The sequence below is a fragment of the Pangasianodon hypophthalmus genome, chromosome 4 (assembly GCF_027358585.1).
Source record: "Pangasianodon hypophthalmus isolate fPanHyp1 chromosome 4, fPanHyp1.pri, whole genome shotgun sequence".
Lineage (NCBI taxonomy): Eukaryota > Metazoa > Chordata > Actinopteri > Siluriformes > Pangasiidae > Pangasianodon > Pangasianodon hypophthalmus.
In genome coordinates, this window is record NC_069713.1 from 9,432,967 (window position 1) to 9,505,055 (window position 72,089).

At 37.1% G+C, this 72,089-nt stretch overlaps 1 protein-coding gene across 1 annotated transcript; it reads right to left on the bottom strand.

The window, feature by feature from the left end:
• Positions 1 to 4,098: 4,098 nt before the first annotated feature.
• Positions 4,099 to 42,782, bottom strand: LOC117597155 (Fc receptor-like protein 5). Its single transcript, XM_053233528.1, has 22 exons — positions 42,666 to 42,782; positions 41,935 to 42,351; positions 40,314 to 40,422; positions 38,787 to 39,043; positions 37,856 to 38,168; positions 37,422 to 37,691; positions 33,601 to 33,873; positions 32,345 to 32,617; positions 25,803 to 26,075; positions 22,821 to 23,090; positions 20,095 to 20,367; positions 17,695 to 17,964; positions 15,430 to 15,696; positions 13,328 to 13,573; positions 13,125 to 13,232; positions 12,854 to 12,907; positions 12,720 to 12,761; positions 12,557 to 12,625; positions 9,494 to 9,562; positions 6,281 to 6,358; positions 5,981 to 6,040; positions 4,099 to 5,175 (listed from the first exon to the last, which is right to left on the bottom strand). The coding sequence occupies exons 1-22, from the start codon at positions 42,780 to 42,782 to the stop codon at positions 5,168 to 5,170; spliced, it is 4,116 nt and encodes a 1,371-aa protein (XP_053089503.1). The 3' UTR covers positions 4,099 to 5,167.
• Between the last annotated feature and the right edge of the window lie 29,307 nt (positions 42,783 to 72,089).

Below are 72,089 nucleotides of genomic sequence, written 5' to 3' on the forward strand. Positions count from 1 at the left end.
GTGATGAACAGAGTTGGAAATGTTCACTCAGTCTGTATCATAAACAATAACATAATTAGGTTTTAGCAAATCCCTGGTACTTTTGTTGGGAAAAAAATGTTCAATTCAATTTCAAGTGTTCAATTTAAATGTTCAAATTATGACAAAGTCTGTTTACTGTAGGCTTTCACATATATGTCATTACCTCATTGTTTCATGCTCTTATGTTTCAGATTAATATGCTGTTCTATATAAACGGAATAAATCCACAATGCTGGGTTTTCAGATGGATATATACACGACTTTACACAGAACATTTAACCTACAACCTCATAAAAGCCCATTTACAGTTTTTATGTTAAATGATTAAAATGTATTTTTAAATATAAAATTGCCGTAATACTCCACATTAATGGTTTATCATCTTAAATATGTGACTGTGATTTTACCGGCATGGTAATGTCATAAGTCTTCACATTGAGGGACGTCTGAATCAGTTTGTTTAGCATATATCAGTAAAGATCTGCATTCCACAGCTTGTTGTTTTAGACCAGTGGTTCTCAACCTTTTTTTTCAGTGGGCCGCACTATGTCCAAGTTCAAGTCTCACAGGCCGCATATCATTTACATATGACGTCACCAATGCAAACTAACCAGATATTAAGGTATCTAAATGCTTACAATTAGATATATTATTATTATTATTAGAGAGTATAATTCTACTTACCATTAATGGGACACCTGATGTTGTTGGGAGCAGACCAATTTGGTGAAATTCGGCTCAAAAGGAGTAACAGCACAATGAGGTTGCGACTGTAAGTTGCAGTCTGTAAGACGCGCACGGAAACGTGACTTGATGCGCATCATTGCAGAAAATGTGTGTTCGCAAATGTATGTTGATCCAAATATGGAAAGCACTTTTGAACTTAATAATCTGAGGTTTTGTCTACAGATGTTTCGCCACATTTCTGCAACTGAGGATGACTGCTGCGCGGTATGGCTGTGTCCTCTTGCCTGAACATCCATCAGTTCATCTTCGAGTGTGCGGCGGCGGGGCAAACCGAAAGTTGAAGTGAAGTGTAGCCAAGTATGGTGACCCATACTCGGAATTTGTGCTATGCATTTAACCCATCCAAGTGCACACACAGTAGTGAACACACACACACTGTGAACACACACCCGGAGCAGTGAGCAGCCTTTTTTGCTGCAGTGCCCGGGGAGCAGTTGGGGGTTCGGTGCCTTGCTCACTCGAACTCACGACCTTCAGGTTCACCTTCGGGTTACAAGTCCGAGACGCAAACCATTAGGCCACGACTGCCCCCAAAGTCCAAGTCCAAGTCCAAGTCCAAGTCCAAGTCCAAGTCGCAGCCAAGTCCAGGTTGCAGCCAAGTCCTTGATTTTTTCCGCAGGGAAAGTGAATGGCTCTCTGATGAAATGTCCTGCAGATTTTATTTGCTCAAAATCAGAAAAACGAGAGATGAATTTTTCCTGCATTTGACTGACAGTTGTAACGAATCGTTCTCTCTGTTGTATGTCCAGTACACCCTCACACGCATCATTCAGAAGTGGAAAGTGAGTTAAATCACCATCTTTCAGTTGTGCATTGTACAGTCCTAGCTTCATTTTAAAACTCTCAACACAGCCCAACAGGTGATCAACATGTTTTCCGTCACCTTGAAGTTGCAGGTTCAGCTTGTTTAGGTGAGCTGTGACGTCTGCAAGAAAAGCAACGTTTGTTTTCCACTCATTGTCTCTCAAGACTGAAAATCTTTCTCCCTCGCCGATGTCATTAAGAAAGTGAACTTTCTTGGGGAGTACAGCCAGAAAGCGATGCAAGACTTTTCCATGACTTAGCCATCTCACTTCACTGTGCAGAATGAAGTCTCTGTAGGCACTGTACAGTTCGTCCAACAACGCAATAAAATGGCGGTGCATTAGAGGTATGTTCATGTCTTTGCATGTTTCACTAAGTGCTCTATGAATGTCCTCGCCATTAAATCTTCTGTAACCTCAAAAGTCTCTAAATTCACACATCTCACCCAAATGCAAAGCTGAGCAACGTCTCCGATGTCTGTCGATTCATCCGCTGCCAAACTGAGTGCTGAAGCAGTGGCTAGCTTAGTTTTTAGTTGTTCTGTCAAATTCTCAGACATTTCAGAAATTCGACGAGTAACTGTGTCATTGCTGAGCTGTAAACTTTTTATCCTGCGAATTGTCTCGCTCTTGTTGCTCAGATCATCAAACAGACATTGTGATTCCAAAAAACAGTTCTTAACTAGCTCCCCATCACTGAATGGTTTGCCGTGTTTGGCAAGGAGCCAGGAAATTTAGAACGTTGCTAATGTTGCGGCCTGAGACACTTTTAAGCTTTCATTGTATTCTGTTCAGCAATGGCATTTTTTTTCAAGACTAGTTGTCTTGAGAGCTCTTTCCTGAGATCCAGGTGGATATTTCTTGTCAAAAGTTGCATAGGTGGTTTCGAAATGTCTTTGACATTGTAAGTTTTGCATATACCCAGTATTTTACTACAGAGCGAGCAGAAAGGCTGTCCATCTCGCTCATGGACAGCAAACTGATTCTTCCATTCTTCAAGCACTCTCCTATACCTTCACTGCTGATGCTGCGACTCTTCTTGTTTGCATGTGTTCCTTCATTAGGATTTTCCTCACATCTTTTTTCTCCTCTAATAACAAATTTGCCCATTTTGATCCTTAATTGATGACTGTTTTAAATCTGCCAGAGCGCGTGCTTGTAATTGCGTCAGTTCATAGCATGTCTGAAAACAATACATGATCACCAAAATTATTTTATATGGCATAAAAATTATTGTTCAAACTTTTATTTGTTTAATACATTTTTTAAAATATATGAATTGTAAAACTATAAGTTATTAATTAATTAATTATTTTTTAAAAACATTTTTACGTGGTCTGCATCGCAGGCTGCATTTGCATTTGTGATGGGCCGCATGCGGGCCGCGGGTTGAGAACCACTGTGTTACGAGGATGGCTTACTGTGTGGCTTGCAGTGAGTTCACTAAATTTGCCATCAAGCTTTTCATGGAATTCAGGTCAGGGCTTTGTGATGGCTACTCCAATACTTTCACTTTGTTGGCTTTAAGCCATTTTGTTACAATTTTGGAGGTATGCTTATTATCATTGTCCTGCTGGGAGACTCATTTGCAGCCATGTTTTAACTTTCTGGATGATGTCTTGGAGTGTTGCTTCAGTATTTCTAGATAATCCTCCTTCTTCATGATACCATTTATTTTCTTAAGTGCACCAGTACCTTTTCCAGCAAAATACTCCCACAACATGATGCTGCCACCCCCATGCTTTACAATTGGGATGATGTGCTTTGAATTAAAAGCCTTACAGTACATACATAGCGCTGATCATTATGGTCAAACAGTTCAATTTTTGTTTAATCAGAGAACACTTCTCCAAAAGCTACAAAATACAGTCTGGCTTTTTCTGCTGGTCTTAGAGTATGGGCTTCTCCCTTGGGCGACGGCCTTTCAGACCATGATCATGTAGGACTCTTAATGATGGCTGTAGTTTACAAAATTTGATACCTAATGTATGGAACTCTTATCAGTTCCTTTGTTGTCATGGGGTTCAGTTGAACCTTTTGGATCAAAGGTTGTTCATCCCTGGGAGTTAATTTGTGCCTCTTTCCTGAACAAAGCAGGGTCTGTTTGGCTCCAAGACTTTTACTGTATTGTACTGTTGTTTTGAAATTAATCTTAAGGAGGAACCAGACTTGTCCACATTTTTTTTTCTTAGGTTTTGGCTGAGTTGCATTTTTCCATGGTTTGTGTAAAAAGTGTAAAAAGTGTAAAAAAAGGCATTGCCTAAGAGAAGACAGGGATTCTGCGTATTGTAATATTTGTAATGGCAACGTTAGAAGCTGAAGGTTAAAATAAAACATTGAAACTTTGAAAATATTCAATTCATATTGTGTAAAATGTCCACAAAACAAAGAATAATTGACTTCCAGATCTTCATTTAAAGTGAGCATACATTTTACATTTAACCTCAATCATGTCTGATAATGAAGAGAAGAACAGAACATAAGAGCTGCTGTTGTTTTTAAAATTGTTTATTCATGCTAATTTCAGGCATCATGCTTAAAAAAATACAAACTTTAAATTCATTTTTATGTACTGCTTAAATTAATTATATAATTTGGAATATAATACTTATAAAAATACATGAGAATATAATGAAAGGAACAATACAATGAAAGGTACAAAATTCAAGCATAGATATACCATAATAAGATATTGCTGAGGATAATTATTATTCAAAGCTCTTCACACAGCATGTACACAGCCTTATATTTCTTTTGCTCCTGTAACATCCTGGTGGATATGGAAGGCAATAAACCAGAGGAAAACCAAAGAAAGTACATTATCTAACTCAAAATGATGAAATTTATTACTTTATTGATACTTGTATTTGTATACTGAAAAAATATATAATTATAAAAAATAGAAATGTACATATTATATAGGCACTAAACTCGAAAAAGATTTTAAAAGATTAAAAAAAAAAAAGGCACAATATCAGTCTATGTGCGAAAAGTCCATGAGCTGCTCCCTCAAGAACAATACAGCATTACTGACTGTTTAAAGCAGTGAAGACAAAATATCTGATTATTCCTAAACTCTAAAATCCAATGCTGGATTTTTTTTTCCCTTTTACAATCCATTAATAGGTAAATAGCATAAATGAGTAAATAAACACAAAATACATGAATAAAATAATGTACAACACAAAATACTTGAATAAAATAATGTACAACAAATTAAATGCGGAATGTTAAATGTGAAACAATAATATACTTGTTTTTTTTTTTGTAATTGAGATCAGTATTAAAATATACCAGTGAACACTTAGTAATCAACACTGCCAGCTTAGTTATACTGATGCAGTGAATGAAAACTGGCAACTAAATTTAACCTGGATAAAGCCAATTCCAGCCCATTGTGAAAGATAGAAGGTATAATTTTAAATACATTCAGCTTCCTGTTCCTTTAACATCCCTATCAGGAGTTTGTACAATGCTTAGATTTGAATTAAGCAAAAAACAAGCTTTCCAGAAACTACAGTGTCCTCCATAAAATGTATATTTACAATGTTCTTTGGCCGTTTCAACAATTCTTGATTGGAGACTTTAGACTTTCTTCATGGACCTATGCAAAAAGGACAGTTTATATCATTTAGTTATTAATGATCTAACTATTGTTGGGTGCCATTTATCAAACATTTAGTAAAGTTGTGTGTAAATATTTCTACAGGCCAAACTGAACTAAAAATTCCTGCCAATTTTAAAATGTTTCATTAACACTGTTTTTCTTTGTACTCATGTGCAGGTGTTGATACTTGACCCATTAATTACCAAGCACATTCAAGTGCAACGTTATAATCCAGCCCACCAAATACATTTTGAATCTGTGTTTAAAATTGAAATAGTCTTTTGGACTATAATTAAATTGAAAGATTTAATAATAATAATAATAATAATAATAATAATAATAATAATGGAACTAGGCTAAAAAAAAATTTAACTGTAAGTTTAGCATATTTTCCCTTCTCGTACATGGGAAAGGGGCGGAGTTAAAATTGTACTGCAACCAGCCACTAGAGGGCTTCAGAGACATTGTGGCTTCACTGTGAAACTCCTGTTATGATGTCCAGCCGTATACACAGTCGATTTGATCAATTCAACAATGGTGAATAATATCTTATATCCACTGGATTTATGGTACTTATGTCCCAGGTCTGACCTCCAGGCTATTAATCGTTGCCTATTCTCTGGGTGATTTGTATTGCTGTGCCTTCACCAGTTTGCACATTTCTAAGTCTATATAAGAGTCTTTTCCATGTTACTGTACATGTTACATGTAGTGTAAATGCAGTAAACGTATAAATATCTCTGTTTGTCTAAGTAATACTGTTGTCTGGAGAGATTGTGTAAACTCTTTGAGCTCATCTTACCTTTATCTGTGTTCTGCTTCAGTTCTGAGTAAACAGTGTCAGCTGCCTCACTGCTCTTTCCTAGTGGGCAACAGTCACTTATTTAGCATTCGCTTAAATCAAATACACCATTCTATTAACCCCTTAAACTTCATTTACTACATTTACCTCTTTTGTTATTTTATTGAATGATTCATAGCAGTTACTGAATACTATGCGTTAAGATGAATAACTGGCAAATAATCAAAGGTTTTAAGAGGTTAAATGAAATCTAAAATGGTGGTCATTTGCACTGCATAAATTGAACGAATTTAGTCCCACCTTGTTTTCTCTTTGGTTTCTTTTGGTTTTTCAGTTCAATGTCAGCATAAGTCACATCACTCGGTCCAGCGGCAGCATCTATAAAAGATTACACAGCTTTGTTATCCCATTGTTTCCCATTCTAAAAATATATTATGTTGTATAACATGATGCTGTTGTCCACAGCCAATCTTTCAAATAAAAGAAAATAAAAATCCAACTCCATCCAAGGCCAGCACTCTGTATTAGTCTTTAAGCTATCTCTCTATAAGATTTTTCCCAGAACTTTTCAGACTTGTTAATAAACTTCTGAGCAAAGCATAACCTCTGGTTTCTACTGCAGTGGATTGTATCTTTGTAATAATCTCAGTGAGGTTATGCTGGTGGTACTGGATTATTTAATAATGCTAAACTGGTTACTGTATTTTCCTTTCAAAATTATGAACTAAATGGATGATTTCAAAAAAATCTGTTTTCAGTTGATTTAGTGTGATTGTGAAACAACACACAAATTGTTTATTTTACTTTTCATTTTCAAATGTATGGAAGTATTTTCTGGACAAATTTCAAAAGTAAATTACATTTGCAATTGCATTTCCTATTTGTGGACGCATAAATTGTGACAATTCAAATGATTCCAAATTCCAAATACAAACACACCCCGTAGTATACTCCCACTCCCAACCCTGATTGACAGGTTTCTGTGCAAGGCATCGGAAATTCAAATGCAAAGGGAATTGTGATTCCATTTGAATTTTGGCAGGCTCCATGCGGGACACCGAGAAAGTGAAATAGCGGTAACGCGGTAATATGCAATTTGCATTTTCATTTGAATTGTCAAAATTTATGCATCCACAAATAGGAAATGCAATTGCAAATGTAATTTGTAATTACTTTTGAAATTTGTCCAGAAAATACTTCCATACCTGCTACTAACGCTTTGAAAACACTTTAATTTAAGGTTCATTAATAAACAATTTATTCTCAAGTAATATGTAGTTTACTGATTAGAAATGCAACATCTTAAGATCTAGTGTTAGCTCCCTTCTAGATTTTGCTGGAGAGTCTATTTTTTTCATTAACTGTTGCCAAGAACTATCTACCTTTAGTGAAGACCATTTAACCAACAGATTAACCAGCGGATGTTTTCACGGACATCTTCAACACCTCCCTGAGCAACGCCGACGTGCTTCAAGGCCACCACCATCGTCCCCGTGCCTAAGAAGTAGCCAGTGTCCTGCTTCAACGACTACCGTCCCATTGCACTTACACCCATCATCATGAACTGCTTCGAGAGGCTCGTCATGAGACACATCAAGACCCTGCTGCCCCCCTCACTGGACCCACTGCAATTCGCTTACCGTCTCAACCGTTCAACAGATGACACCATCACCACCACCCTCCATCTGGCCCTCACACACCTGGACAATAAAGACACATATGTTCGAATGCCATTCATAGACTTCAGTTCAGCATTCAACACAATCATTCCTCAGCACCTGATTGGTAAGCTGAACCTGCTGGACCTGAAGACCTCCCTCTGCAACTGGATCCTGGACTTCCTGACTGGGAGACGTCAGTCAGTCCGGATCAGGAACAGCATCTCCAACACTACCACACTGAGCACTGGTGCCCCCCAGGGCTGTGTGTTCAGTCCACTGCTGTTCACTCTGCTGACTCACGACTGTGTAGCAATGCACAGCTCGAATCACATCATCATGTTCGCCGATGACACGACCGTAGTGGGTCTCGTCAGCAAGAACGACGAGTCAGCGTACAGAGACGGAGGTGCAGCGGCTAACGGACTGGTGCAGAGCCAACAACCTGTCTCTAAACGTGGACAAAACTAAAGAGATAGTTGTTGACTTCAGAAGAGCTCAGGATGACCACTTTCTGCTGAACATCGGTGGCTCCTCCGTGGAGATCGTCAACAGCACCAAACTTCTTGGTGTTCACCTGGTGGAGAACCTCACCTGGTCCCTCAACACCAGCTCCATAACAAAGAAAGCCCAGCAGGGGCTGTACTTTCTGCAAAGGCTGAGGAAAGCACATCTCCCACCCCCCATCCTCACCATGTTCTACAGAGGGACTATTGAGAGCTTCCTGTGCAGCTGCATCACTGCCTGGTTTGGGAATTGCACTGTCTTGGATCGCAAGACCCTCCAGCGGATAGTGAGGACAGCTGAGAAGATCATCGGTCTCTCTTCCTTCTATCGCAGACATTTACACCTCACGCTGCATCCGCAAAGCCACCAGCATTGTGGATGACCCCACACACCCCTCTCACACACTCTTCACCCTCCTGCTGTCTCGCAAATGGTACCGAAGCATTCGGGCCCTCACGACCAGACTGTGCAACAGTTTCTTCCCACAAGCCATCAGACTCCTCAATACTCAGAAACTGGACTGAAAGAACACACACATACACATACACACACACAACTGTACATCCTCCATCTTCTTTGCAATTTTTTGCACATCCCCACATTACATACAAATATTTATTATACTGTACACATCTTATACTCTCTACTAGGCTGCTACTTCTTATGTTTACACCTATTTCAGCAACTTCTACTTTTTTTGCACTATTGTCACTGAATTGACTTTGTAATAGAACTGTGTACTGGTCGGCGCTGCACTGGGACTTACTGTGCCCACTGTCTATCTCAGTAGTCATTGTACTGTCTGCACATGTTTGCGCTTGTGCACTTTATGTATAAATGTATGTAGTCCCTTGTAGTTCTGTGTTGTTCTGTGTTTGTCCTATGTAGCACCTTGGTCCTGGAGGAACGTTGTTTCGTTTCACTATGTACTTACTGGCTGTATATGGTTGAAATGACAATTAACTCCACTTGACTTGGTGTAATAAACATTTAAAGCTCACAGTCCCTGCGCCGAAAAATTAGCTTCGCCATTATCTTGGCTCAGGAGAGGCTATGGGACAGTTTGCTAACACACTAGCATAGTAGATTCTACATTCAGCAGCAAGCAGGAGCTGAAAGATTCCCTTAAAACATTAAGGGCTGGTGTAATGCAACAAGTATTTATATACATGCAGAGTCATATGATAAAAAACAATTATCATCTTAAAAAAGGTTTTATTTCAATTTGGGAATAGATCACATCACCTGGCTTTATGGCGGCATCATTTAATACAGAAATTATTTTAGATGAACAACAAAGGCAATTAAAAACAAAAGATTTGACGTTAGTTTCTTGCAGTATTCTTACCCTTTTGTTTCTTCTTCCTAGTGACAACCTCTGAGTAGAGCATATTGCTGGCTTCAGCTGCAGAATCATCTAGAAGAGAATAAAATAGAGTCAATACAGAAGCTCTTGAAACGTTATGATACTAAATCTATCTCACATTTAGCTGCAAAAATTTAGACTATACCTATGGTTCTCATATTAGTATTTTCGTAGATGTTATCACCACCTTTTAAAATAGAAAAAAAATAATAAAGACTTTAGGGGAGAAGGTTAACTAATGTCAAAAACAAATGCTGATGTGATTAATGTTATTGCAGACTGACCTGCAGGCTGAAACTTCTGAGACAGAGAAAAGTAATCTCTTACTTAACAAATTATAATGTAGAAGTAGCTTTGTGTAATTTTACCCCTTTTTTATATTTTTTAAGAAAATCTGGGTATCTGAACATTTCACAGGATGCAACAAAAAAAAAGTGAGAGTGGGATATTTTTACTTTCATATTTTCATACTTCATAATTGAAAAGGGTGAGAGAGTGTGTGTGACAAAGACAACATTCATTTACGAATACGAATCCTTTTTTATGGTTTGTTCAGTAGCCTTAAATACTGGCTTACTCCCAAATAAAACCATATTACTACCATATTTATCTATAAAATGGACCACATTTCACAAAAGAAATATGCTTTTATTTTCTAAAGAGCCATTGATCCAAATCTCCATTTAATACATTTTTTCAGTGCTGATAAAAGAATGAACGCCAAAGTTCCAAAATCTCTAAATCTCCAAATCTAATAAAATGTTATTATGTGGCTTTTGTTGTCAGCTATGAACAACATTTCCCTGATTTAGGTTTTTAAAGATAGTTAGCCTTACTGGTTCACATTAATTAGAAAGATTTTTTTCTATGTTTGCATGTTTTTCTGTTTCTTATGTTCTGTAAAGCTGCTTTGAGACAATGTTCATTGTTAAAAGCGCTATACAAATAAAATTGAATTGAATTGAATTTCCAGAAAGTTTTCAGTGTTTCTCGGGGCAGAGTGATAGAGTTTATATACTGTATATAAAACAGTAGGCTATACATCATAAAATACCGCTTATATTATGTGTGGTGTAATAAACATTTAAAGCTCACAGTCCCTCCTACAAAAAATTAGCTTCACCATTATCTTGGCTCAGGAGAGGCTATGGGGCTTTAAGAAAAAACACACTTCTCCTAAGCACACTGTTTTCAAGAGACAATATGCTAACATACTAGCATAGTAGATTCTACGTTCAGCAGCAAGCAGGAGCTGAAAGATTCCCCTAAAACATTAAGGTCTGGTGTAATGCAGCACTTCGGCTCCATTACACTCTCTGCAGCAAACTCTCTGCTGTATTCAGGCTGCTTTTATTTGCTGAAGAAATTACTGTGGCAGTTGAGAAGTTCATATTGGGTAGTGGAGAATGTGGAGTTCAAAAACACACCTATAGGGTTACGTGACACTGCTAGCACAACGACCTTACAGCAGAATATGAAAATCTCCAGGCATCTGACATGCCCTCTTGTGAGTCACACCAGTAACAGCTCAGCCAATTACATGCACAAGTTTTTTTTTTTTTCATTACAAGCTGCTAAGAGTCTGAACACTGCGTCATTATTAAGTTTCAATTATTGTACGTTTATAATATTGAATGTTTTAATCAGTTGAAATGTAATCTTAAGACATATATTCAGGCAGTGTTTATTTTTGTTCTACAGAAAATGTATCGTATCGAGGCACCGCCTTTTCTAAATCGTATTGAATTTGAATTTTGTGTATCATTACACCTTTTATATACATGCAGAGTCATATGATGAAAAACAATTATCATCTTAAAAAAGTTTTTATTTCAATTTGGGAATAGATCACATCACCTGGCTTTCTGGCAGCATCATTTAATACAGAAATTATTTTAGATCAACAACAAAGGCAATTAAAAACAAAAGATTTGACATTAGTTGCATGCAGTATTCTTACCCTTTTGTTTCTTCTTCCTAGTGACAACCTCTGAGTAGAGCATATTGCTGGCTTCAGCTGCAGAATCATCTAGAAGAGATTAAAATAGAGTCAATACAGAAGCTCTTGCAATGTTATGTTACTAAATCTATCTCACATTTAGCTTCAAAAATTTAGACTATAAATTTTGTCGACAGCATCATTTAATACAGAAATTATTTTAGATCAACAACAAAGGCAATTAAAAACAAAAGATTTGACATTAGTTGCATGCAGTATTCTTACCCTTTTGTTTCTTCTTCCTAGTGACAACCTCTGAGTAGAGCATATTGCTGGCTTCAGCTGCAGAATCATCTAGAAGAGATTAAAATAGAGTCAATATAGAAGCTCTTGAAATGTTATGTTACTAAATCTATCTCTAAATCTAAAGTTAGATCTAAAGTTAGAAATCTAAAGTTCCAAAATCTCCAAATCTGATAAAATGTTATGTGGCTTTTGTTGTCAACTATGAACAACATTTCCCTGATTTAGGTTTTTAAAGAGAGTTAGACTTACTGGTTCACGTTAAATAGAAAGATTTCCAGAAAGTTTTCAGTGTTTCTCGGGGCAGAGTGATAGAGTTTATATACTGTATATAAAACAGTTGTCTTTATGTCATAAAATACCGCTTATATTATGTGTGGTGTAATAAACATTTAAAGCTTACAGTCCCTCCTACAAAAAATTAGCTTCGCCATTATCTTGGCTCAGGAGAGGCTATGGGGCTTTAAGAAAAAACACACTTCTCCTAAGCATGCTGTTTTCAAGAGACAATGTGCTAACATACTAGCATAGTAGATTCTACGTTCAGCAGCAAGCAGGAGCTGAAAAAGTCCCCTAAAACATTAAAGTCTGGTGTAATGGAGCACTTCACCTTCCTGGTAAGTTATAATCCTGAAGAGTCATATGACGAAAACAATTATCATCTAAAAAAAGTTTTTATTTCAATTTGGGAATAGATCACCTGGCTTTCTGGCAGCATCATTTAATACAGAAATTATTTTAGATGAACAACAAAGGCAATTAAAAACAAAAGATTTGACATTAGTTGCATGCAGTATTCTTACCCTTTTGTTTCTTCTTCCTAGTGACAACCTCTGAGTAGAGCATATTGCTGGCTTCAGCTGCAGAATCATCTAGAAGAGAATAAAATAGAGTCAATACAGAAGCTCTTGCAATGTTATGTTACTAAATCTATCTCACATTTAGCTGCAAAAATTTAGACTATACCTGTGGTTCTCATATTAGTATTTTCGTAGATGTTATCACCATCTTTTAAAGTAGAAAAAATAAAGACTTTAGGGGAAAAGGTTAACTAATGTCAAAAACAAATGCTGATGTGATTAATGTTATTGCAGACTGACCTGCAGGCTGATTGGTGTCCTGATTTACAGCAGAAGGAGTCTGATGTTCTACACCTTCTCAAGAGAGTAATTAAAACATTAAAACATTGACTTTACGCATGTATAAGAATTTCTGTTGAAACACGAACGTGTAAAAAAAACTTTTTTTTCACTATTTTTCCACAAAAATTACAAATATTATCTAAAATAGCAAATACACCATAGCATCTGTCTTTTAGTGGCCTGTAGACAGGCTTTTTGTGCTATGGACATGAAGAGCTTATCATCAAACCTCTTTTCTTCTTGTAGTGCAACAGAGGAATCAGTAAGATCATTAAGATGACAAACACGAAGGCCGAACTCAGTCCTATAATTACACCAGTGGATCCAGAAGCTGAAACTAGGGAAAGAAGGGAACACAAATATCCATTTAAACACTACATATTGAAATTGTATTGTTACAAATCTAATTCATGCAAGACACGGTTTCCTCACCTCTGACTGAAACCCAGCTTTTCGGTGACTCTCCTCTTTCTGGGTGTTTACAGTGGTAGAAACCTTCATCTGACTCTGATACACTACTGATGGTCATCTCTCCTGTAGTCTGGGACTGGAGGATGGAATCATTTTTATAGAAATCAGCACCAGAATCTGAGATCTTTGAGCGATTTAAACAGCGTAAAGTCAGAGGATTTCCCTCAGTTACAGGATGGACAGGACTCTCCAGGATCAAATCACCATCTGTAGGAAAGAGAAAGACGACACTGAAAACACAAAGTGTGTAAAATACAAGTATACAGTCAGGTCCATAAGTATTTATGGACAGTGACACAGTTTTTGAAATTTCAAACAATGAAACAATCTCAGCCAAAAATAATGATTTTTGATTTGATTTGAATGATTCACTTTCACTCCATTCCAAAACACTCCATTCTCTGTAATGAGCACTTTACATCAGTAAGTTGGTGGCTATAGCTATATGTGCTAAGCTAAATAAATTATCTGAACATTTGTCTGAGACAGATGTGCAGAGGGTTTATGATTAATGTTGCTGTCTGTAGCTTTACCAGTGGGTTTTCAAAATAATAAATATCTTCTTGTACATATCTGCTGGCCATATCTACAGTCAGGTCCATAAGTATTTAGACAGTGACAAAATTTTCATCATTTTGCCTCTGTACACCTCCACAATGGATTTGAAATGACGCAATCATGATGGGATTGAAGTGTAGACCTTCAGCTTTAATTCAAGGAGTTTAACAAAAATAGTGCATTAACCGTTTAGGAATTGAATTGCAAGTGTTGAACCTGCATTTGGTAGCTGTACATATCTACCTAGGCTACACAGTTCACTAGCTAGTTTTAGCTCACAAATAATGTGATCACAAACTTTTGTTTCTATTTATGAAGCTAGAGACTGCTGTGATACTGCTGTTTATTTATCTATAGCCACATCTTCCACAATCTTTTGATCATAAATATGGCAGTGTGGTCATACAGTAACCTCACATGGAACAGATCAATAGAGGTCTGTCCACAAGTTTACATAAGTTTACATAGGGATTACATAAAGTTTATCTTTGTGCCTTCGTTTTGTATTTCGTACTGCTAAGTATCTGTACACTAAAGCCCTCAGACTCTTGCCCATGTACAGAGATGGACTGTAGATTAAATATATATGTAAATGTCTGTGAATAGTAGATTTGGCAATGTCTTTTCTGACTCCAGATCTGTATATATTTTCCTCTGGGACTTGGTATGGATCATAAATTATGGTCATAATTATGACAGCTATAAGAAAGAGGTAACGTGACTGAAATAGATGAATAGGAATCACCAGTTATATGGATGGCGACTCCATATAACTTTTTGTTTAATATGCAGCATGTAGCATTTATATGACCCACAGGCTCTAACTTCCCTACATTTTTCTAGTATTCTATTTTGCTTGTGGTGGCAGTGCTTATTTTTTACATCTGACTTTTTTTTACATCTACAAGTCACTCAAAGCTCGTGGAATTTACAAATAAATGGGAGTTAAGTTATAGCCTGAATATTATGAATATTATAATTTAATCCAGTTATGGAAGATATCAAAACTTTGGAGCTAATATTGCAGTCATTCAGACCTACATGCTGTCCTGCCTACAACACAATTAACATCATAAATCTTAAAGAACACAGCAGTAGCTTAATAACTATCTATGAATGTAGTTTAATGTTAAAGCTTTCATCATTTTCTCAGGTTATGGAAATACATAGCTATGCAGTTATGTTAACCATGACAGAGTGACTCAGAGAGAAGGAAACAGAGAGCTACATGAGCTGAAGAGTCTAATGTAATTGTTCATTTAAAAGGAACTAAGACACTGTGTTAAGTGAAATTTCCAGAAGTTTTTCAGTAGCTTTCAGACATTAAAATAGGTTTTACTGCAATTCTGTTAATCACAAGATACTAAATTAATTTTTATGTGTTATTATTAAAGGTAATGTATCATTTAACTTCATTTTCAATTCCTAACATTAGATTTTTTTAAATGTTAGATATGGTTTTGTATATTAAAATACTACTGATGAGAATTGATAAAATGACTCACTGTGCACTGTGATGATAACAGAATTACTGCGTCCTCCAGATTCAGACTGACACCAGTAAACTCCAGTGTGTGATGTAGAGAGGGAGCTGATGTTACATGTAGATCCTGAAACTGATGAACAATCGAACAGTGTCTCATTGTGTGTGTATCCTCTCACTGTCCATCCAGTAGAGTCACTCTGGTCCTCACAGCTCAGTGAGAGAGAGTCAGCAGTAAAGTGTTGAGTTCTGCTGGGACTGATGATCAGAGACACTGGAGGAGATCCACCTGTTAATAATTATATTCATATTATTCTATTTCAATTTATGACAATATTATATTAACATTTATTTTTGCTTAAAAAGGTAAGAAAATTAAAGGACATAAAAAAAGATTTTGGTGTGAAGTAAGGAAGATTATAGATTAAACTATACACAGAGCATAACAGATGCTAGTGACAATAATTTACTGAGTAAAAAGGAGCTTTCTGTTTGAAGTGCTACATTGCACCAGAGCTAAGTCACAAAATTTCACATTTTTTACTCATTATTACATGCTGCACACACACACAATCCATTTTCTGTACCACTTATTCTACACAGGGTCACAGGGAGCCTGGAGCCTATCCCAGTGGACTCAGGCACAAGGCAGGGGACACGTGGCATGGCAACACATCGCAGGGCACAATCACACACCCACACACCCATTCACACACTACAGACAATTTAGAGATGCCAATCAGCCTACAGCGCATGTCTCTGGACTGGCGGAGGAAACTGGAGAACCGGAGGAAACCCCCAAAGCACAAGGAGAACAGGCAAACTCCACCCACTCGGGGCAGGGCCAGGAATCAAACCCCCAATCCCAGAGGTGTGAGCATGCTAACCACTAAGACAGTAAGCCACCATGCCCTGTATACGTACACACACACACACACACACACACACACACACACACACACACACACACACACACACACACACACACACACACACACACACACACACACACACACGCACACATGTACACACACACGTACACACACACACACTCCTGTCAGTGCAGCTCCTTTAAGGTCTGATGTGAGTTTAGGTTTTTCTGTTAGAGAAGAAACACACAGTTCAGGAGTAATGGAATCTTTACTGTACTAATCACCTCTATAGAGTGAAAACAATTTTTGCTGTCTCTGTGATCATACTGGTCTCAGCTAAACTATAATTAAGCCTACATATTTTTCTATTATTGTATTACTCTATTAGTGTAGCACAGTAAGTTAAAATAATCATGTTCACATTTATTTACTGAACAAAGATTATTTTGCAGGTATTTTGCAATAGCAGGTCCCCACATGATGTGATTCTTCTATTCATCAGTGTTGTGTAATTTATTAAATTATATAATTAAATTATATAATAACTAAATAGTGAATGTCTTTCTTCTTGATGAACTCATACTCAGATCCCTTCGGTCTTGCCGTACAAAGGTGATGCATTCTTTTGATACACATTACGCATTTAGTGGATATTATTCAAATTAACAAATAGAAGTAGAATAATTAAATATTTTTTAATCCATAAAACTGAATATAGCAAAAGTAGCTGTTCAATTCTTTTATTATTTCAGGTCATAAGTGTCTCACTTAAATCTCTCACTGTTATATCACATGTTTTATATTTGCAGAACTCTGTTCTACAATCTTAGAAGATATTTGTAAAGATTACAGTCATATCAATGTATTTTTTACATAGTTTATATACAATTCATTGTCTACAAAAAGAAATTAATGATTGAACTGAAGTGTAAAGGTCACTGTATTGCTCCTGTGAATTTGCTTTTACACATGATGATTTTTAAATCGTGTCTCAAATTCTGAACCACACTGCACACATTAGTGTCTTTCTAAAAAGCTTATTCAATCATTTAACTCTTTATTGTAAAAGCACAACGGTGAAACTTTGAAATCTTTTTCAAACACGCAAAATCATGAAAGTAGAATCAGCTTGAATATTAGGTGAAGAAGACTGTGTTTCTCATAAATGTCAACTGTTTTCTAACAATTTAAATAATAGCTGAGGAAAAATGTGTCATATTGATCAAAATAGATAATAAGTTGTAGTGACTCTTTACAAATCAAATGAACCGATTACTTCGGAAAGTGAAAATCTTAAGTAAACAGAGAAAAAGAAGCTGTAATGTGTCTCATATGATAAAATCTGGAACAAAATCTGAAACGAATCATAACTTTTACATACATATGTAAGTAATAACATACATTCACACACTCACCTGATACAGAGAGTGTAACAGGATCACTCATCTCTGAGATCTGAGAGTCACTTCTCCTCCCTCTGCAGGTGTATTTACCACCGTGATAATTTCTAACAGAGATGATGAACTCCTGTGTTGTGTGGGATGGGTAGAATGTGGAATTGTCCCTATACCAGTCGTATGTCCACTCAGTGCCTCTTCCTTCCTGTATGTCACACCTGAAAGTCACTCTCTCTCCTCTGAACACCTGTGTATCAGGCTTTATAGACACCACAGGTTTAGGACTCTCTGTAAGAAAAAAAAATCACTACCGTTTCTATAAATGAATTGATTTCCAACACTATCATTTAAAGAAGTAGTAACATTTTAAAATTGAATACAGAATTTGGGTAAACATTCAGAGTAAAGATACAGTAAGCAGTGACTGACTGAGTACTAATTGATTTTTTTTTTACAAGTGTACTTAATCAAAAATTAATACTAAGTAATAGACTGATCAGTCATAACCACCTACCTATATACATATATACACACACATATACATATATATATATATATATATATATATATATATATATATATATATATATATATATATATATATATATATATATATATATATATATACACACATATTATATATAAATATGAAGAGTTGGTTCCAAAACGTGATAAACGCCATTTTAAAAAAAAAATTGAGTTCCCGCCAAAAACAGTATTGTATCTGGTCGGTATTGAAAAGTCAATTTTTAATTTTATGCAAAATGCGATATCCTCCGTGTTATTTTGTCATGTTTTTTCCCTTTCTTTCCAAACCGCGACAAACGCCAGTCTCTCTTCTCTGCAGAATGCGATACATCCACTCAACCAATCACAGCGCACCATTCCACGCATTGTAAACAGTAATGGCGGCGCTTTGAATACACCCGGCATCCTAGTTTTCCTCATTTACTTTGTACTTTGTGATCAACAAACAAACAAAAAAATGAATAATTTTGACGGCATTGATGAACCTGTGGTGGTTTCTGTGGTGGGGAAGAAATGTAAGCCATTGAAATCTAACCATTTACGTGAGGAGATTAAGAAGATGAGGCACTCGGGAGGAGCAAAAATGCCGGCTGTTGCTTGAGCAAGCTATTCCTTTACCTATCAATAGCTCATGGTGATCTTGCTCAACAGGGCTATGGGTTGAATGAAATCTTTAAAAAAATCTTTTAGGCCTACAAGTGATATAAAATTGATACTATAATATGTGAATCTTTCTTCTTTACAGTGTTCTTAATATGACAAAGTAAGTGTTTTTATTAATGCCATTAATGTTTTATTAATGATTAATGTACTTTTGGAAGTTGAATGTAAGGGAAATGTCATTTTGGAATTTCTGGGGTCTAATGTGATATTGTTGTTCATGTTCTTGTTCATGATGAAATTTTCTTTTATTGTTGTAATTAATTTATAGCATTAACAAGATGACCCATTGAATTCATTTTGGGAGCGATGACTGATTGAACGTATTTTCAGTCCAGTGCCTGTATATAAGTTTAGTATTGACCAAGTTCAGAGGCTGTCATATGTGGATCAACTTACTTTGTTGTGTATTTTCAACAGTTTCAATGTGAAAAATAACTTTTATATTGATTCAATGGATTTATTGCATTTTGTAAAAAAAAAAAAAAAAAAAAAACGTGTCATGGATTTATTGCATTTTGGGAAAAAAATAATCAGTTTTTATAATAAATCTTTGAAAATCAAAATCTGGATTTGAATTTTTAATGTTATTATAACCTAAAGATGTGAAAGTTTGAAACAGAAAATAGTGGTTTTCATCTTGCCATTTTCTTGGTAAAGAAAACACATTTTTACTCAAATTAATCAAAATGGATTTATAGCATTTTGGAACCAAACTCTTCATATATATATATATATAAATATAAAATATATATTCATATATATATATATATATATATATATATATATATATATATATTCATATATATATATATATATATATATATACAATAATTCTGCCATACACATCCTTACTCATCACCACACATCTGTCATCAGTTCATAACTCTTCATACACACTCATTCTCTAATTTCGCTCATTCTTTCAGAGTCTAAAGCCTCCTTCAGTCACTGCTTAAGTATAAAAGTGTTGATGTTTCTGAAACAGTAACTTTATGAAGCCCCTTTTACAGCGTCTGAGCAGCTTGTTAAAAGAGTTTTACAGGTTTTGGTGATATTTTCTTCCAAAGCTAAACTAGTGTTGTGCCACTTGCTTTCCAGCTCACCTCACACCAGCCCTGCTCAGCCGTGCTCACACTGTCTCTCTCTAACTTTAATAAATGATTTAGCTGAAAGAGTTCTTTGTATGTAGCTGTGTAAATGTTGCTATATTGAAAGTCTATTACTCACCAATAACATTTACCCAGAGTGCATCACTGTAGTGTGTGTAGTAGACTGGGTTTCCTCTTCCAGCTCTGCACTTGTACTGACCTCCATCAGAGACTCTAACTGAGCTGATGGTGTAGGAGTGTGTTTCAGTCTCAGTCTGACGGCGCTGTGTGTCTTTGTTCCAGTAAAACTTCCATCCAGCAGACTGCAGCTTCAGTGTACAGTTCAGAGTCACTGAGTTTCCTGTCAGTGCAGCTCCTTTAAGGTCTGATGTGAGTTCAGGTTTAGGTTTTTCTGTTAGAAATTAAATACACTTTCAGAAAGTGAAGTAATCTTTACTACACTAATCACATCTACAGTAAAACAGTAATACTCTCTCTGTGATGATGCTAAACATATTATGACTACTTTTAAATTGTTTTAGAATTTTTAGTTAAACACATGATGAGAATGAAAATAGGGATATTAAATGTAAAGCTTCACTGTGATTGAAGTGAGGGTCAGAAAATAAGTGCTGTGTGATGATGCAGGTCTCTAATCTCTCTCTACTCCACATCAATTTATTTTTATGGGTGTATAGAGTAAAGATTATTTTGGAAAAGTGGAACACAAAATGCAAAACTACATATATAATATTTATTGGAAGACATATTGGAAATGTTTAGAAATGGTCTTGTTTTTTAACACTTTTTTTGTCTAAACATCAATAAAAGTGGGTCATGTTGCCACCTCACAGCAAACAAACAAACAAACATATAAATAACTGTACATCATTAAAATGATATGAAGACAGTACACTAAGTAGAAATCTCTGCATACTCAGTAGGAGGTCTAAGTAACATTCTGTATTTCCCAGTCTACCTTAATCACCTGCTTATTTACACATTTCATAAAAACATCATTTAATGCACATATAATCCATCAATGCCTCATTTAACCATAGTTGTGGGGTGTTTCATTCATCCATTCATCCATCCATCACATCCCTTCACTTTTCCTCTCTCTACTTATTGTATTTAAGACTGTCCCAATTAAACTGAACACTGTGCTGTTCCTAATGACCTCCCCATGTCTGACAATCTTCCCAATGATTAAATTACAAACATTTGAAATAACTTTATGTTTATTTTGTTACAGTTTATCATGTGTTTGTATGCATCTTAAATAACAATTTTAGAATCTTATTTAAAACAAAACAAAAACAACTACAATATGTGTGTAATTTTTCTACCTCAAGAAATTTTTAGGTCAACTTTTTGGGACGCTATGATGCTATGCTAACTGTATTGTCTAATTACTTGTCTGTTTTGCTTGTTGAAACTTTGCATGCTGCCTTCTTTTTCAAGAGATTTTTAATCTCAATGAGACTTTACCTGGTTAAATAAAGTTTAAATGAGAAATAAATAAAACTTCCTGTTGGATTCTGGCCACGCCCCCTTATATGACGCCGTGAATGATGAATGAAGTCATGCAATTTCTCTGAAACACTTCCACTGCAAGGCCTCAGTAACATACGTTTTTACGTTTACCCATCAAGCCAGAAAATAAATAATGCTAGGTTTAACTGTCCCAATATACCTGAATTAATCATATTATATTTACACGTCTTATAATGTTGTCAATATTGAAATTATTGTTTCAGGCAGCAGAGATGGTGACAATTACAGAGGATAATTTTATTAAAATGGCCGGTAATGATAAACAAATCCAAATCATGAGGCGAATCTCAAAAAAGTTAAACAGGCTGAAGGTCAGGCGAGGTACAAACTGGAGATCACAGAACAAGACAAAGATCAAGAGTCGACAGCAAACACGAGGGTCAAAACCAGAATTAGGAAGCAACAACAAAGGCTTAGTGCATCAGGTGAGAACACAAACTGAACAAATACTTTGCCAGTGTGCTGGTGCAGTGAGTGTGCTTATACAGTGTGTGTGCTAATAGAGTCCAGGGTGTGTGTGATCAGGAATTGGGGTGACTGTGAGGTGTGACACTGAACATGGTGCATGGGTGTTGTAGTCCCTAGTGTCCATGTTTGTAGGTGATGGTGCATTGTGGGAAATAGAGTCCGGTGCAGATTCCGGCACTGACATGACACATTGTTTGGCTTTGTGATTTTCTTATAGAGTGTACATTTTTAGTTATTTTTAACAAGCAGATCTTATTGCTGAATTCCTCCAGTCAGTGAACGTAGGGCTCTTTGGTGCAGCTGATGTGTTACAGAGACTCTGTGTTGGACTGAATTGTGTTCGAGTTCTTGTGTGTGCATGTTAAAGAAAAATGGGGGGTAAAGTGTGCTTTGCAGTTGTAAGCTTGGGTTGACACAACCTGCACCACCAACTGCACACATCAGTATCTGTTTAAAAATCTTCTTCACTCAACTAAACTTACAGATCTTTACTGTGAAGCCACAACAGTGAAACCTTGAACTCAGTTTTCAAACATGCAGAATCATGACAGTAGCATCAGCTTGACTGTTAGGTGAAGAACATGTTTCTTATACATATCAATGATTTTCTAACAATTTAAAATAAAATTAAAGGCAAAATGACGTTCCAGCAGTCAGACTGACTAATAAGTTGTAGTGATTCTTTACAAATCAATTGAATCCGTAACTTTAAACTAGGAAGTTGTAAAATCATTATAACGAGACTTTGTGTCTCATCTAATAAAATCTGGAACAAAATCTGAAACGAATCATAACTTTTACATACAGTATATAAGTAATAACATACATTCACACACTCACCTGATACAGAGAGTGTAACAGGATCACTCGTCTTTGAAATCTGAGAGTCACTTCTCCTCCCTCTGCAGGTGTATTTACCACCGTGATAATTTTCAACAGAGATGCTGAACTCCTGTGTTGTGTGGGATGGGTAGAATGTGGAATCGTCCCTATACCAGTCGTATGTCCACTCAGTGCCTCTTCCTTCCTGTATGTCACACCTGAAAGTCACAGTCTCTCCTCTGAACACCTGTGTATCAGGCTTTATAGACACCACAGGTTTAGGACTCTCTGTAAGAAAAAAAAAATCACTACTGTTTCTATATATGAATTCATTTCCAACACTATCATTTAAAGAAGTAGTAACATTTTAAAATTAAATACAGAATTTGGGTAAACATTCAGAGTGTAGATACAGTATATCTGCTCACATGTAAATGATTAAGCTCTGTCAGACAACAGTCACTACTGATGAAGTAAATGTAGATCACAATCTTAAATACAGACTCAGCCCTAAAAATAACACTAGTTCTACACACACACACACATATATTATATATATATATATATATATATATATATATATATATATATATAGTATATATATATATGGTACTGTTGAAAGTGAATATGGCAAGTTTGTTATTTTCAGTGTTTTTTCCTAATAAATATGTTTTTGTAGTTTTATATAAATGAGAATGAATATTATTGTATTCTTTTTGTAAAATGGTTATTGTATATTGTAATCAGTAATTAATGGGTTTATTTTGTTTTGTTACGCTATTGGACATGCACGGAAAAGAAAAGGAGAGATTATGGAACTGATTGGGTTTTCCCATGGCGGAGTATTCAATAAGGAACTGATTGTGTTTTCCCATGGCGGAGTATTCAATAAGGAACTGATTGTGTTTTCCCATGGCGGAGTATTCAATAAGGAACTGATTGTGTTTTCCCATGGGCGAGTATTCAATAAGGAACTGATTGGGTTTTCCCATGGCGGAGTATTCAATAAGGAACTGATTGGGTTTTCCCATGGGCGAGTATTCAGTAAGGAACTGATTGTGTTTTCCCATGGCGGAGTATTCAATAAGGAACGGATTGGGTATTCCCATGGGCGAGTATTCAATAAGGAACTGATTGGGTATTCCCATGGGGGAGTGATTCAATAAGGAACTGATTGTGTTTTCCCATGGGCGAGTATTCAATAAGGAACTGATTGGGTTTTCCCATGGGCGAGTATTCAGTAAGGAACTGATTGACAGGTCTTATGACAAATCGAAGTTTTGGATGGAAGAGAAAGGAGAGCGCTTGAAGACAGGAAAAAGAAAAAAAGAGAGAGAGAGAGGACGGTGAGCGAACGCCATGTTGGACACAGTTTAGCGTGCTTTGATAAACTTTGGTGGAGATTAACTGCGTAAGTACTGGCCCACAGAGTTTAGAGCCGTTAACCCGGCTACAGAGTGTACCGTATTCTAAACACAGCAAAATGACGTGAAGGGAAAAAAGGCAAACACTGAGTAAAGAGCAGAGCCGTGGACAATTGCCGCTCCAGACGCCATTTTCACGCTCGTTGGCTGTTAGGTCTATGGACACCTGTTGATTCACCACCGGTTGGATGCTGAGTGGACAACTGAACGGCGCGGGGGGAAGGTTCACATCGTGTCCTCGAGAGAGAAGAGCCAAAGCAGGTTTCTTCTCAAAGTTCCACCAGTGACTACATACTGGAGTACAGGACCGAGTGAGTACTTGGTTATATTTTTGTTGCCGTATTTTCCAAGGATTTACCTGTCATATGTGCACCAACGATATGAGCCCCAACGAGGTTACCAGCGCTGGTACAGTTTAAGAACTATTTCACATGAGAGTTTGGTTGAATTTGTCTTCTCAATATTTCCAAGTTAACCACTGAGGTTAAACTGTGAACATTTCCAGACATACTCATACCTGACTGGGGTTTGAACTTTTCCTCTCCATTCCTGCATTGTCCATAGGGGTTGAGAATTACTACTGAAACTTGAAGGTTGTTTTGGTGTTATAAATAAGTGGTTGTGTATTTATTTTTCAGGAGGATTTTTATAGTGGTTAAAGTATTCAGCATAATTGGGAATAGAAGAATAAACATAACTGAAGGGGGAATTGATACTTTGTTAATACAGCCCAAATAAACTAAGAGGGTTATGTTGCTAAGCTAACTGATTCCTTTATTTGTTTCTTTCCTTTTCATTGTTTATCTACTGATTGATGGTTTATTTGGTCGTTTGCCTAGATTTAAATAAATTGGGTATTTTATTACTTTTCTATGGGTAGAAAGTGTCATTTTAGCCCTATATAGGCTCTGTATTTATATTCTTTAACATCCAGCACATTTCACCATCACAAGCTGGGGACCCAGAGATTTCCTTGTAGGAAGCTATATATGTAAATGTAACACTTTGTTAGACTTCACCCACTGGTGCTTTACCAGAGGTTTCTGGGAGGGGCCAAAAAGGGGTTTTATATATATATATAACTCTGTGATGCACATCCTTAGTCATCACGACACACCTGTTATCAGTTCATAACTCCTCATACACACTCACTCTCTAATCTCTGTCATTCTTTCACATTCTACAGCCTCTTACACTCAGTGGTTCAGTATAAAAGTTCGCTCCTCGTCCTCTTCACTCATTCACGCTCGGGCAGGTCTCGACTCGAACGTGCTGATGTTGATGAAGCAGTAAATTTATGAAACCCCTTTTACTGCCTCTGAGCAGCTTGTTAAAAGAGTTTTACAGTTTTTGGTGATATTTTCTTCCAAAGCTAAACTAGTGTTGTGCCACTTGCTTTCCAGCTCACCTCACACCAGCCCTGCTCAGCCGTGCTCACACTGTCTCTCTCTAACTTTAATAAATGATTTAGCTGATAGAGTAGCTGTGTAAATGTTGCTATATTGTGACACTGCTCACATGTTATTTATATGTTCATTCTTGTGCAGAATCACTTAACAGAAAGTCTCTTACTCACCAATAATGTTTACCCAGAGTGCATCACTGTAGTGTGTGTAGTAGACTGGGTTTCCTCTTCCAGCTCTGCACTTGTACTGACCTCCATCAGAGACTGTAAATGATCTGATGGTGTAGGAGTGTGTTTCAGTCTCAGTCTCAGTGCTCTGTGTGGGTTTGATCCAGTAAAACTTCCATCCAGCAGACTGCAGCTGCAGTGTACAGTTCAGAGTCACTGAGTTTCCTGTCAGTACATCTCCTTTACGGTCTGATGTGAGTTCAGGTTTAGGTTTTTCTGTTAGAGAAGAAACACACATTTCAGGAGTAATGTAATCTTTACTGCATTAATCACCTCTACAGAGTGAAAACAATTTTGCTGTCTTTGTGATGATCCTGGTCTCAGCTAAACAATAATTAAGCCTACTTATCTTTTCCTTTTATTATATTACTTTATTAGTGTAGCATAGTAAGCTAAATAATCATGTTCACATTTATTTGCTAAAAGAGGAAACAGACCAAACATTAGAGAAATAGCAGGTGCCTACATGATGTGATTCTTCCGTAGTTTATAATTAGTAAATTACTTAAGTAAATAATACTCAAGTAAATAAGATGATTTAAACAACTGATTATCTTTCTTCTTGATGAACTCATGCTCAGATCCCTTCAGTCTTGATGTACAAAGTTGATACATTCTTGTGATACACATTACTCTTTTAGTTGATATTATTCAATATGTGATTCACACTCACAGTCAGTTTGGGTTTTTCTGTTGATATGAAATGATGAAGATATGAGAGCTGCTTTTATCTTTACAACATAACCAACAGTTCTCTTATATTTGTGCATAATAAAGCCTTTTGATTTCAAATTTATTGAAAAAAAAAAAACCTACAGTTTTATGACTTTTCCTATACAATTTATATGTAGCACGTTGTCTTTATGATGAAATTTGTACTTCGTAGCTTGACTTAATCATCTATCTCACAATTAATGATCAAATATCTTTTTCTCTGAAACAGTGTGATCAGCCTGATCATCTGCTGCAGAAAATATAATGAAAGTCAGTTATCAATTAACCTATTAAAATTAGCCTATAAGTAATTTTGCTAGAAATTATGTATTAAGACAACACCGTCAGTTGAATTTGTAGATTGTCACTATTGTGACAGATTTGAAAATCCCCTGTTTATCCTGTTTCTTATTTATAGCCTACAGGTAAACTTCCCACCACTACCTGACCTCAACATTTACACATTTACCAGGCCTGATTTTTTTGTGTTTTCTCACTAGAGTTGAGCAGATGAGCATGTCTGTGTTAAATGAGCACAGGGCTGACATTATGTGAATCAAAAAAGCCCTTAGTACATGTAGACATCACAACCTTTCATTTTCTTTTGTAAAATATGCTAGTAATGAAAAATAATTTAGTTTAAACACAGAAGTGATATAAACAAAACTTAATGTAGTTTAAAATCATATGTTTGTTATATTTTTAAATTAAATTCACTAAGGTCACTCTTTAAAAATACTGATATTGAAAATCTGGCATGTTGAACATGTGAATACTGCTCCTGACTTGAGCTTATATCATGAAAGAAAAGTCGACTTAAGTTCAAGGTTAGAATTGTGCATAACTGAGATATGCTTCTGTTTTTGGAAAATTTTGTCTTGAGCATACAATTCACATACAACTTTACCAAAATCCCAATGTTTGTAATGTCACTATTCAATTGCAATTTATCAGCTACAGGCTACCTGCAGCATCTACATATTATATGATATATAACTGATTAAAGTGGAAAGTGATTTCTCTAAACAAAGTTTTTTTTATCCAAATTTTCTTTCAAATTTTAGTCATTTCCATTTCCCTCCCACTAGTTAGTGAACACACTCAGAGGAAAACACTAACTGCCCTTTTCCACCTACATGAGCTCAGAGATGCTCAAAAGTGGCATCAGTTAAGTTTCAGTTGACATGGGATAGCGTGCTGCCATCAATCAAAGCCAGATATCAAAGTCACTGGACACGGGTAGCTGTGGCATCATCAGGTCTAAATCTCCTGATCTCCTGAGGACAGGGCGAACGCTTTACTGTTCTGCCATTCAGCCAAGATACAGAGTGACTGGGGGAGTGTAATTGTTCACTGGGTATGTAGCGTTGCTGCACTTTAGTAAAATGGACATTAATTTGTATACCCATAAGCCCCCACAGCTGCCCAGTAGTGTAATCTTCAGTGTCTTGTTTAGTTGGAATAAGTGTTTTAGTGAAAAATAGGATTATGGGCTGCCTGTGCCAGTACATGTCATACCGATGTGCTGGCTTGCTTGTGTTCACTGATATTTGTTTACCCGCCGCCGGTTTACCCCATTCTAGCGGTCCTGTGGCTAATCACCCAGCCTGTGTTTGTGCTGGAAGTGTCAGTTTATCAGTAAAAGAGAAAGTGCATTGTTTTAATTATGCTTCCAGTTCAGGCTTTTTCTTGCCAACACCATATTAATTAACATTAATAGTATGACAATATAATAACATTATTACTTAGTAAAATACAATAATTCAGTCACATTGGCAGCTTCCTTCTACATGTAATTTTACAAAACACACACATCAGTTAGCTCAGAGAGTCCTCTTAGATCCCATAGTGTAGAACTCTACACAAAACAAAAATGGCTGGCAACAGAAACAAGATAACATGTTGTTTAACATAAACAAGCTAACAGGCATCACAAAACTCAACAACATGTGATAACACAGCAGATAAGCCCAATAAGTGTCTTTAGGTGTGTATGCATGTTTGATTTGCATTTCATACAGCAGGTTAGAGATGATTTTATAATGTGGCTGTGTTAGTGTATGGAATCCAGCTAGAGGCTAATTCTGTGTTTGTGTGTGTGCGTGGGGTAATTAAATACTTCATCAGTAAACTGAAATGGTGCAGTGGCCCGTGATAGAGTCCTTTGTCACATGTGGAAAATACATGTCTACACTTTAAAATGTTAATGAAATAGACAATATGTGAGATAAAACACACTCACCTGATACAGTCAGTGTAACAGCATCACTGGTCTGTGTGTATTTTGGGTCTGATGACTTTGTTCCGTTACATGTATAATCACCTTCATCAGAGGCTTTAACATCAGAGATTGTGTATGTTTTCTTTCCTGCAGCATCACTGAGTTCTTTATTATTTCTATACCAGTGGTACTGCCAGGATCCTCCAGTCTGTATCTCACAGGAGAAAGTGACGGTTTCCCCAATGAACACACGCTCAGCTGCCTGTACTTTCACTACAGGCTTTGGTCTCGCTATACAAAGATAGCAAAAACATTTTAACCATATACAGAATCAATTAATTATATTATATATTTACATAATTATATAATTATAATACTTCCTGAAACAGTTACTAAAATAATAAAATAATTAGGTTTTCACCATCTTCCTAATTTTAAATGTGTAGTGAAAATGTAGAAAACATGACGTACTTTTCACTGTAATTGTGGCTGGATAACTGATCTCTGAGTTGTAGTTTCCCCTGCGTGCTTTACAGTAGCAATATTTTTGTCCTTCATTAGAGACTGTCACAATGAGTGTGTTGGTCACTGTAGCTACAGAGGTCAGAGGTTTTAATTGCCTATAACCTTGGTACCAGAGAAAAGTCCATCCAGTAGACAGCAGATTACAGCTCAGAGTAACTCTGTCTTCAGTGTAGACGGAGCTCTGAGGATTCACACTCACAGTCGGTTTGGGTTTTCCTGTTGATATAAAATGATGAAAAGCTGGAGTTACCTTTACAACATGAGCAGCAGTTTAATCTTTGTGCCTAATTAAGAATTTAGATACAGTGTTTATTGTAAAGGTTTCAGTGATGTGACTTTTTATTTTTACATGGTTTATATACAGTACATTGTCTACAAAAAGAAATTAATGATTGAACTGAAGTGTAAAGGTCACTGTATTGCCCCTGTGATTTTGATTTTACACATGATGATTTATAAATCATGTCTCAAATTCTGTATCACACTGCATGCATTAGTGTCTTTTTAAAAATCTTATTCAATCATTTAACTCTTTTATTTAAAAGCACAGCAGTGAAACTTTAAACGTTAAACTTTTTAACTTAAATAACAGCTGTGATTGAAGTGAGGGTCAGAAAATAACTGCTGTGTGATGATGCAGGTCTCTAATCTCTCTCTACTCTACATCAATTTATTTTTATGGGTGTATAGAGCAAAGAATATTTTGGAAAAGTGGAAAACAAAATGCAAAACTACACGTATAATCTTTACTGAAAGACATATTGGAAATGTTTAGAAATGGTTTTGTTTTTAACACTTTGTGTTTTGACTAAACATCAGTAAAAGTGGGTCGTGTTGCCACCTCACAACAAACAAACAAATAAATAAATAACTGTACATCATTAAAATGATATGAAGACAGTACACTAAGTAGAAATCTCTGCATACTCAGTAGGAGGTCTAAGTAACATTCTGTATTTCCCAGTCTACCTTAATCACCTGCTTATTTACACATTTCATAAAAACATCATTTAATGCACATATAATCCATCAGTGCCTCATTTAACCATAGTTGTGGGGTGTTTCATTCATCCATTCATGCATCCATCACATCCCTTCACTTTTCCTCTCTCCACTTATTGTATTTAAGACTGTCCCAATTAAACTGAACACTGTGCTGTTCCTAATGACCTCCCCATGTCTGACAATCTTCACAATGATTACATTATAAACATCTGGACATGATTTGAACTGATTTAATGCTTATTTTGTTATGTGTTTATATGCATCTTAAATAATAATTTTAGAACATTGTTATTTAAAAAAAAAAAACTAAATAGTGTGTGTGTGTGTGTGTTTTTCTACATTGAGAAATTTTTTAGGTCAACTTTTTGGGATGCTATGATGCTATGCTAACTCTATTGTATAATTGTATAATTGACTGTTTTGCTTGTTGAAACTTTGCATGCTGCCTTCTTGCCCAGGTCTCTCTTGAAAAAGAGATTTTTAATCTCAATAAGACTTTACCTGGTTAAATAAAGGTTAAATGAAATAATAAATAAAACTTCCTCTTTCTTTCTGATCACTCCCCCTTATATGATGTCACATAAATGACATTCACTTATCAAGCCAGAAAATAAATAATGCTAAGTTTAACTGTCCCAATATACCTGAATTTATCCTATTATATCTACAATATTATAATGTTGTCAATATTGAAAATTATTGTTTGGCTTTGTGATTTTCTTATTAGAGTGCACATTTGTAGTCATTTTTAACAAGCAGATCTTTATTGCTGAAATCTCCAGTCAGTGAAGGTAGGGCTCTGTGCTGTAGCTGATGTGTTACAGAAACTTTGTGTTCACTGTAAAAAACTTTACTGTAGATTTTACAGTAAATTACTGGCAACCTGGTTTGCTAATAGAGTACTGTGAAATTTACAGCAAATTTTACTATAAAACATATTTACAGTAAAGCACTGCAATATTATACATAGTATAAAATAACATGTAACCCCATATATTTGGTTAATGCAGGAAACAACTGAGCTGAAGAGTCTTGCTCAAGGACACAATCAATGCAGTTTGGTGGTGCTGGGATTTGAACACAACCTTCTAATCCTTGACTCGAAACCTTAACCACTGAGGTACCGCAACTAGCACCACTAGCTTGCATTGATTCAATGTAATCTTTTAGTGGAGTTAATTCAGTGGTAGAAGTAGTTGAATCAGTGCAAGTTAATTATGGTGTAGTTGTGATGACTCAGTGGTTAAAGCTTAGCGTCATGAATCAGAAGGCTGTGTGTTCAAATCCTAGCACTGCCAAGTTGTCATGGTTTGGCACGATCCTTCAGCTCAGTTTTATCCTGCATCACTCAAATGAGCAAGTGTTCTGGGTTATGTTATTTTATACAACATTATGATATTACAGTAATTCACTGTAAATATGTTTTACAGTTGTTTACTCTAAATTTTACAGTACCTTACTGCCAACACAAGTTCTGGCAAAGTGTGTTTTGCTGTTGTAAGCTTGGGTTGACACAACCTGCACCACCAACTGCACACATCAGTATCTATTTAAAAATCTTCTTCACTCAACTAAACTTACAGATCTTTACTGTGAAGCCACAACAGTGAAGCATTGAAATCTGTTTTCAAACATGCAGAATCATGACAGTAGCATCAGCTTGACTATTAGGTGAAGAACATGTTTCTTATAAATATCAATGATTTTCTAACAATTTCAAATAAAATTAAAGGGAAAATGACGTTTCAGCAGTCAGACTGAATAATAAGTTGTCATGATTCCTGTCTTGACCAGTAATCAAGTGAATTTGAGGCTTTAAGACAGAAAAGTGAGAATTAAAAGTAAACAGACAGAAGGAAGCTGTAAAGTCATTATAATGAGACTCAGTTACAGTGCAGTTCATTGAAAAAACTCTGGAACAAATCTGAAAACTTAAAGTAGCAATACATTTTACATATAATAAAAACAAAAATAACAACATATGTAATAAAAAAGTAATAACATAAACTCACACACTCACCTGATACAGATAGTGTAACAGGATCACTGATCTCTGAGCTCTGAGAGTCACTTCTCCTCCCTCTGCAGGTGTATTTACCACCGTCAGAGTCTCTAACTGAGCTGATGCTGAACTCCTGTGTTGTTCTGTCTGAGTAGAGTGTGTAATCATTCTTATTCCAGCTGTATGTCCACTCAGTGTCTCCTCCTCTCTGTATGTCACACCTGAAAGTCACTCTCTCTCCTCTGAACACCTGTGTATCAGGCTCTATAATCACCACAGGTTTAGGACTCTCTGTAAAAAAAAAAAAAAAAAAAAAGATGAAGCTCTGTCAGAGGTGCACTGAGTCATTTTAACAATCACTACTAATGAAGTAAATGTAGATGACAATTTGGAAAACTGACTCAATCCTAAAATTAATCAAGTTACTGTTCTGAAACTTTAGATCTTTTTCACTATTGATTCATGTCTGAATGACAGTGTGTTTGTTATCCTGTTTTCCTGATTATTCATCTTTAGGAACACTGAGTGTCAGCAAGCGAACAAGAAACTAAAAGTAAAAGGTGCAAAATAATGCTAGAAATAACTGAGTGAGTATAATTTGTTTACACTTTTAACAGGTATATTTAATAAAAAGAAAAAATAAGGTTAGAAGACAATAATTCTGATGTGCACATCCTTATCATTACTGGAGGAGACACTGGAGAAGACTCACCTGTTAATAATTATATTCATATTATTGTATTTCAATCTACGTCAATATTTTATTAACATTTATTTTTATTAAAAAACCAGTTATTTCTATTAGTTATATTCATTAGGTAAGAGATAAAAAAAAGATTTGTTGTGTGAATTAATGAAGATAATAGATTAAACTACACATAGAGCATTAAAGATGCTAGCAATGACAATAATTTTCTGAGTAAAAAGTAGCTTTTTGCTTGAAGTGCTGCATTGCACCAGAGCTAAATCACAAGTCAGACAGACATGACTTATCACTGCATGTCTACATACAGATACACACACACACATTTTCAATTCATAACACCTCACATTGACTCTCTATTCTGTCTCATCCTTTCTGATTCAGCAGTTTTTTACACTCAGTGGTTCAGTATAAAAGTTCAAACCTCCTCCTCTTCACTCATTCACACTCGAGCATGACAATGGGGAAAATTTATTTGTGCTGTATATGTAGCTGTGTAAATATAGCTTACTGTGTGTTACTACCCAGCTCTACTGTTAACACTCTCTGTGCAGTGCAGTCACATACTCACCAGTAACTTTTACCCAGAGTGCATCACTGTAGTGTGTGTAGTAGACTGGGTTTCCTCTTCCAGCTCTGCACTTGTACTGACCTCCATCAGAGACTCTAACTGAGCTGATGGTGTAGGAGTGTGTTTCAGTCTCAGTCTCAGTGCTCTGTGTGTCTTTGTTCCAGTAAAACTTCCATCCAGCAGACTGCAGCTGCAGTGTACAGGACAGAGTCACTGAGTTTCCTGTCAGCGCAGCTCCTTTAAGGACTGATGTGAGTTCAGGTTTAGGTTTTTCTGTTAGAGAAGAAACACACAGTTCAGGAGTAATGTAATCTTTACTGTACTAATCACCTCTATAGAGTGAAAACAATTTTGCTGTCTCTGTGATGATCCTGGTCTCAGCTAAACAATAATTAAGCCTACGTATCTTTTCCTTTTATTATATTACTTTATTAGTGTAGCATAGTAAGCTAAAATAATCATGTTCACATTTATTTGCTAAAAGAGGAAACAGACCAAACATTAGAGAAATAGCAGGTGCCTACATGATGTGATTCTTCCGTGGTTTATAATTAGTAAATTACTTAAGTAAATAATACTCAAGTAAATAAGATGATTTAAACAAATGATTATCTTTCTTCTTGATGAACTCATACTCAGATCCCTTCAGTCTTGATGTACAAAGTTGATACATTCTTGTGATACACATTACTCTTTTAGTTGATATTATTCAATATGTGATTCACACTCACAGTCAGTTTGGGTTTTTCTGTTGATATGAAATGATGAAGATATGAGAGCTGCTTTTATCTATACAACATAACCAACAGTTCTCTTATATTTGTGCATAATAAAGCCTTTTGATTTCAAATTTATTGAAAAAAAAAAAAAACCTACAGTTTTATGACTTTTCCTATACAATTTGTATGTAGCACGTTGTCTTTATGATGAAATTTGTACTTCGTAGCTTGACATAATCATCTATCTCACAATTAATGATCAAATATCTTTTTCTCTGAAACAGTGTGATCAGCCTGATCATCTGCTACAGAAAATATAATGAAAGTCAGTTATCAATTAATTAAAATTAGCCTATAAGTAATTTTGCTAGAAATTATGTATTAAGACAACACCGTCAGTTCAATTTGTAGATTGTCACTATTGTGACAGATTTGAAAATCCCCTGTTTATCCTGTTTCTTATTTATAGCCTGCAGGTAAACTTCCCACCACTACCTGACCTCAACAATTACACATTTACCAGGCCTGATTTTTTTTTCTCACCACAGAGTTGAGTAGATGAGCATGTCTGTGTTAAATGAGCACATATATGTGTTCTGAAAGTGTGTGAATCAGAAAAGCCCTTAGTACATGTAGACATCACAGCCTTTCATATTCACTAAGAAATTCACTAAGGTCACTCTTTAAAAATACTGATATTGAAAATCTGGCATGTTGAACATGTGAATACTGCTCCTGACTTGAGCTGATATCATGAAAGAAAAGTCGACTTAAGTTCAAGGTTAGAATTGTGCATAACTGAGATATGCTTCTGTTTTTGGAAAATTCTGTCCTGAGCATACAGTTCACATACAAATTTACCAGAATCCCAATGTTTGTAATGTCACTATTCAATTACAATTTATCAGCTACAGGCTACCTGCAGCATCTACATATTATATGATATATAACTGATTAAAGTGGAAAGTGATTTCTCTATATAAATTTTTTTTTACCCAAATTTTCTTTCAAATTTTAGTCATTTCCATTTCCCTCCCACTAGTTAGTGAACACACTCAGAGGAAAACACTAACTGCCCTTTTCCACCTATATGAGCTCAGAGATGCTCAAAAGTGGCATCAGTTAAGTTTCAGTTGACATGGGATAGCGTGCTGCCATCAATCAAAGCCGGATATCAAAGTCACTGGACACGGGTAGCTGTGGCATCATCAGGTCTAAATCTCCTGATCTCCTGAGGACAGGGCGAACACTTTACTGTTCTGCCATTCAGCCAAGATACAGAGTGACCGGGGGAGTGTAATTGTTCACTGGGTATGTAGCGTTGCTGCACTTTAGTAAAATGGACATTAATTTGTATACCCATAAGCCCCCACAGCTGCCCAGTAGTGTAATCTTCAGTGTCTTGTTTAGTTGGAATAAGTGTTTTAGTGAAAAATAGGATTATGGGCTGCCTGTGCCAGTACATGTCATACCGATGTGCTGGCTTGCTTGTGTTCACTGATATTTGTTTACCCGCCGCCGGTTTACCCCATTCTAGCGGTCCTGTGGCTAATCACCCAGCCTGTGTTTGTGCTGGAAGTGTCAGTTTATCAATAAAAGAGAAAGTGCATTGTTTTAATTATGCTCCCAGTTCAGGCTTTTTCTTGCCAACACCATATTAATTAACATTAATAGTATGACAATATAATAACATTATTATTTATTAAAATACAATAATTCAATCACATTGGCAGCTTCCTTCTATATGTAATTTTACAAAACACACACATCAGTTAGCTCAGAGAGTCCTCTTAGTTCTGTTACGTTCCTGGACGCAAGTTATTCTTTGTATTTATTTGCATCTATTTATTTGCATTTGCATGTATTGTATATGTTGTATTGCGTGATACAGATTGTGCGCAGTTCTCTCTCTCTCTCTCTCTCTCTCTCTCACTCACTCTCTCTCTCTCTCTCTCTCTCTCCTTCTGACAGCGCTTGATTGGGACCAGCTGCAGGAGATTGCGTTGTGAGCGGGAGCGTCTGAATGCTGGGAAGCAGAGCAGTGTGAGAGAGCTTCTGTAGTGTGCGTGTCGTGAAGCTCCACCGCGGGTGTTGTGCCGTTCCGTCCTCTGTCTCCTGCCCCAGACAACGTTTGATTGTTGAACGACGATGTTGTTGACTTGCCGTTGAAATAGTCTGTGTGAGTAGTCTTTTTTTTTTCTTTTCCAGTTGTGCCGCGGAGACTCCGTTTAGGAGTAAACTTTAAGATTAAGCTAGATTAAGCTATTTGAGTCCTCTGTAACCCGGTACTGGAGTTTTGTTTGTAAATAATTATTTGTAATTTGTAAACAATTATTCGATATTTCTGACGCAGTAGGTTGGGGATTGCCTTTTATTTTGTGAACTCCGTTTTCTCCTGGTTTTTGGCCAGCTAGGGAGTTAGGGAAGACTTCTGTATTTCTTTTGGGAGAATTTCTTTGTTAGGTAATTTAAACTTTTCTAAACCCCTGGTTAGTTTAACTTTGGTTTGTTTGGCCTGGATCCCCTTCCGAAGTTATGCGCTTCTAATCAATGATTTAAGAAATAATAAGCAAACTTTTCAGCTTGTGAACAAGCCTCTATTGTGGTCATTGTGAGCTGGGACAGGAGAGGAGGAGTGAAATTATTCTTTAATTTTATTCTTGTCACCGGCCTTACCAACCCTAGACTGTTCAGGTCGTGACAGTTCCCATAGTGTGGAACTCTACACAAAACAAAAATGGCTGACAACAGAAACAAGATAACGTTGTTTAACATAAACAAGCTAACAGGCATCACAAAACTCAACAACATGTGATAACACAGCAGATAAGCCCAATAAGTGTCTTTAGGTGTGTATGCATGTTTGATTTGCATTTCATACAGCAGGTTAGAGATGATTTTATAATGTGGCTGTGACAGTGTATGGAATCCAGCTAGAGGCTAATTCTGTGTTTGTGTGTGCGTGGGGTAATTAAATACTTCATCAGTAAACTGAAATGGTGCAGTGGCCTGTGATAGAGCCCTTTGTCACATGTGGAAAATACATGTCTACACTTTAAAATGTTAATGAAATAGACAATATGAGAGATAAAACACACTCACCTGATACAGTCAGTGTAACAGCATCACTGGTCTGTGTGTATTTTGGGTCTGATGACTTTGTTCCTTTACATGTATAATCACCTTTATCAGAGGCTTTAACATCAGAGATTGTGTATTGATTATTTCCTGCAGTATCTTTGACTTCTTTATTATCTCTATACCAGTGATACTGCCAGGATCCTCCAGTCTGTATCTCACATGAGAAAATGACGGTTTCCCCAATGAACACAGGCTCAGCTGCCTGTACTTTCACTACAGGCTTTGGTCTCACTATACAAAGATAATAAAAACTTCAGCATATACAGTACATGTAAATATCATTTAAACATATTATATAATTACACAATTCCAATAACTGCTAAAATAATTAAGAATGTTTTTCACAGACGTACTAACGTTAAATCTGTAGTGAAAAAGAGGAAAACATGATGTACCTCTCACTGTAATCGTGGCTGGATCACTGAACTCTGAGTCGTAGTTTCCCCTGCGTGCTTTACAGTAGTAATTTATTTGTCCTTCATTAGAGACAGTCACACTGAGTGTGTTGGTGTCGGTTGCCTCAGGGGACAACGGATTTGATTTCTGATCATTTTTGTACCAGAAAAACTTCCATCCAGTAGACTGCAGATTACAGCTCAGAGTAACTCTGTCTCCAGTGTAGACGGAGCTCTGAGGATTCACACTCACAGTCGGTTTGGGTTTTTCTGTTGATGAAATGATGAAGGTATCAGAGCTTCTTTTATCTTTACATCATAAGTTTTATTATTTTTGTGTCTGATTCAGCATTTAGATACAGAGTTACACAATTTTCAGTATGACTTTTTAACACAGTTTATATGCAGGACATTCTTTAAAATGAAATTGAAGATTGAACTGAAGTGTAAAAGTCACTGTATTTGTTATTGTTAGTTTGATGTTTTGTAAATAGTGTGTCAAGTCATGTATCACAACCTGCACCTATCAGTATCTGTTTAGAAATGTTATTTAATTGTTGTAAGTTTAATAATTGACTAACATGACTAAGTTTTTTTTTTAAGCGAAACTTAAAAAACTTTTTTAAAATTGTAGAACCATGACTGTAGAATCAGCTTGACTATTTGATAAATAGGAAAGTGTTTCTCGTACACAAAACTATTTCCTTCTGTTTCAAATAATAGCAGAGGGAAGATGATGTGGGACTGACTGCCTTTCTTACTTAATGCTTACTCTGTGCCACCAATCAGATTGGCTAATCAGTTGTGGTGATTCTTGACAAATCAAGTTAATTGATGGCTTTAAAATGGGAAAATAAAAATCAGAAAGAAGTTTAAAGTTGCTATAATGACACTATTTAGCTACTGATAACTTTTACATATAAACAGTAACTGTTCTCTGAGAGTCACTTCTCCTCCCTCTGCAGGTGTATTTAACACTGGCATCATTTCTAACTGAGTCAAACTCCTGTGTTGTTCTGTCTGAGTAGAGTGTGTGATCATTCTTATTCCAGCTGTGTGTCCACTCAGTGTCTCCTCCTCTCTGTATGTCACACCTGAAAGTCACTCTCTCTCCTCTGAACACCTGTGTATCAGGCTCTATAATCACCACAGGTTTAGGACTACATTTTAAAAAAATCAATACTTTTTCTATATATGAATTAATTCCCAACACCATTATTTAAATGAGTAGTAAGATTTTAAAATGGAAGACAGTATATCTGCTCACATGTAAATGATGAAGCTCTGTCAGAGGTGCACTGAGTCATTTTAACAATCACTACTAATGAAGTAAATGTAGATCACAATAATGTTAGAAATAACTGACAGTATAAAGTGATTACACTTTTAACAGGCATATTTAATAAAAAAGCAAAAAATAGTCCTAGAAAACAATAATTCTCATTCTTTCAGATTCTACAGCCTCTTACACTCAGTGGTTCAGTATAAAAGTTTGCTCCTCGTCCTCTTCACTCATTCACACTCAGGCAGGTCTCGACTCGAGCATGTTGATGTTTCTGAAGGAGTAAATTTATGACCTTTATGAAGCCCCTTTTACAGCCTCTGAGCAGCTTGTTAAAAGAGTTTTACAGGTTTTGGTGATATTTTCTTCCAAAGCTAAACTAGTGTTGTGCCACTTGCTTTCCAGCTCACCTCACACCATCCCTGCTCAGCCGTGCTCACACTGTCTCTCTTTAACTTTAATAAATGATTTAGCTGAAAGAGTTCTTTGTATGTAGCTGTGTAAATGTTGCTATATTGACACTACTCATATGTGTGTGATAATTTATCAGGTCTCTAATCTCTCTCTACTGTACAAAGTAAAGATTATTTTGGAGAAGTGGAATACAAAATGCAAAACTACACATATAATCTTTACTGAAAGTGTAACCCCGTTAAGATATAGTGTATATATGTTTTGTTAGGAATGTAGTTCATACACGCACTTGGGAACACACTCGTGCAAATGGCGCAGTTTGTGAATGGGGTTCAGTTCATGGAGGTTGGTGGGGATGAAAACTTTTGTTTCATTTGTTTTGGGATGATTTCATTGCGTTGTTTAAAAAGAGAGTGGAAAAGTACAAACCTGGTTGGGGGTTGCCTAGCAACATGCATGATTCTGATTGGTTACTTGGATAGGGGTTAATGAGCGGAAAGAACGGGAAAAGAAAAAAGGAGGGAATTTTTTTTCTCTGTGAAAAAAATAGGAATTATGAATAACTAATGAACTGTGACTGTAAGTTAAAACTTGTGGTTGTTAAAACAATAATCTAAGCGCAAGAACTTACTAGTTATGAACTGTAAAAAAGAAAGGGAGCTGCTGTTTCTACATGAAGTTTGCACACAGTGTATTACCTAGTTGACTAGCCTAGTTAGCTAGCCGAACTGCTAGCCTGTTGTTCAGCTCACAGCTACACACTATTGGCTGCCGTTCTTCTGTTTCCTCTGGGAGTCGCTAAGGAGAAGCAGATAGCGCTCTGAGCTACCGGGTAACGCTCAGGGTTCCTCTGGCACCGCTGGATAAACGCCTATGGACGAGTAACACGGAGTGATGCAGGTGCTAACTTCGGAAACATTGAGCACCTAAAAGCCCCGAAACCCGCAAATACCAGGTCCTTTTGCACTCAGTACAGACATTTGCTCTTCATAGAGTGAAGAGGCCATTTCAGTTTGGGCCACACCGAACCCCAGCCACGTTACAGGCCTAAAGGTTTTGTTTTGTTTCTGTATTTTCAATCTTTCAATTGAATCTTTCAATCATGAAGTGTTGGATGATTGGTTTAAGTTTATATGATTTGGGATTACTGTAAGAGAAAGTGAATATTTTATACTGTGGAGTTATTTTTATTTTATTTTATTCTGTTCTCATTTAGCAAGTAAACATTTTGGTTGGTGAATATTGAGTGAATTTGTTGTTTTACATACTGGCACAAGAGTAGATACCAGTAAGTAGTCCCTTTGGACACTGAAATACAGTAAGCTACAAGTAGGAGTCCAAGAGATAATATTTCTTCATCTACCATAATCTTGCTACTGACCATGCTGCTGTAACACAGGAATTTCCTTCATGGGATCAATAAAGTCTATCTATCTATCTATCTATCTGTGAAACAACAAAGTGAGTTAGGAGCCCAGAGCTGTGCTCTCACAGCAACAGGGAGTAAAAAGGGCTACAAAAGACATATTGGAAATGTTTAGAAAAGGTCTTGTTTTTAACACTTTGTGTTTTGCCTAAACATCAATAAAAGTGGGTCGTGTTGCTACCTCACAGCAAACAAACAAATGAATGAATAAATAACTCCGAGACCGGGGCTGTCCTCTCACAAGTCTTCGATGTGTGTGTGTGTGTGTCAACAGTCAAGCATTAACCAGGGAAGACCTTCCTCCCAGTCCTTACCCAGCTCAGTGCAATAAGCTCATAACAGGGATTTTAACGTTTGATGGAAGCGTCTAACGCCCCTTGGCTCTGAGCATGATAGGCTGAGGCTTGGACATGACTGATACGAAGTTGTTTTAAAACCTGACCGAACATATGAGAGGAGAAATTCGATCCTTGATCTGATTGAATGACCTTTGGGATACCAAAAATTGAAATAAACTGGGAGACTGCACGAACCACAGACCTGGTAGTTATAGTGCGCAAGGGATATGCCGCCGGATAACGGGTGCTCTGACATCACTGTTAGTAGATAGTTTCCACCAGACTTCGATCTAGGCAAAAGACCTACACAGTCAACTATAAGATGTTCAAAAGGCTGACTCACTACAGGAATAGGAAATAACGGAGCAGGTTTTAACGTTTGGTTCGGTTTACCTGTAAGTTGACATGTATGACAAGTTTTAATATAAGTGGACACGTCCTTTTTAACACAAGGCCAAAAGAAATGCCTCAACACTCTGTCATACGTTTTATTAACGCCCGAGTGACCAGATTCATTATGCGCCACCTTCAGAACTGCATCACGAAATTTTGATGGCAGCACAATCTGAAAAACAGGGTTCCCAAGGGCTTTACCTTTATGATCAACCCATTTTCTCACCAACAGCAAGTTCTGGAGAAAATATCCACTGGCACTATCCTCTATCTCAGTGTCGGGTTTAACCAGTTGAAACAACTCGGATAAAGAGGAATCCGTCTGTTGCTCCAAGACCAGCTCACTGAGAGATACAGACAAATGCAAGGAAAACTTTTCTAAAGGTATATCCGTACTAGATGGTGTAGCAGGATCCGCAACAGTTTTTATGCGCGACATAGCGCGCGTTACTGCACAAGCAGTAAAAACTTCAGGAAAATCCCGCTTGCTTTCATCCAGGTCCTGATCTAACGAAAGTTTTTGCTCCACCGCCACAGACGGCGAAATATCAGACCAAACCCGATCACCTGCTAGTTTTTTACCAAGAATAACGGCCACTCCTTCAATCGGCAATGCCGGACGCACAGCCAGTGCAGCTTCGCCCTGAAACAAATCACAGTCAAGCATCACTTTATGCAACGACACATGCAAAACATTCATCCCCATCCCCCGAACTGGCACTAAACTACCCAATTCGGACTCCCAGGAAAAGGGCAACACATCAGCCAGAATAAAGGAATCAAATGCTCCTGTGTCTCTCAAAATTTTTACAGGCACTTTTGTATCACTGCCTACTAAAGACACAAACCCTGCTCTAACAAAAGGTTGGTAAGATTCCAACACTGCGGAACAAGAGTTTCTAATTTGTACAGAAGAGCTCACATCAGACGAACGCACAGGCACTACTAAACCCGTACCTTTAACCGAAACACCTGTAACAGATTTGGGCTTAGATTTAAGCATATAACAGTCAGACTTCCAATGACCTCGTTTATGGCAATGTTGACAAAATCTATCCGAGTCACGCGAACCATTACCTCTATTTTCAGACTGGAATCCTTTACTCTGGCGCGCAAAAACGTCATCAGACACATTGGTGCTTGACTGGTACTTATATTGATTAAAAATGTGTCTGTGCGTTAACACACAATCGTCTGCAAGCATTGCTGTCTGTGCTTTTTGTTCACTAACATAAACCGCAACACGATGTAGGATCTGAAGTGAACAGGCAAGGAAAGCAAAGAAGCCATAAAGCTAGGAATCCTGCTCCCAGACTTTGCAGACTCAAGTTAAGTACCACTTGTTTACTGATTGCTGGATTTCAACTGCCCTGTGAACAATCAGCAACTGATAGGACATCCCTGACCAGAGGATGAACCCTCTTAGCCAAGAGGAACCTCTGTCAAACTTGTTGATCTAGATCGCTGGCCAAGACCAGATGGCTCACCGAACACGATGCTAAAACTCATAACTACAGAAAAGGGGGGGGGAACTCACCCAAGGACCCTCATGGAATGAGACCTTTGTTCTCCCCAGGAACACAAAGTTCACCACCCTTCACACATTCCACAGAACCCAGCTTTAACAGACTGCATAAGACTACTTTACATCTCCTATAAGGACAATGACTTTTAAGATGATGCACCATAGTTTGGAAACTTGTTGCCTCTTTTAATGTCATTCCGTATGTGTGTCTTGCTTATAGCCACCAGGTCATTATGATGCTTTTTGATCGTTTAACACGGACCATAGTGTTCGTGTGTGTATCAATAACACCAGGTATGTCATGTTTGGTATGTGTGTGATCACTATTGAATTTCCTAAGGGTTGGTATAATGTAAAGTTGAGTATGATGTATTACATGCATGTTACCAAATTCCTTAACAAAGTTCTAACTTAACCTTATGCAAAGTTTGTAAAGCACATAACTCAGAGACCAGAATGTTAATTAGTGTCAGAGGAGGAGAATACAGTTTACACCCTGCCCCGAGATCCTGCTGATTGGAGCAAACACTTTGGGGTCAGCCCAACTGGAAAGGGTTAAAACCCCCTGACACAAAGGAAACTCTGAGTCTCATTCTATCCATCCTTGAGAGAGTCCAAAAACATCTTTGGAGTCTCATCCAACACACCTCTGCAGGAGTCTCATCCACAACACCTCTGCAAGAGTCTCATCCTATCCATCTTTGAGAGAATCCAACACATCTTTGGAGTCTCATCCACTACATCTCTGCAAGAGTCTCCATCCACATCTGAAGGAAGTCTCATCAACCAAGAGCTTTAGAAGTTCATCCCGAGGAGATCAGGCTTGCTCCGAGACTCCGCATCCAGACTGGTTCTTGCAAAGCCTCCAACTCTCGCCTTCGCACCGCTGTGAACCATTCTTCAAAGTTTTGCAACCCGCCTACGAGACTCCGCTGGGTTCGCGCCTCACTCTGTTTATCTTCCTCATTGGTCTTTCGAGACGCTACATAAGGCCAACCAGACCGCCAACCAATCAACATCGCCGGAAACCCCTTCCAAACAACAACGCAACGAGGGAATCCCTGGCAACACAAACGCAAGTATAGTACCTCCAGATTCTCGCTGAACTGGTGCATTTAATACAAGTTTAAATCCCTTCTAAACGAAGCGAATGTTAATGTCAAACTCATAAGTTGATGGTTCATTCAGGTCATGGTCTGAGAAACTGCTAGTAACTTGGAATTTCATTCACTCTCTCTTCAAAGCCATTTTCACCCCTGTTTGTGTGTGTGTGTGTTTGTGTTAGATTAGTTCCTGTGTTGTTAGAATAGTAATAAAGTCTCATCTGATTTTATAAAGGCCAGTGTCTTGTGTCTCTGTGCTTCAAATTTATTGCCTTAAACTGCCGATCTTGTTACTGTGCTCTTAATATAGTGTTTCACTATATTTAGGATATTATTGCCGGTGGCCACGGAGGTAATATCCCATATACAATTAATAAATACACTCATTTCAACTTATCGCTGGACGAATAGTTGATCAGCTGTTAAAATATTAAGTTTACAAATTTCCCCTTTTGAGCTGATCTGCTATTCTCCTACATATTTTGGTGGAGAATACAACAGCTTAACCTAAACAGCTAATTTCCTTACATTTTGGTGGAGAATACAACAGCTTAACCTAAACAGCTAATTTCCTTACATATTGGTGGAGAATACATCAGCTTAATCTAATTGAGCTAAATTTTCCCTACATAATGGTGGAGAATACATCAGCTTAACCTAAATGAGCTAAATTTTCCCTACAACGACTGGGAACAGAATTTTTAAATTGTTCCAAAACAATTAAGTTGCACAATCCGTCAAAGTCACTGACCTTGGCAGCAGAACAGCAACGTGAAAAATGCATTTGTAAATCCCGCGCAAACTCAAGATGACTCTGCTTTTCGCTTTTCTTCCAGGTTCTAAATTGCTGCCTATAAAATTCTGGGACACGTTCGTAGGCTTTTAACACTACTGCCTTCACTTTTGCATAATCCTGACTATCCTCCACAGTTAAAGATGAATACACTTCCTGTGCTTTACCTGTTAATACAGTCTGAAGCATCAATGCGCGGGCCGCATCCGGCCAATTACACGCATCGGCAATACGTTCAAAAAGTACAAAAAAAGAATCTGGATCTTTTTCGCAAAGTTTCGCCACTAGCTGCAGATTTCCTACAACATCAAAACCAGAATTACCCTGTCCTAAAAAAGAAGTTGACTGTGAATACACACCTATCCCAGCTGCGGCACCTTCTCTATCCGTTTCAAGTCTATGTTCAAAATCGAACCTAGCCTGCATTGTCTCCTGTCGTATTTTCTCCACTGCTTAATCCCTATCCATTTCAGCCTTCAGTTTAAACCTTTCACGTTCAATTTGCATCATAAGTAACTCTCTTTGCTGCGCAAATGTGAAATCGACATAGTAAAGTAAAGGTAATGAAACAGACGATTTTTCTGCCAAAATTTTTCTTTCAATTAAGTTACTTCTCAAAATAGCTTTTTGTCGTTCTTTAAGCATATTACTGCTGACATCAATATCATAATGTTCAGCTATTTTAAGAAGCTGCTCTTTCGTGCAGAGATCCAATAATTCTTCCGATGGAGACGCTATAAATTCCTCTACTGTAGGCATTTTAACCGTGTGCATGAAATCTCAGCAAAAACAGTAGCAATCAAATTACTACACAAACTATACAACAAAGATAAACAAAATAAGGTGTGCCTCTCTAACTAACTACCTCAACCCCAAACTACCTACATAACCTCAACCCTAATCTTCATGCGGCTACTGATGGTGGTTCCATTATGCATAAAACCCGATGGGAAGGAAAAGCAACCAGAAACTGGCGACTCTCCTAAAACCACGGAAGTGCCCCCGAGACAACTGCTCTGTCCACTTTCACCGCAACACTACAGAAACAAACCAGGCCAAACCCAAAGGGGTAACGCCACTAAACCTAACAGAGAAGCACCTTATTAAAAAACGAGTTTAAAATACTTACTTACCTAGATTTTCACGCACATCGGTCAAAAATCACGTTCACGCAAACAATCACCGCGCAAACTTCCTTAACAACCTACATCTGCACCACGCGGTCCAATACTACGGGCAGGTGACGTCACTCCAGCGACACTTCATTCACAAATATTGTCCCGCAAACGCAAAACTTAATACGTAGCGCAAAAACGAACCAAACACAAACGGATGAGCCCCCATTTGTCATAACCCGGCTCAAAGATTATGACAAAAAAGAGGGAAGCAGGGATTTAATCAAAATATAACAAATTTATTTAACAAACGAAATAGTAATGGAACACAAATGCTGGCAAAAAGTTACATAAAAGGGTGACGCGCGGGAGAGAGAAACTCCCCACACACACACCCCCAACAGGGGAAAGGTGGGAAGCTTTTATAATGAGGAAAGACTCCGGGCCCAGGTGTCATCCATCCGCACTCGGACTGCAGCCCCACCCCACTGAAACACAAAAATAAACAAAACCAACACAGCAGGCAGGTATGCAGGCCGTCACACCACCCTGCCCTAGCTTATAGGAAAGCCACTACACTGTGTATTTTGGGTTGTTTGGGGTTCCAGCTCTATTTCTATTCCTTGCCTTCATATGCCTCCCCCCTCTTGGGAGGGTGAGCGCACACCTATATCAGCAGAAAGCTGCGAAAGTAATCATGAATTTGAATCAAATTTTAAAAAAGGGTAATCTCTCTTTTAACTATCATGTTTTCTAACTATCATGTTGTAAACAATGTTGGTTCATTAATAATGAGCATAATATTATACATGAATCAAATTCAATCTAATCTTCATCATCATCATTATTGGCCAAGTATGCTTGTATATACAAGGAATTTGATGCTGGTTTACAGTAATATCCAGTGCAAACAAAAAAGTAGACATACATGGATGTTGGACATAAGTGGACATAAAGGACATCAGACAAAAGAGCACAAACTTTTCAACTATACATAAACCTTCTCAACACCAATTCATCAACAACCTACTAGAGAAGAAAGGTTGATGTCCAAAAATGGTGAAATTGAATAGTCTCCTCATCCTAGGAATGAGACTCCAAGAATGACTGCCAACAGGATGAGGATGAAACCTCGACCAACACAAATGGCTATTACACAAGTGCAGGACATAAAGTTTCCTATTGTGAGGACACAGTACACATGTACCAACTGCAAGGTGCACATTTGCAACACACCCAGTGAAAATCTGTCCCTCACATGGTGTTTAAAAACACACCACAGGCTATTTGTTAGTACCTTGAATAGTGAAGGCTACAGCAAGGTGCAAAGCTTTCTCTTACAAAGCCCCACAGTTATGGAACAGCTTTCCAATTAGTGTTCGGGACTCAGACAGAGTCTCAGTGTTTAAATCTAGGCTGAAAACATTTGTTTAGTCAAACCTTGTCTAACCTTGTCAATAGTTTTTTCTTAGTTAAAGGAGCAGAGTGTTCATAGGCATAGAGTGTGTTGGTGAACTGTGATGTTTGGATGCTGTCAACCCCCCCTCCCCCCACTCTCACGCATTCACTCAGGTTACTTGACAGTGGAGTGGCTGGCTGCTATATGTCCCAGGGTGCCCTCATCCCTGTGTTACCTTCTGGTTCTCCCTTTTAGCATGCATGCTAAATGCACACAATGTCCATTGTCCTTAACCATTACGTGACAATAAGAATACCTGTATCTGTGTTTCACTGTCTCTCTCTCTCTCTCTCTCTCTCTCTGTCTAGCTGCACATGCTACTACTGAGATACTAGTGATCCTGACCCCTTCTGCTCTCCCGCTCTGCCTGATCCATCCTGATGCCCTACTTCTGGTTGGAGTTCTCATCACTTGGAAACCACTTGCTGATGCTGAGGATGGCCCCATATGGACAGTATTTATATTAGCAAAAAAAATTGTATTGACCTCCCCAACAGAGTATTTGGACTGATGGTATTCTTAGTCCGTGACCTAGTGAACCACTATCAGAATGTATTTATTGATAGAGACTTCAAAGCACTTCTGAGTCGCTCTTGATAAGGGCATCTGCCAACTGCCATAAATATAAATGAAAATGTACTTTTTGACTATATAGCACACAGTTATAGAAGAGCATTACTTAAAATTTTACTATCCAGTGTCACCCAGATGAGGATGTGTGGGTTTACAAGAAACGAATTAACAAAGGTTTATTGAGAAATATTATTTTAAATAAAGAAGGTAAATAGGCAAATATTAAACACATTGTGGCTGTACTGCTTGAAAATGATATGAAGTAAACATTTGTAAAGTATTTCTGCATAACTCAATATGATTGAATCTCTCTCTATCTATCTATGTATAAATATATATATATATATATATATATATGTATATATATATACATATAATTGATTAAAATGCGAAGCAAATCTTCAAATAATGTTTTTACCCAGTTTTTCTTCAGATTTGTCATTGCCAAAACTCTCCCACAAGCTCATCTCTGAAATAATGGTTTTAAATTAAATATGTCTCCATAGATAGAGTGCACAATTAAAGACAGTTTTCAAATTGCACAAAAATTATGTGCAACAACATGTAACTTGCTTTTAGAGGCAGGAGGGAAGTGCTTATACTCAGCAATCCCAAACTCATAGTCACTGCCCATGGCTAATAATAGTAATAGTAGAAGCCTCATTGCTAATGAAAAGCAACAATGTGAACCAATCTGAGAAAAATTTAAAAGTCCACTGATTGGCCCACCGAAGCTCCCTCACTACCAGCATGAGACTGAAAAGCTCCAACTCTGCATACAGTCACCTGGAAAGTAAGTAATCATGCTGATCCGAATGGTTACTCATGGATAATTAGCATAACACACTTACAACTAACATGTTTTACGCAGTAAGTGTGCTATAATGAAGTTCAAAAAAGGTCAACAGCATCACCATATTTACATTTCCATATTTAACAAACGTCAAATGAGCAAATGAACACGTCCTTCAGTTTGTGTCTTTAAGTATATTTGCCCCTCAGCATATATTTGTGCCTCATAGTTCTTATTATGGCATTGACGAGACCTGGTGATATAACTGCACACTCATAATAGTTTCATTGTCGAGCTATTGACAAATATTAGATTTTAGCCTCCCATCTAATATCATAAACAGCCGTCACTGAACAACAGCATTATAACAACTGATGAGGCCAAGAAACAGGCAAACTATATAGGCAAACTAATCAAAGTGCAACAGAGAACAGGTGAACACATTAGGGGAGCCAACCAATGACAAGACGGGGACAGAGACAGGACTGGAACCAAAACAAAAACACATGTAAGACTAAAGAAGAGAAAGTAGTGCTCTCACTGAGAGGGGGAATTCATGACAACTCAACTGGAGCTTCCTGCACAACAAACCCAACACCTGTAAAAGTGGGATTCTGTGTTCACTGCCTCGAAGCCTGAAAAACACCCAGTTATATTACAACTATTCAAATAAACCATGTTAACATGCTAGAGATGAAGCAATACAAAAGTCTAAGGTCTCACTGAAACTGTATGAATATTAAACTGAGTAAAGTTTAATGTTCTCTAAAGACATAAAGATGAAGAAACTCACCTGACACAGACAGTGTAACAGCATTACTCTTTTCTGTCCTCTGTGGGTCACCGTCAGTCCGCGTTCCCATGCAGGCAAATGTATCCCCATCTTTCACCTCAAAGGTGTATTTACTTTCCTTTATAGTAGAATCTTCAGTTTCATTCTTGTACCAGATAAAAGTCCACTTGTCTTCTCCTCCCTCTATTTCACAATTAAGGGTGACAGACTCTCCTCTGAATGCTTCTGTCCAACCAGACTGCACTCTGAGTGTTGCGTTTAGCACTCCTGTAAGAACCCAAAAATGAAAGATATATCTGATTTTCATGGTGTTTGACACATTAGAAATATTACTTTACATTACATTACACTGGTTTCAAAGTAAAAATGCATGTACCATTTGTCATTTTATTAATCTGAGCCACTTGTCTTAATCATATGTTAAATGAACAGACTTAGTTTAACATGCATATAGAAGGTAAATAAAAAAATTCCAATTAATGAAAGTGGATGAGTCCAGTCAGCACTAAAGGTAGGGAGAGAAACAGAAATGACAGGTTAATTGAGGCATAAAACACTTGGTGATGTGCTGTTATAGGAAAATAATGAACAACAGGGTGGTGTGATGTGACCCAGTGTGAAGCAGATTTACTGTTACCATCCTAAAGTAGATTATTTTCCAATTAATTTCTGTCCTAGAGTGTTTGAACAGTTGTTCACCAGTGTCTGCTTTTTTCACACTTGAAGTTACAAAAAATGTAGAGTATGAAAACATTAATATAAGCCTGTGCTTTGTCTTGCAGCCTGCACTAATGTGTCATGCAGAGCTGAAGTTGTATAAAAAGAATTCAAATCATTCTGTGCCTCTCCTTAATTAATTTCACACTCTATATGCTATAATGATCCACGGTGCTCCATCCTGTCCTACTGATGACTGACTGACTGACTGTCTGAGAAGTGTCTGTGTTAAAGCCTCGACACTTCCTCTGTTCTTAAACACCAATCACACTTCAGCGAGAGAGAGAGAGAGAGAGAGAGAGAGAGAGGATTCAGGTGGAAATTCATACTTTAAACCATTATTAGGATTCATTACACATTTTCAAGTCTCAAGTCTCAAGTCTACTTTATTTATAGAGCCCTTTCCACTACAAAGTAGACCAAAGGACAAAGGACTGTACAGCAGCACAAAAATACAAGGATACTAAAACAAAAATCAACAAAACAGAAAAATAAAAATAACCTTGAAGAAAAAATTAAAAGAATTTACATCTTCCAAAAATCAACAATTAAAAGCCATAGAAAACAAATAGGTTTCAAGCGAGATTTTTTCACCCTCAACACAATATTTTTACCACTCATAATATGCATTATGTGCATTTTAGCAATGGCATAAGAAGTAGCTCTCCACATAGTCAAATACAAAGTCTAAAAACAATAAGTGTTGAAAGAGGAAGTACAGAGGCAGAGTTCTGTTCTGTACATGAGGTGAAAAAGTCTTGGTGTTGCTGACACTAATAACAGCAACTGATCAGCATGTAAGCATCTTGGTGTGCTGTTATGTTTTTTTTTAGCCTAAGGTTTAAGCAGATCATCAGTTTTACTGTTAGAGCTGTTAGTAAAAGGCCTGAAATGAGACACATGAATTTTAAATGTTCTCTAAGGGAGCAAATATATTGTTTCATTCACACATTGTCTGATGGTCTGAATGTTGCAGTCTGTGTTTGTTATCTGTCTGTTTCTGATGAGACAGGACACAAGTGAATAAACTCAGTGTGATCTTTATTAAGTGCAAACCAATAATCTTCATTGTACTTCCAAGCAGAGGTCCTTCACTTCCAAAATAAAGGAAGGCAACATTAAAGTAAGCAGATCCATAATCCAAATAAAAAGGACAAGACAAAAAACAGATTTACACAGGAACAGGGACCTAAGACTCACTACTGCACTAATAAACTCTACAAGATTTCAAGCAAGGTGAGAATCATCAGGGTATAAAAAGACAAACAAATCATGGGCTTCAGTAGACTAGCAAGTAAAATATCCAGTTTAGGTGAACACAGCACTGTACTTAAAGCTTTTATGTTATTGGGCTTCAGTTTCTGATTAATTCTACTCACTGCCTGTGGATGGTATGGACACATTTCAAGTTATTTCCATTCTGAGCGCTCTGTGTTTAGATGCATTTTTTTTGTGGTGCAAAATAATGTGTCATAAGTTAAGATAAGATGCTGTAGAGGCTGCAGTGACATCTAACATAATGTTCATCTTTCATTATTAGCTCATCTTATTGAGTGCTGATAGTGTTTGTGCTGAAAACCATGGCACATGCCACGCAAACCAGCAGTAGTGGGAACATGCATGTGTGGCTGTTTTAATTTCAGCTTTACTGAGAATGTGAATGACAGAGCATTTCCTCGTTTCTCACAGGTTAAAGCCACACACCTTTAACCTTTAACATACAGCTTTAACAACTACAGTAGAAACCAAGCCACAATAGTATGGCATGTCTTAACTGCTATTAATGTAACGTGAAAGTCACATTTTGCTGAAGAACAAATGAGTAAACTCATCAAGTAATAATGTCAATTAATCACAATATTCATGACTAGATATGAAGGCATGGGGATTTTTTAATGTACTAAACCAGATCTGAAATGACTAATGTGAGACTACGAAGCAAAATGTCAGTCATTATTACTCCAGAAGCAGATTTAACTAAACAGGCCTAATTTCCTGTGACCTGTGTTCTTTGTGTCTGAGTCGTTTCTCCTGTTAATTAATATAGGCATCTTCCAAGTACTGAAAGGGAGACTTTCAAAGTTATCAGTAAGTCTAAGCAGGTGACAGTAATGTTGTGAGGATGGCTTACTGTGTGGCTTGCAGTGTGAGTTCACTAAATTTGCCATCAAGCTTTTCTTCCTCCATTTTATAGAAAAGAATTGTGCTTTCTTTTGATGTCAAACAGGAAGTGTATATATTTCTTGTCATGAGCCTGTGTTTAAAGGCTTAACAAAACCCCAACAAATGCCACCAGTTAGCTCACCTCATGATCATAATTAACTAATTCTCTGTGGTTCTAGGTTTAAATGATCAGGCTATAATCAGATGATGTTTCCAGGTGAATGTGCACATGAAAGTGTTTGAGGCAAACAAACAATCACATGAAACACAGAGGCGTCAAGAGACTTACTAGAGACAAGAACTCATATTACATAAACGTGAAACATATAAAGCAACAATGTCACTGCTGTCACGCCCTGAGAAACATGCTGTAATAAAATCTAATGTCTAGTGAACATATTTAATGACTAAATATACACTCAACGGCCACTATAATAGGAACATCTTCTCATTCCTGCAATTATCCAAGCCTATCATGTGGCAGCAGTGCGATGTATAAAATCATGGAGATACACGTCAACAGTTTTACAGCTGAGGCCAAAAGTTTGCATATTTCTGGGCTAAAGACATTCAAACTCAGTTTTTCACAACATCAGTTTTTCTACTCTACATCAATTTATTTTTATGGGTGTATAGAGTAAAGATTATTTTGGAAAATGCATAAGTACACATATAATCTTTACTGTAGTTTTCATTTTTTAACACTTTGTGTTTTGCCTAAACATCAATAAAAGTGGGTCGTGTTGCCATCTCACAGCAAACAAACAAAATAGATAGCTGTACATCATTAAAATGATATGAAGACAGTACACTAAGTAGAAATCTCTGCATACTCAGTAGGAGGTCTAAGTAACATTCTGTATTTCCCAGTCTACCTTAATCACCTGCTTATTTACACATTTCATAAAAACATCATTTAATGCTCATATAATCCATCAATGCCTCATTTAACCATAGTTGTGGGGTGTTTCATTCATCCATTCATGCATCCATCACATCCCTTCACTTTTCCTCTCTCCACTTATTGTATTTAAGACTGTTCCAATTAAACTGAACACTGTGCTGTTCCTAATGACCTCCCCATGTCTGAAAATCTTCACAATGATTACATTATAAACATCTGGACATGATTTGAACTAGCTTTATGCTTATTTTGTTACAGTTTATCTTATGTTTATATGCACATTAATAACAATTTTAGAAACTTATTTAAAAAAGAAACAACTATACAATATGTATTTGTCATTTTTCTACCTCAAGAATGTACCTGAATTTATCCTATTATATTTACACATCTAATAATGGTGTCAATATTGAAACTGTCAAGACTTCAAGACAATATAAATAGGCAAACTAATCGAAGTGAAACACAGAACAGATGAACACATTAGGGGACCCAACCAATCACATGACAGGGATGGTGTCAGGAGTGGAACCGAAACAAAATGCACATGGCCAAACAAACAAAAACACATGAAAAACTAAACAAGAGAAAGCAGCACTCTCATTGTGAAGTGGAATTCATGACAACTCAACTTGTTGGGGCCCTATGCATACACCATAACACGAATCTACAATAACTCCAACCAGAAAAAAAAATCAATGCCACTATAACACAAAAGAGTAACTACTTATTTATAATTTATGATATAATAGCAACTATTCAGCCAATCTCATACATTAACTGCATCTGATTACCATTTCCTAATTATTTAAAAATCCATCACATGTTCATTACAAATATGAGATTAAATATGTCCAAAATATGGGTGTTGTATGCTGCTCGGTGCGGTACAGCTAGTTTTGGAGCTACTGTTCTAATCTTTATAAAGTCTTTCCTATTGAAATATTCAGCTAATCAGTTTGTCTGTGTATGCAGTAGCTGATTAAAGTGGCTTGCATTTCATAGCTCCCAGCAAGACCCTTCTGAAATCAAGCAATGTTGGTAATGTCACTTTTTTCAGCCTGGTCACAGCCCTAATCAGGACATATTTTACTAAAACAGCATTTGTATGAGATTCTACAGGCAGCTTATTACGTGCACATTAATACGCCAGGTATTATGTGGTATTGCTAGGGGCACTGCATGGGTATTTTACAAACAGAGAAGTATGCTGCTTCAGATTTTATTTGATAGCTTTGGTTTTGAAAAGTGTATCCAAAATAATACAAATAATATAAAAAACAAGGGAAGTTAACCAGTTCATATGCATATTTATATTAAATAAATAGAATCAATTTTCTGTATAAATTGTCTAGTGTTTTCTGTGTGGTATAATTCTTATGTTCATGTAACTTCTATTAACATCCAGCCTCACAGAAAAAAAAGTTCACATTCACCTTATTTGTAGTAACTTGTCTACGATGCATATCAATATCAATAACACAAGCACGCAATGTATATCCATGTACAGTATATCCAAACTTTTACTCTGTGGTTACCCAATCTGCATTCCCTACTTGATTTGCACCACACTCTGCGCATGTGCTGTGCAAATTGGGCAGGGGACACAGCATAGGTAGCAATGATGCTACCCAATCTGTACCACACGTGTGAAAGGATTATGCAGGTGCAAAAACATCATGTTACAGGCTTGTGTGCCATGGTTATAACAATCTGAATACAAAACCAAACCCTCGAATATGAACCTATCATAGCATAAAAGGCATAATGTTAAAAAGTCTGTTATTATGAATAATGTTGAGTATGGTGGTCTTCCATTTTGCTTCCTTGAGGAATACATTTAAGATGCTTTCCGCTATATTTAGGAGCATGGCTGTGGGTGTTCCTTTCAATATTATACTGTATTTTCAATGACAGGAGTATTAGTGAGGTTGGTCAGCAAGAAGAAGAGTTTGTGACCACAGTAAAGCTGCTCACCATTTCATATTTGCCCAACATTCAGGAACTATGCTTGTTAAAAAATAACATGTAATGCACGTATCATATATCAGTAAAACAGATGTATATAATTCCTTTACTCAATCTTTAATATTAGAAATATTAGCCATATTAGATTGATACGCATCCAACCACCCTTCAGACCTCACAATTATTTTTAAATATTCAACATGTAACATTAACTGTGGTTTGTGAAATGCATTGTGACCCAAACACACATGCGTAGAACGCACACACAGATTCCGTTAACCAAATTACTCAGACACACTGCAAGGTTTACACAGCTGCTATTCTATTATTTAACAGGTTATTAAAAGGACATTAACTCACCTCATTCAATCAGATAGAAATTTCACTGGCCTCAATTGGGTTTCTCTATTCCAGCTGAGGTGTACACATAGACACCATCTATCCTGATTGACATATCAGTCATATTATTCATGAAATATTAAGCTGCACATAAACACTAATGTTGGATAATACAGTCTGACTAGCAAACTTCATCATAAAGATGGCTCTTTGCAGGCCAGGGCTTCTACACCAAACTCTGTAAATGGACCTTGGAGGCACTGTTATGTAGGTAAGGAAAACGCCTTCCTCAAACTATTGCAATAAAGTCAGAAAAAGATTATTACTTAATGTCATTGTATCATAAATTAAAAGAAATATCAACATATTGTTGCCTATATAGCATAGCTCACTGGGCTCTCCAGCAGGAAAGCCTACACCTACCTATATCTTTATGAAATGAACCCTTTGGAATTACTTGGATTTCTGCATTAATTACTCATAAAATGTGATCGGATCTTTACACAAGATCAAATCACAATAATACTCTTATTCTGTCTAATCTAATAAAACAAAGAGCTCTTAATTGAAGTCTTTGATTAGATTTCACAACCCTGGCTGAGTAAATGATCTGAACCCCCTTTTTTATTAGTAGAACTAGTAGAACAGAATGTACAAGTGTTTGTGTGTCATCAGCTTAGCTGGAATGGGTTTGTCTATTATTATGATTTGGATGAAGATCAGAGAACATGTTAAGAGTAATACGGTAATCTAGGTATATTTTAAAGGACCAGAAACTTTTTTCTGAACTGTACTTGGATGTGAGGTGGTTAAGGAGTTAAGGAGGGGAGGGTAGAGCATGGGGCATTAAGGCAACATAACATCTGGGAAGGGGGCAGACATATGCTGGTAAATGCACAAGTCCCTTTCACAGCTTCTGAATATTTGTTAAAATATAACTACGCACTCTCCTGCTGTAATGAAACATGTTGAAGGTTGCAGAAATTTTTTGCATGTACCTGCATGTGACCCTTTACTGTTAATGTGGTGCACCCCGAAATGTGTCACCACATTGGTGATTATTTGTAAGAACTTGGTCATGCTTCATCTTATTAACACTTCTCCAATGTGATGATACTCGGAATAATTATCAGGTAATTATTTTAATTAGCCCTGTATTAATAATAGGTATTTGGGCAGTGTATCGATAGGCGGAACCTTTTAGCAGTGGTGTAATCGCGTCCGGGTTGCCTATAGCGGGCCAATTTCCTGTCCCCCTTTAGATGCAATTTGGAGAAAGACCCGCATGCTCCTGTCATCACTTCTCTAACAATACACTTATATTTTACAGACACACTCTTTTTGTTATTGAGGTCGCCACACCCAGGACCCGTAACATTAACATGTTGTTTATATGTTTAGCGTGTATAGAAACAGTGTTGTATGAAAGTCTTTTATTAGTTTCAGTGTTATGTGGTTTACTATAAGTAAATAGTAAATCTATTTATACAAAACAGTAACTTTTTTCTGTGCTGAACTGCATACTGCATCTTATGGTCTTGCTGTACAAAATGGTGCATTCTTTTGATACATACTGTATGATATCTTTCAAAATTACAAAAGGAGGTAGAATAATATATTTTTGTTCTACAATCTCATAAAGTTGGAATAATGCCACAAAAGTAAACCTAGCCCTAAAATAATCTGGTACTGTGTTCCAAATTGAATAACTTGAACATCTAGATATTCTATGCTGTTTAGTAATGTTTAAAATGCAGTTTGTTGGTCATTGCTTTTCGTTTTTTAAGACTACTCATTCTTAATAAAAAATGAATAATTCTCAAAAGTGAGACAAATAACCAAGAGTGACATAGCGTCAGCATGATAAGATAAAACTAAGCAAAAAATGGAGAACTGCTATTATAATAATGACTGACTGAGTAAAATTTGCCCACTATATTTACAGATATTTAAAAAACAAAATGATAGAAAACACACAGACATAACCTATGCTCTATAATGGTGGGATACACTTCCCTTACATAATTTCACTCTGCACTTGCAAAAAGGTCAGAATTCATACACACTCCCTCTCTAATCTCTCTCAATCTTTCAAATTCTACAGTCTCTTACACTCATTGGTTTAATTAAAAAAAAGACTTCTCTTCATTCACATTCAGGCAGGTCTCTTCTCAAGTATTTCAGTGTATCTGAAAGGGAAGCCCCTTTCACAGCTTTTGAGCATTTGTTAAAGGAGATGCACAGACTTTGATTTCACTAGATCAAGACTAGTATCAAGCCCCTTTATTTTTTCCAGGTCAACTTCCTGCAGCCCCAAACCTGGAAAGGACAAAGAGGCTTGATACTAGTCTTGATTTAGTGAAATCAAAGTCTGTGCATGTCCACTTGAACTTGAGCCCTGCTTAGTTGTGCTCACACTGTCTCTTTCCTACTTTAATTAAACATGTTAAAGGCTGCAGAAGTTCTTTGCATGTACCTGTGACCTCTACAGTTTACATGTTGTAATATATCTGGGCTCTGATAATACCCACTCCTCAAATCCAGCACACTGAACCATTTGCTCCCTGACAAACTATGGAGTGCGCCTTCGATACGAGGGACAGTGTATTGGTCAGGTATTATGGTATAGTTCAAAGTTCAAAGTTCTATAATCAACGCTGATTAATCAATCAATGATGCCATAGTTCTGCAATTCCATCAGGTGATTTCGCACATCCTGCAAATCAGGGGGCAATCGACGAGATCGTTCATGAAAAGGCGTTGAATCAGTAAGACTTATTTCATGCCTAGTTGGAACACTCCACATCCCATTCGTGACTAGAGAATACATCATGTCTCTCCATCAATTCTCCGCACATCTGCAAGTCAAACACTGCAGGTGTCACTGCACTGGGCAACCGACCTTCTGCTGGGGCAAGTGGAGGTACCATATCAACAGGGAAAATATGGGCAATTGGTGTACCATGTCTCAAATACACGTCTTTGGCAGACATGTTCCTCACAGTAATAGTTACAATTTGTTTTGATGTTACTGAGACAGGCTGCACTTCAGGTCTCACTAGTACTCCACCTAAAACCCTGGTGTCATTTGGCTGGTCTATCAATTCATGCTTGTCTGTGATCCACAGATAACTTGGGTTTACCCTGAATCTGAAGTGACTCCCCAGGTCCCAAAATAACCGGCTTATGTTGCATGAACCACACAGGGCCATGCTTCTCGGTGTCATCAAATGAGCCGTGTGACCTCTGAATATTCCCATAGGCTTCAAGAACTACTGGATATGTGGACAAAGTATGTAAGAAGTTTTCATCCAGATTCTGTTAACAAGTCTTGAACAAACGTCTCGCTCTATGGGTGTTAGTCCCCACCAAGATAGCTATTCTTTGCTCTGGCCAAAAGTCTGGATAAACTAACGCAAGATTGTCAACAGTTTGAGGCACTCCTACAACATTTTCAGTGAATTTAAGCTTAATGGATAGTGTGAAGGCCTGCATACCTGCCTGCTGTGTTGGTTTTGTTTATTTTTGTGTTTCAGTGGGGCGGGGCTGCAGTCCGAGTGCGGATGGAGGACACCTGGGCCCGGAGTCTTTCCTCATTATAAAAGCTTCCCACCTTTCCCCTGTTGGGGGGGGTATGTGTGGGGAGTTTCTCTCTCCCGCGCGTCACCATTTTATGTTACTTTTTGCCGGCAAATTTATATAAATTTATATAAATATAATTTGTTATATTTTGTTTAAATCCCTGCTTCCCTCTTTTTTGTCATAATCTTTGAGCCGGCTTATGACAATAGATAACCATCATATGGATATTTGTCTGAACTCAAACCCCACATCTCAAGGTTTTCCACCGGCAACCTATTTTTTTTTTTCCTCCCGCAGAGCCTCCCCCACTCCTGATTGGGTGATTACATTCTAGTTAACCCAAACTGAAACATGTTATTGGTTAATTTAAAACATGTCAAGAATACAATCACATACAGCATTCCAGTTTTAAAGTGTGCATGAAACACACTGCAATACATTAAAACATTTTATGAGCAATCATATGAAAATAAAAACAACAATATTGAGTCGGTTACATTTATATGTTCAGCATGTATAGAATCACATAGAGAGAGCATCATTGTCCTGTGAAGATTTTGATGACTGTGAGCCATTCACCTCAGGTAACACTGTACAAAGATAACAAAAACATAAACATATGCAGTTTATCTAAACATATATGCAGTATATCTTAACATCAAAATTTCTTCACAGTGCTCATAACCTTAATCATGTAGTGCAAAAGTAGAAAACATGACATGCCTCCCAATGTAATTGTGGCTGGACCCCTGAACTCTGAGTTGAAGTTTCCTATGTGTGCTATACAGTAGTACTCCATCTCTCCTTCATTAGAGACTATCACCCAGTAATTCCGTGAACTTTGGGCTTAATTTAGCATATACATTCAATATTTAATATATATATATATATATATATATATATATATATATATATATATATAATGTGTGTGTATGTGTGTATATATATATATATATATATATATATATATATATATATATATATATATATATATATATATATATATAAATATAAATCCTGCACCATTAACTGCACGTACACTACGTGGCCAAAAGGATGTGGCCATCAGTTCTAATTTATGAGTTCAGGAATTCCAGCCACACCCATTGCTAACAGGTGCATAAAATCAAGCACATAGCCATGCAAACTCAATAGACAAACATTGGCAGTAGAATGATTCATACTGAAGAGCTCAGTGACTTTAAACGTGGCACTGTCATAAGATGCCACATTTGCTGCACGTCAGTTGGAATTTCTCAGTTGAAATTTCCCGGTTGAAATGTCAACTGTAAGTGGTATTATTGTGAAATAGAAACATCTAGGAGCAACAACAGCTCAGCTATGAAGTGGTAGACCATGCAAACTCACAGAGTGGGGCCACCTACTGTGTAGAACATAGAGCGTAGAATGTAAAAATTGCCTCTCCTCTGTTTCATCCATCACTACAGAGTTCCATACTGCCTCCAGAATCAACATCAGCACAAAAACTGTGCACCGGGAGCTTCATGAAATGGGTTTCCATGGTAGAGCAGCTGCACACAAGCCTAAGATCAGTATGCCCAGTGCCAAGCATCTGCTAGAGGTGCACTGCCACATTACTACATTACCCATGAATCTCGTCATCTCCGAACAATTAGAAAAAAATGGGAATTTGTAGGGAAAAAAATAGCTTAATACATAAAAAGCTTTTTTCCTTGAATAAAAGGAATAAAAGGAATAAACTTTATATGCTTATAAGTTATAACGTGACACAGTTCTATAGTCCTACCTATGAACCAAAACACACTATTATGGTGTGTCAACATACAGTATATGTAGTACACTTTCTCCAGTGACAAAAGGGTTTGTAAATGTATGCTCATAGTATATGCGCATTTACCAGCATATGTCTGCCCCCTTCCCAAATGTTATCTTACCTTAATTATGTTACCCCATGCTTCACCATCCCCTCCTTATGTCCTTGCCCACCTCATATTCCAGTATCCAAAAACCATGGGCATTAATTTGTGCCCACTGAATCAAAGGAGAATCGAGATCGTTGATTTATGAGATCGAGGTATTGAACGTAAGGACGGATTACTGATCGGGCCTAATGGGCACAGGCCCAGGAGCTCAAGGACTCGGGCCCCAATGTCAGAACCTCCATGAAAAGTTTCTCTTATTACGTACCCAGAGTCACAGATCCAGAAACTGAAGAAATAGCCTACACAATAACTTTGAAGATGTCACAAGAAAAGAAACCATCATTACACCTTCAACATGAGGTAGTCGTAGCTCAGTGGATGATTTGTCTAGAGCCCCCTAGTGATTCTCAACCTTTTTTCAGCCATGGACCCCAAGCATATTCTGACTGATCCTCATGAACCCCCTACATAATATGTATACATTAATATACAATATAATTATAATGTATATAATGTATAATAATATATAAGGAGTCTACATTACACATTTTCATAAAGCAACAAGAGTCAAATTTGATAATTTTTCAGTTCAATATTAGATTTGATATACTGCTTGATATTCACATTGCTGTAATATTAACAATGACATTTCTGTACATTACACATTGACATTATCACATTTAACATTTCATTTTACCCATCAATGTTAAACCTGAAATTTAAGTTTTTGCAGCCTGGAGTGAATAGAAAAACGTTCACACATTTTATTGCTAACATTACACGTAATTTGATGTACACTCTGAATTTTAACATTATAAACCTTGCGCTAATAATGACATGCTGAACATTGATCGAGGACACTCCAGAATGACCAAGCAAAGTAAGTGAGAGAGTTGTAAATGCCCATGACTAAGCATAGTCTGTGGCTGTGGCTTTTCTGAAATTTAATGGTCCTAAAAATGTATTGAAACTACACTTACTTTGAAATATTTAACAAAAATACCACATACATATTTTCAATATTTTTAGAAACAATCCCACAGACCCCCTGTAATTTATGCCATGGACCACAAGGGGTCAGCAGACCTCTGGTTGAGAAACACTGCCCTAACTCAGACAGCATGGTCCTCCAGACCAGTACACAACTGCATTGTCACTTGACCATAGAGTTGATATTGCGGGGTAGAGTGGGCCATTAGAGGTGCTGAGAGTGCTGCCTACTGAAGTCTTATGTACTGTGAAATATTATGCATACCTTTTCTCCTTTAAATATGTAGTGCTAGGCCTACACTGGAACAAATCATTTTCTTTTAATAGTTTATAGGGCCCCACCTTGTGCAAGTCAGGGTTTGTTCCCTGTAATTGCAGGTATAATATTGTTAAGCTAATTATCATCATCTTTTAAGAAAGGGAAGCTCGTGCTGAGCTATTTTGGCTCACTAGTTTGGTAGTGTGATTCAGGGATGGATTTAGCCTGTCTTGATTGAAGGTGCAGGCATCTTTTACAATTATGATTGCCATGAAATATATTTATATAATGAAGAACTTGAGGCTCCCTGCCATACACTATGTTTTACCATTTATATTTTACAGCACAACCATCCATGAGGACAGGGGGACAGTGTTCCTGTAGCTCAGTACTATCCTGTTGACATATACAGTTTGTTTGTTTGTTTGTTTGTTTATAGATTATTTTTAGTTTATTTTTAGTTTATTATTTTAGGCCATATACAGCTAGACCAAGAATGTTAGGGGTGGTTTGTAATCCAAACTATGATATTTATTTATTTATTTATTTGACATATTTAACTTATTTATTATCCTGATTAAAGGTTTTTTTTAATGAATGCATTCCTTTTTTAATGGCTGCTGCTATGGTGAGAAATAGGATTAACGAATTCAAACCATGCGTCTTCCCCGTTTCTGTCTGAAAGCTACTAGCCAGATAGCTACACTATAAGCATAGAGATATCGAAGTTAGAGCTGATGAAGTAGCCTGCAGTATGTTTAATCCAGTAGGAAAAGAAAGTAGATCAGGATTTATAAGAAAAGGCATAATGTTCCCCTATTATTGATGCTATTTTAATCATTTAATTGGAACTGTCATAAAGGTAATTTATGGCAACATTATTAATATGGCAAAGTCATTTGAAGGTAGATTGTGCCTTAAAATGATAATGCAAAAAAAAAAAAAAAAAAAAAAAAAGATTTTATTTTGTATAGGTCCTCATCACACTGAAAGCAATTCCTGTGTATGCCACTGCTCACATCCGACGTGTTTCTGAATTGTTTTAGATACAAGTGTGACTTACATCAAAAGCAGCAGACAGGCATCGATTTTAAGCAGAGTTTCAGCACATAGATGATCATGTGCTGTACAGTGATAGTTGCACACTATGGTGAGAATTCTAGTATGAAATGTTGACTAGTACATACTGAGGCCCTCTTCAACATTTTGTTTTTCTTGAGTTGTTTTTTTTTTTTTTTAAACTGTTTACTGGGGCAGGGGTTCAGACTATGTTGTATGTCCTTAAACCTCTGTATTTTAAAAACTTAGTGTCTTTTAACCTCACCGTTTGGATGCTGGGAGGCCTTTTGTACATTCGTGCCCAGGGGCCCACTTTCTCATAATCCGTCCCTGATTGGACGAGAGGGCCTGGCTCTCAATCAACATACTAATTCATCCCAAAGGTGTTTTAATACCACTTTAATTTAATTTTAAATTTGACTTTAAATTTAAAACCAAATAAAGACTCCAATCAATGTTTCATCTACCATCCCATATCATAAATAAATTTAAATATATAAAGGATAAGTAAAGCATTATCAATTAAACTAGAATCTGTAATCCCCACACTTATGAACATTGATCTCATCAAAGGGAGATACTCCACAGAAAACACACAAAGATTCATTAACTTAATGCAATGGTACAATAGTAATAACTTCCTAAATGTAACCGGGTGGTAATGGTCCCTTTATTTTGCTTCTTTCCTTGCACTGTGTGAAACTTATTTCCTGTTCAGATGAATGGCTTCAGCTAAGTATAAGGACAAGAAAAGCTGTTATTGCCTGCATTAACCTTGAGGTGTCAGTAAGTGGCGATGTGAGGTACGAGCAAAGAGACTATGCACGTGCGCACGCACACACTACTCGATGCTCAGTGAGAAGTGCAGGAGAGAAGCACACTCTCTGAATTGTTTTAGTGTATTTCATGTCATCCAGTGGTAAATATAATATTTCATGACAATATTTTGGATAAGTATCACTTGTGGATGTATGTTTTGATCTTTTATGTCAAACAAGTATCATATTGAGAGAATGATATCGAATGTAATATCCACAATGGTATGATGCAACGCCATGCAGTGCAATGTTATTTTTTATTTATTTAAATTCTTTTGCTAATGTAACGATGTGGTGCACTTCATGTTGAAATGTTTTATGAGTACCTTATGCAATATCTTCAACTCTCAACTCAAAGATTTCAACTCTCATGGAGTGAAAGTACCGTGTTGTGCAGGAGCTCATAATTTTGTGAGTGTTATTTTATGTCTTTCAAACGATGTAAGTGGGTAATATGAAAAATATACTTATGTTTTATTTGTTTCATAAATTTAGTCCTCACTGCCGTATTCTTAGACATACCAGGTTGCGAACTATATGGTTTTGCATTTTCGTATTGAGCAGTCTAATCGGAGTCATACTGTGAGATAAACATAGAATTGTTAGATAGGAAAAAGGAAATAAAAATGAATGATTATATTATCAGTTCTGTGACTATTGTTTCAGATCTGATAGTTGTTCTTGCCAACGAACTCTAAATCCACGGTCACATAAATAAATCACCATTTATATTAGCATCGCTAGATGCTGAGAAGGTGTTTGAGTGCTGCTTTCACCTCTCTTATTTGGATTTGGCCATATTTAACTAAATGGACAGCAATACTATATAATACTAACTGTATCACGCCTTGCCTCTGTACTAACTAATGGTTATAAAGATGACCACTATCTCCATTACTGGTTGCACTTAATATTGAACCACTGATTGCCTCAATCCAAAAATCATAGTCAGTGTCAATTCCTTGGTTCAATATACAGTATATTAATGTAAATTAAATGAGGGAAATCCATATTTAAAAATGTTAACACAGGAAAGAGTCAGAAATCTGAAAGCTAGAAGAAGGGAACAACATGCTTAGTGATGCATGATAATCGATTAGCCTTTGTGATGAGACAAAGAAACATAAGAGTATAAAATGCAAACTAATCAAAATGAAAAACAAAACACATTAGGGGAACCAACCAGTGTCCAGACAAGGCAGAGAAAGAACTGGAACCAAAAAGAATACATATGGCAGAACATAAACATAAGCACAATCAAGAAAAAGCAGTGCTCTCCCAACTAGCTGATAGTTGGTAAAATGTAAAAAAATAAAATAAAAAAATTTTTAAAGAATCAGGACTAATGATTGGTGAAGTGTGATGAGATTATATACACACAAGTGTTTTGTTACTAGGTGGGGACACAAGGCTAGGTAATACCTGGGTAACACCCTTTTTCAAGGGTCTATAAAGTAGAGAATAATACAGGCTCTATTAGCCCCTCCCCCATTAGCCCCTGGCCTATTATTTCAAAAAGTGAAAATTAGTGATGGAAGACAGACCTTACATTATACTTCCTGGTGGAGACGTGGGATCTGTCAGGTCAAACGACTTGGTGGGAACAATGGTGTCACACATTTGCATGTGCAAATATAACTTCACTCTGTGTGATTGGAAGGTTACCTGTGGGGACCTCTGAGGCAGCAGGGGCATGGTTGAGTGTCAGCTGTCTGTCATTTCTAGCCTTCCTCCCTGATGTCTCCCCTTGTCCCCTCTCTGTCCACATAGGCAGAACCATCTGTGCCCGCCAGGACAGTGGCAAAGCATGGGCAGGTTTGTTGGCATTCTGGGAAGTCCTAACATTTCCAGGATCAGTGTTCCTTTGGAGGTGGGAGCACTGACTCACCGCAAGCCTCCCCTGATTGAGCAGGAACATACTGAATACCAGTGAGTATACAAGGGAGTACACAACAGGCCTTGGTGGAGGTTGTAACCAGACCTCATTCTACCAAAGCCTAATTCAAGGCGGGGCATTGCGTAATGCACAACTGGTGAAGGTAATGTGTGTGCACAGGGATGTTCACAAGTATCCGCCGGTGTCCAGGGCCCTCTACACTGAGTAGACGTGGCAGTTAGTCCTCGCCTCACCCATCCACTATTTCTTGGGACAAATTGGGCAGGGTTTCAGGAAATAGTATGAGAAATGTTTGCAGATAGGTCCTGCAGTACAAGGCACGGTGTGGAATATGCACAGCATCGGCTGGGAAGGCAGTGCTGGCGCCATCCACATCACCTCCATGTCAGGGAAACACAGAGGATGGGGAGGGCTCCACCCCTCCATCCTTCACGGGGATTACCATCTGGGATTTCCCCTTGGAACAGAACCCAGATACAGCCAATCCACACAGTTAAACAAAACAGTTTTGGAGTAGGGATGGTCACAGTGGGGACTGGCTTTGCCAGGTTTATACACGCTTATACAGCACGCTAGTAGCTTAGCTTTGTTAGTAGTGTATCAGAGTGTGCTGCGTGGCATGTGAGCCAAGCAGTGAGAGCTGAAGTGTATGTGTGTGTGTTTGAGATGTCGAATTGAGAGCTAGAATAGCTAGAATAGTATGTCATGTCAGCACCAGACTCCATTTCCAGAACACACTGCAGTCTACAAACCTGGCTGCCACTGACTACACTTCCCAACTCACACGTCCATTGTCATGTTCACGGTCACCAGACTTCTAATTATGCACACTTGTCTCACACCCACTACTATATAAAGAACTCAAAAACACTCACTCACTGCGAAGTAATACTCAGCGTATCATTGTCTGACTTACCATGCCTTTATTTCTGTTCTAGCTATTCTGGTTTTGACTTTTTTTAATCTGGTTCCATGAGTTCTGTCTTTGCCTCCTTTATGTTGTTTGCTGATTGCCTGAATCTCCACCTGTTTTTGACCTTGATCTTGTGTCCTATATGTCCTAATTCCTATATTTTTTTTTCTTTAAGGCCAAATGGTATGGTCCATTCTAAAAAGGAATGAGGCGTTCCTATCATGATGCTAATTTACTGTACTCTAATCTACACCAGTCTTATGCAAATATGCAGATAATCCCCACCCCATAAAAACTACACACATCTTGTACACTTTTGACCACAGGGGGCATACTTCCCCACAAACCTCTGTTACAGACACTTTCAACCATGCACCCCCCCCCCCTCCCCCCAGCCCAATACTGACCCAGCCCAATACTGATCCAGACCATGCATTTATATTAAAAGCTCTTAGTCTAAGGTCTCACTGAATCTATATGTGTAAAGCTGATCTAAAAACTGAGTAAAGTTTAATGTTCTTAAGGCAGAAAGATGAATAAACTCAAATTTACAGTACATGTATTATTAGATATGATTTTACTAATTTGAGCCACTTGTCTTAATCATCTATTAAAATGAGCAGGCTGAGTTTTACATATACAAGAACAAGAATCACCTGTTGGTATGCAGTGGATGAGTCCCGTCAGCACTAAAAGTAGGGAGAGAAACAGAAGAAATGACAGATGAAGTAAAATAATCCAACAAAGGGGTGGTCTGATGTGGCTCATTGTGAAGTGGATTTACTTTTACCATTCCAAAGTTGATTATTTTCCAATAACAGCATATCCTGAAGTGTTTTATTCCTCTTATACCACAACAATTTGCCAACAATTACAATGTTTTAAATTATTAATGAACATGTCATACTTTTTACCATTTATGTTCATGTTTAATGTTGTGTGACAATCACAAGACACAAACCACAAGTTAGCTCTTGTTGTCACTATCGTTGTAGCAACTAAAAACAGTCATTTCCTTTTCACCAGCATCCGTTTTCACACTTAAAGTTACAAAAAATATAGAGACAAAAAATGTTGTCATGTTACTGAGAAACCTCAAAGGACAGTTTGTCTTAATCTACATTCCTTTCCAAATCTAGTGGAATAAAGGCTTTCCCATGATGGAAAAATTACTCACCATTACAAAGCACTGACACTCGAGACTCCATAAATATTCCATAAATGTTAAATAAATGTTCCATAAATGTTAATAATCATCTTCTTACAGAAAAAATCACCATATCAACCATTATGAAATTGTCTGTTAAATAACACGATTTTGTCCACTACACAAGTCCCTGTACAAGTCACTTTATAAAGAAATGATAAAGTGTGACAGCAGTAATATAAACCTGTACTTTGCCTTGCAACAAACACTATTGTCAGAGCTGCTGTTAGAGAATATTAATCAAAACCTTCTAACCAATCAGAACTGAGAATTCAACAGCGTGGTAGTATAAAATGAATTGTTAGTTATCACACTCTATTTGCTATATAAATCTCAAATAGATTTATTCAAAGCAGCATCCATTCTGTTCTGTTATTGAACACAGTGCCATGTCTCTATGAATATAAACATCTTATATTTAGAAACTGAGTCAATTGATTTCCTGTCTGCTTGGCACAGTCTCCTGCCAGACGCTAGGTTTTATAGTATATCTACAAGAGCAACATTCTACACTTTACAAACATTAGAGTACAGAAAATATCACCAAACAAATATTGAATAAACTATAAAATGTAAAATCTTAAATAAATACTGACTTCCAATAGATAACTGCAGTTAAAATCATGAACTCAGCTTTAATGTTCTGGACATATGTGAGACACCAGCATGCAATTGCAGATTTAATACAGTGACTATTTAATATTTTACTCAGAAAATAAATTGGGTGGAATTTAAACATACCACAAAAAGCAGAATTCACTGTTTACTCTAAATTCAGCATCAAATCAGAACTACAGACAAATGAAATAATCACACAGACACAGGACTCTCAGCCTGTTAATTAGAAACTTAATTCAGCACCCCTCACTGCCATGAAGACATACAGAGAACATTTACTCACAGAGCATCACATGGAGTGGACGGAGCTCCATCCTGTCCTACTGATGACTCACTGAATGAGCAGTGTCTGTGTTAAAGCCTCGACACTTCCTGTGTTTCTAAAGACCAATCACACTTGTGTGTGTGAGAGAGAGAGAGAGAGAGAGAGAGAGAAAGAGAGAGAGGTAATGCAGGTTGAAATTCATACATTACTTATATTATAGTTACATATGTTATTAGGATTCACTACAAGCAGCAAAAATGTTTTCACCACTCATAGTGTGCATTATGTGCATTATAGTAGTGATGTAAAAAGTTTCTCCCCACATGGCTGAATATACAATGGATATAAAAAGTCTACACACTCCTGTTAAAATTGAAGTAAAAAAAAAAAACAACATAAATCATGTCATATTTTTTTCAACCTTTAATATGATATAGCAACCAAGAGTGCACACTCATACAATGGGGCATGTGACTGTGCTCAGAATGAACCAATCACATTCAAACACATGTTGAAAAGTAATTATTATACACCTGTCATCAATGAAGTGATTCTGATTAACCCCAAATAAAGATCAGCTGTTTATGGTGAATTTTCTTAACAGGTTCTTGGTTTCATCTGATTGCTGAAGCCATGGTCCACAAAGAGCTTACAAACCATGTATGGGATTTCATGGTTAAAAGGTCTATGAGGAGAGGGGTACAAAAGAATTTCCAAAACATTAGATGTACCATGGAACACTGTGAAGGCCATCATCAACAGGTGGAGACAATGGGGCACCACAGTGACATTTGTAACAGGACGTCCTTCCAAAATTGTTGAAAGAACAAGATGAAAACTTATCAGGGAGGCTACAAAGAGACCTACAGCAACATTAAAGGAGCTGCAGGAATATCTGGCAAGTACTGGTCACTCCATGTATGCGACAACAATTTCTTTTATTCTACACATATCTGGGCTATAGAGTAGGATGGCTAGACAGAAGCCCTTTCTCATGAAAAAAAAAAAAATCCAAGCCTGCCTAAATCACCCCAAATCATGTGGCAAAATGTGTTATGGTCAGATGAGAAAGACCAAGGTAGAAATTTTTAGGCATAATTATAAAAAAAGGAAGCTTATCACCCAAAGAACACTATACCCACAGTGAAGCATGGTGGTAGCAGCATCATGCTATGGGGCTGCTTCTCTTCAGCTGGTACTGACGCTCTAGTCAAGATAGATGGAATCATGGATAGTTCTATTTTGGCACAAAACCTGCAGGACTCTGTTAGACAGCTGAGGATGAAAAAAAAATCACCTTCCAGTATGATATTGACTCAAAACACAAATCCAAGTCAACAAAGTACAAGCTTCAGAAGAAGAAGCTCAGTGTTTTGGAATGGCCCACTCAGAGCCCAGATCTAAATCCTATCGAAAACCTGAGGAATAACTCGAAGAGGGCTGTGCACAGGAGATCCGCTTGCAATTTGATAGATCTGCAGCATTTTTTGCACGGGAGAGTGGAATAAAATTGACAGATCAAGATGTGCTAAGTTGGTGGACTCTTACCCAAAAACACTGAGTGCTGTATTACAAGTAAAAGGTGCTTTAACCAAGTATTAGTAAAGGGATGTGCACATTTTTGCAACCAAAATATGTTTTTCTTTCCCCTCAGAACCCCCACCCCAATTAAAAAAACAAACAAACAAGAAACCTTTGTTTTTCACTTGAATTTTGTTGGTTTCTATATCACATTAAAGTTGGGAAAAGATCTAACATGATTTATCTTGGTTTCATTTTTTATATCACAAAAACCTGCAATTTTAACAAGAGTGTAAAAAGTCTTTATGTCCTCTGTAGTGGGAGTCTTAAAACCATATGTTTCAAAGAGGAAGTGCAGAGAGGCAGATAGAGAAAGAGAGAGCTGTTGTGGTTTCTGTATGTGGTGGTAAAAGGTCTCAATGTTGCTGACATCAATAATAGCAATGACCAGTATGTAAGCAGTCAGTGAACGTGGTGTGCTTTTTTTTTTCCCTTTAGGTGTGAACAGTTCATCATTTTTACTGTTAGAGCTGTTGCACAGCTCATCCACCCTGTATTAACCATGCAATAACGCAACATTTTTTACGTTCCTTCACAATGTATTTTTTTTTCATATATATTCTTTTTCTTATGGACAAATTCTACTGACAGTCACTTTATTATCACCTGGACTACAGTTACTTTACTTTTGTTGCTACTTAGCATTTTATTTTTTATCATATTTTATTTTTATTTACTTACTGTAATGGGTACTACAATCTGTGCATTTTCTGTGTCCTTGTATTTTTGTTGTTTATTGTACTGCTGCAACGAAACAATTTTCCTCAGGGATAAAGACAAAAATAATAATGTGAGAAGCTGTAATGTGCAAAGCTGATGAGACAGGACACAAGTGAGTAAACTCAGCATGCTCTTTATTAAGGGCAAACCAATCATCTTCATCATATTTCCAAGCAGAGGTCAAAGTTCAGGAAGGCAATATCAAAGTAGGCAAATGATATATAATCCAAATGAAAAGTGTGGATTTACACAGGAACATGGAAATATGGCTCCAGAAACAGAAACAAATGCACAGCAGCACTCACTGCAGGACACACGCTGCT

Bases quoted from the DNA above. Each gene is read 5' to 3' on its own strand.
- LOC117597155 (XM_053233528.1), bottom strand. From the start codon at position 42,782: ATGGTTCGCGTGACTCGGATAGATTTTGTCAACATTGCCATAAACGAG. The intron at 26,076-32,344 runs GTGAGTGTGTGA...CTTCTCTAACAG, and splicing joins TGTTACACTATCTGTATCAG to AAAAACCTAAACCTGAACTC. The intron at 6,359-9,493 runs GTAAGAATACTG...AATCTTTTATAG, and splicing joins TAGGAAGAAGAAACAAAAGG to ATGCTGCCGCTGGACCGAGT.